The following is a 71,320-nucleotide window of genomic DNA, read 5'->3' on the forward strand; positions in this document are numbered from 1 at the left end:
TACAATTAAACCAGGCTGAATCATGTTTGTGGTGTGCATGTGTGTGTGTTGGTGCGTGTGTACTTACAGCAGATGACAAATGGATGATTATTCAGAAGCCCTCTGAATAATGAGATAAACAATTCTGAAGTGAAGGAAAGACAAAGAGGTGAAGGATGGAAAGAGAGAGAACGGGATAAACAAAGACAGCAAAAGAAACACAAAGAAGGTTTGATAAGAGTTGACGGTGTCACAAAGAAAGTTTAACACATGTCAAGACAGAATGAAACAGGATGAAACAGGATGTCTGAGCTGAAATGGGTTCAGTAGGAACAGGATGTATTGATAGTTTTTTGCAAAAGTGTTGTAATTGGATGTAAAAGATGGAATAATGTTGCTTTCTGCTTCAGGAACCTAAACCATGAGATGTGCGTACATGTTATCAGGTTTTTATTTATTGGAGTAACATGTCTGTCACTACAACTTCTGAATAAATGATTCAAACATCACTCTTTTTTCTGCATCTTACTTCATAATTACTCTACACTTTTTCTGTAAACTGATCAATCTACATGTTGTGAAGTTATAGTAAGAGTAGTTTGTAACTAAAGTAAAGACGGACTAGTGAGTAGATGAGTCTTCGTGATGGAGTGATGACGTTTAATATCCGTGACATCTTCTGTAGTTTCATTTAGCCAATTGTTAGCAACTGCTGTTTTTAAGACACGTAAATGCTTTATAATTAAAACTGTGGGACATTCAATGTTGTATTATATGTCGTAGAATAAAACTTACAAATGTCTTAAACCTGTGGTCACCACAGACCTTATTTCAGGCATATAACCAACAATCCATTCAAAAAAACTCATTGACTTTGAGTCGAGGGAATTGGATGTGCAAAAATGCTAACCGATTTCCGGGTTTTAGCTATTTTACTGTTGTAGTTGAACGGGGTGAAGATAATTCAATGTCTGTGGGGTGGCTGTAGCTCAGGAGGTGGAGCAGGTCGTCGTCTAGTAATTGGAAGGTTGCTGGTTCGAAACCTCGGCTCCCCCAGCTGCATGTCCAAGATAGTGAACCCCAAATTGCTCCTGATGCAGTTGGCACCTTACGTGGCAGCCTCTGCCATCAGTATATGAATGGGTGAATGTGACAAGTGTTGAGCGATCTTTGGACTGGAAAACCGCTATAGAAATGCAAGTCCATAAAAATTCATACTTTGTGAAGTCATCATATGTCTTGTGTGTAAAATCTTAATTTATAAAGAAGCTACAGTAGTCAAATAAATGTAGTGGTGTAAAAATACTACAATATTTACTTCTTAAGTGTAGTGGAAGTATAAAGTAGCCTGACATGGAAAAACTCAAGTAAAGTGCCTCAAATGTAACCACCGCTGGCAGTTAAACAATGAGAACACTAATGAAAAACATCTTGAGGCTTCAAGACATAACATCCCCTCAAACGTGACGAGTGTAATAAAATAAATGTACAAATTGGTCACCAAGAGAGCCTCAGTATGAGTCTTAGTGGAGTCACAGCATGGAAACGTGTGGAACTAACAGGACTGGCACTAGGACCCGGCGGAGCTCCGGATGATGAACCAGCGGCTGCCCGCCGAGTCCCCCTATAAACTGTAGCGGTGCTCTGAGTCACCTGCGGCCGGACGGAGGCTGACGGAGCTCCGCGGTGTCTGTGGAGAACACGGGTCACATGTTAACAACCGACGCTTTTAATGAAACAGACACCGGATTATAAAACATATCAAACGACATGGAGTCTAAACGGCAAAGTGGTGAGTAACCGGCTGTCTTTTACGTGGAAGCACGCATGTTTGTGTGCTGTTTATTCGCGACAAAGAAGTACAGTAAGTTTACAGTGGTGACTTTAAGAAGGAGAAATGATGAACTGGAGGCATAAATGTTCATTTAGGAGATTAATGGAGGTGGTCCCAAACGTGTTTCACCTTCACAAACAGGATAAATCACCAAAATATCATTCAGCGACAGCTTTCTTGTCACTGATATCTCACCGTAATACGAGAGTAGAGATAGTTTGACATTGTAAACAACAAAAACAACGTGCTCCGGTGTTATTTTATCACAGTTGTCGTTAATAAACACAAAAGGAGGAGAGCATCAGTCTGTTCGTGGGATTTAACCGAGAGCGCCTCGCGCCCTGGACTAACGGTGGAGTGATGATGTCATACACCTTGACGCCGGCTGGTGCGCCGTCTGTGATTGGAGGAGGGATCCTCGCGCAGGTAGAGTGATGCAATCCGACACCAGCGGAGAAAGTGCCCCGCTGGAAGCAGCCGACAGCGACCGGCTCAATGGCTGCTCTGTTCCCGCAGCCTGCAGGCGACAGTGCTGCAAACAGGAAGCTGCATTATGCGACACCAGGTGATGAAGCTGTGGCCTCAACTGACAATCTGGCAGTCGAGTTACCAGGAACAATGACCATTGTGGATGAAAGTCAGTCAGAGGAAGAGCTTTCATTCATGCTCCTTAAAAAAAAGCCCCTGTTTCCTATAGGTTAATGTCCAATAGGCCTCTTATTAAAGGTTAAGTTCACCCAAAAATGAAAATTTAGTCATTCAGTCTCATGGCCGACACAGATAAAATAACCGATGAATGAAAGTAATTCTAAATAATAAAAATTAAAATAAAAAAAATCTAAAATAATTAACTGCTAACCTGTAGTATATGCACACCTGAGTGTAAGAAAGGCTAAGATGTAGTGAGCAAAGATGGTTTATTTGATATTTCAAAGCTGTGATAAGTCTTTTTTTCCTCGTGTTGTGTTCTTCTTGTAAAAAAAAAAAAACGTCCACGCCAGTGACGACATGTGTGGCTCATGTCTACATTGCATGGCTGTACACAGGTGCAACTGTTTACTATGAGCTGAGTTGAGGTGCAAGCAGGTCGGTTTTAGCTCCACTTCCAACGTTACTCTATGCTGTTTACAAGGTTCATTATTACAGGGAAGGCCAGCTTATTTTATGTGTATTATTAACATTAAAGTACCCTCTGCTCCTGTCGGTCTGTTGAAGATAGGTAAACCAACTCTATTCTAAAAGCAGGTGTTTTATAGTAGAGCCTTGTTTTTCACGTTTGATTTTGCTTCGATCTACAGGCACAGCCGACACACATGTCATTTACTCAGTAACATCATTAACTAACCTGTGATGAAGTATTTGCCGCAGACAGACACGTATTGACTGGCCAGGTCTCACGATTACCATTTTCACCCTCTCTGTGGACGACCTGAAGCCACAGGTCTCTTCTTTTACTGTCCTTCACTCTTTGGGGAAGTAAATAAAATCAAAAGCTGATGTCTAACAATTCAAATGTGGTTACATTGTCCGAGGGAAGCTCAGTGGCACGTGAAGCCAAAAAAGCTTGACTTCCCAGGTGTGAAATTACCCGGAGCTGACTAACTTCTAGTTTAGCGCTCAGCTAACTTGAATGGGGATAAAATGCTTTCATCGTGCAGCTCTTCTAGACTTTGCAAATTATATCAGACTGCATGGCTCAAATTATGACAGTTTTTGTGGAGGTTGTGACACTTGAAAAAATGTATCCACCATTTTGCAGCCACTTCTTTCACAATGTAAGCTTTTGGGAAAAAGTATTTTTTAGTCCCAGTGCATCACGTGATGTTGTAATTAAACGGTTTGGCCACCGTTTCAAAGCCTGGCGCTCTTCCTGGCAGCTTGGTCTGAAATGGGTGAACAAGCTTGACCACGCATGGAGGGTGTAAATGATAACTTTTATATTCAATTTTAGGATCTCTGTTCTTCCAGAGATTGGATTACACCAGTGTGGAGACATTTTAAGTTTCAGTTGTATTTCAATGTTTCAAAAGGAGTCCACATTTACTTCAGTTGTTTAGCAGATTATTGTTTTGCTGTGAAGCTCCAGAAATGTTTTGTGGTCTATGGTTCTTCACAGGACTTTCCATCGGCATGGGGATGAGTAGATAATGATGTTGGGGTGAACTTTTCCTTTAAGGGCATGCTGTTAAATTATACAAAAATGATGTCAGCTGCCTTAAATAGAAGGAGAAATTTAGATAAAAGGAACAGCTCATCCTAATTTTAGAAACAACATTCAGTCAAAACTACTGATGCAGATCAGCCTTCAGCTATTTTTAATTAACAGTATTGGATCAGTTTTTACAATTTACATGTGATGATGATAATGATAATATAGCATAAACATAGTTTTTTATGTGCTTAATGCTAAATGACTTCACTGTAATGGCTCACTTCTAACTTTACATTAGTCACATCAGACCAGATAGTGTTTGTTAACAGGTCTTTCTCACAGTGGTAATTTTGACCTGTCAAGGTAGGAGAAGTGCAGGTATTACAAATGACGACATTTACCATCACTAATTAGCTGTTGTTATTATTTACACCTGTGCTTCTCCTGCTGTGATCTGTGAATATGATTCCATGAGAAAAAAGGCCAATTAAACACTTGGACAAGTATAACCAAAGTGTTTTGTGGCCGTAGACTGTGTAGCTGTCCACTGGAGAAGAACGTTTTTCTCATTGTGGATGAAACCGGAGTAATTGATAACGGTGTTCTGGGCCAATAGAGCAACTGCTGCAATAAATGGGAGGCATCTGTGGAAAGGAAAGTTGTAAAATGGCTTTTTGAGTTCACACAATTTTCAGTGGAATTTTAATAATGGATTTATCCTTTCTTACTGACACATCAGTTCTCTGTTTAACAACTGTCCTTGACCTCGGCCGTGCCTCACTTACATTTCCTTTTCCCTTTTCCTCCTCGTCACGCAGTGATCCTCCACCCAGCCCCTTCTTTCCACCCTCTTTGAGTCATAAAACTCCACAACTCTTTATTGAACTAATTTAAGGTGATACTGAAAGAAGTTACTTTGCCTCTGGGCACCCTTTCACACAGTGTGGATATCTCTGTAATCTCTCAGAAATATCCAAAGCCACAGGTCTGTGCACGTAAAGCATGATGGTTTGGGGAAGGTGGAAACTAATCTGATGTTGTGATAACTCTCTTCTGCCAAACAGGAAAAACTGCATATTTTGTCCAGCTGAGGATTGTATTATCATCATCACCAACATATCACTGCTGGGAAACACCATTTCTTGTCCGTACACAGTAAATATGAAGCTACCAGCAGCAGCCAGCTAACTTAGCTCACTAACTTAGGACAATGACCTGCAACAGCGGAAAACCGTTTGTCAGGCTCACTGAGTAACACAGTTAAGTTTTGTATGGATTAAACAAACAACATGCTATTAAATTAGAGCGCTTTAAAGTGGTATCGATCTTTTCATCTAACTCTTGGCAAAAAAGCATATAAGCACACTTCCCAAAATTTCTGGCGTCTTTAAGCTTTAAACTGTTAATGTTTGAAACTTGATGCTAAGCTACGTTAGCCAGCTGTTTGCTGTAGCTTCGTGTTTACATAGCATACATACATGAGAGTGGTAGGCCTATTGATCTTCTCATTTAACTCTCAAACTTTGACTTCAGCTGGAAGAAAGAGATTCTCTTGCACATCAACTTTTTCTTTGTTGCGTTAGCTATCAAAGTCATGTGGCATTCCTGTGGTCACCATACTGGTTGAATGGCTCTTAACCTGGTGCAGTCCACAGCAAAACAGTCTGGGTTTTAGATTAAACTCATGCTGTGCTACGCTGTCTGCGCCAGTGTCATGCTGCTGTTTCTTGTGTCTCCTCACCATTTACTATCTGAGGAAATTGATAAGATACTGAAAGAATGTGAGAAAGAGAGGATTTTCCCCCAGCTGTTTCTTTTAAAAGATCTTGCCAGCGTCTGGAGGGGACTTTTTAAAGTGTCTGACTGAATGGTAACCCCGGGCAAGCAGTGACACCATCTACTGTTGTCACGAAAATAAAAATTACGGGATGCTGGATCTCTGAAGTAGACTTTTGTCTCAGTGGGGGCCGCCAAGACTTGAACTCTGACCTGCGTCTGAAGAGGACGGGTGTCTGGAGAAGGGATGGAAGGAGGCAGACGAGGGAGAGGAGTTAAAAGGATCAGAGAGAGGAGGAGGAGGAGGGAGAGACAGAAAGGAGTGGAAGGGAGAATGCATGGATCTGGAGGGACCTCAGCCTCTGGGAGTGTGGGGGAGGCAGGAAGAGGAGTGCAAAATTGCAGCTTCACGCACTTGAAGGCTTGAAATTCAACATACAGAACATATAAATCATGGAAATAACAAGAGAGTCAATTCAATACACTTTTCCAAAACCTGAAGTGTTGAGAAAAAAAACTAAAATTTAAGGATAATTAGGACGGGAGAGGCAGGTCAGGGTGGAGGTTAGCCTTGAAACCGTTGTGATTGATGGGTTGGACGTGTAATGGATGGGAGCGAAAGCCTCAGGTTAGGAGGAGAAAAGCATCTATTCTCCCTGTGGTGAGATAAACAGCAGCAGGAGCAGTGAGTAGTAGTTGTTTTTGTTCGGAGCTGCAACCAAACACGCCCAATCAGTTCAAATGAGAGTCGCATGGCTCAGGTCTCATGACTGACCTTCTGCCACAGGAAGCCTGTCTGCGGAAACACACAAAAATGTATGCAAACACACACACACACAAACACATTCTCCAGCTTGTGACTGTGTGTTTGCTCTGTGTAGGGTGATGTCTGTTTTCAGTCACACATTAATAGCGTGTGTGAATGTCCAATCTGTGCCGTGTGCGTGTCCTTGTGTGTGCTCGTGTGTGTGTGTGTGTGGAATGGGGAGTTACAAAGATCCCTCTGTGGGTGAGACCGACCACAAGCCTCGAGAACAGCTGATTCTCAGCCTCTGAACCCTCCAGTCCCCTCGAGAGAATGAGAGAGAGCCAGAGAGAGAAAGTGACAGAGAGAGAGAGATACGGTCTTGACTGTGTAAAGTTAGACTTCAAGAAACAGAAAATAGACCAAAGGCCCACTACTGGCCTCGTTTACACGGAGATCGATCACATTGAATCTTGTGCTTTTTCTCCCTGGAGAAGTGAAGTACAGTAGATCTTTAATCTGAGTAATGACCAGCTGAGAAGCTTCCTAATTGCTCCTTCAATAGGTGCTGAATGAAGTGAGGATCTGAGAGTTTAAGGATGTCGGGACATGAATGAGAAACAGCAGGATGGAGAGAAAAGAGTGAGGGGAAAGTGGGAGGAAGAGCTGTAGGATGGAGGAGAGAGTCCAAATCAGCGAGGAGTGGAGAGAAGCTTCTGTCGACAGCTAAGACAGGAAACCACAGCTGCTGGCCGAGAAATATTACACACACACACACATCACATGCACACACAGCTGCTGGAGATATATCCTCTAACCCTGAATGCCCATGGATCGAGACGATGCAGCTGCGTCGCACCACGCCCCTCTTCCACTGTGTGTGTGTGTTAGTTCCTGTTTTGTGTTTCTGACATTGTGTTGTTTGCTCTGGTCTTTTGCGGAGCATTGTGCTCATCTAATTTTGGCCCTCACCGAGACAATAGAGTATTGTCAGACTAGTTGGGGGGAGGCGGCGGAAGAGGCTTTGGGAGAATGAGGGCTTTTCTCTTACTCTCTCTGTCCCGACTGTGTGTGAGAGGAAGAGACTGTTTTGATCTTATTTTAACTTAACCCTTGTACCAGTTTCGTTAAGAGAGCTGCATATTTCAGAGAGTGTTTCATCCTTAAGCATCTATATTTACCTGCTGCTAGAAACTTTTCCATGTTTACTTTAACATCTGAGTTGTCATCACAGAGGGAGTGGTCAGTTTTTCTAGCTATGGCACATTAGAATATTATTCCTAATAAAAACTGAATGGAAGAAGGTAGGGCTGCAACTAACAATTACTTTTATTGTCAAGTACTCCGCTGATTATTTTCTTGATTAATCGATTTGCTTTTTAGTCTATAAAATGTCAAAACATGGTGGAAAATGACTCAAAAATAAGTAAATATTCAAATTTAAGACACTGTCCCAGAAATGTTTTGTGGACTACAAAACTTTTTGGGTGGACTGTTCCTTTAACTGATTAACCGTTGCAGCTCTTAATCAAGCTACCTGGTAAGGTGCTTTCAGAGTTTATTCAAAGTGAGACAAATGGGTCAAAATGTCTTTTTTGTTTCACATTATTCCTAGAGAAGGTTTATAAAGGAGGAAGATCACGTTCTCATTCGACAGCACAGTCGCTTTTTTGTGTTATGAGTGAAATGACATTGTAAATTTGTGCAGTTCATTGCCAAAAATGACAAAGGTTAAATGTGTCCCCAAGATATTTTTCTTGGCAGCGTGAAAAAAAGAACACTTAAAAAGCACTTGGGCCATCGTGGGGCAATAAAACTTTCCACTGAAACCCAAACTGAAATGAAATTATTTTAAGGGTCAGCAGCTCAAACTCCGAATGATCCGTTCCATCTGTTTAATGGCAGGAATGATAATTCATCATCATCATATTTATAGTTGGCCAGTATAGAGTGTTTAATTAAGGGTCAGTCAATTACACTACAGAAGTTTAGATCCGATGTCCTCGTCACACCACTTATGAATGAAATCAAGTGAATGAACTAACTCAGTGCTGTTTGGTTACCACATCCTTTTCCATCTCTAGTGGAACTACAGATTCTCTTCTTTACTTTGGCTCCATTTCCTTTAGGGAAGGAAGCTTCCTGCCCCCTCCTCCTCACCTCCTTTTCTCTCTGACTCCCCTCCGCCTCCCCTCCTCGTCTCTTTGTCGACAGGATGTGTGAGAGTGTGGCAGAGCTTTTGGAACAATGTCAGGGTCAACAACACACGGACACACACATAGACACACAGGATGTCAGTGTTGAACGTGAAAACAATGATTTTTCAAAGAAATGTCCCGACTTAAAGTAGGACTTGATCAAGGGAACAGATAGAAAACTCACAATACACAAAAAAGTGGACTAAAAGAACAGTACGACTTGTTGGATGGATGTTAAACATATCCTCCCTGTCAGCTGTTGCAACAGGCGGTATGCTGTGTGCCAAACTGACTTCATGCCCCTTGTGAACTTGCTTGTATGGCCTTGCATGCGTGTGTTACATTGATATTTGATGCACAAGCATTTTAGCCATGTCAAGAGTCTGCAGTGTGGGCTTTCCCATGATGATGTGCTGGTGCCAATGAATCACTGTCACTTAATTCTACAAACCCAAATAAAACGTTCTTTTTCTTGTTTTCAGTGGTGATGGAGCGACTTGTGAACGAGCTAGGCTCTCTGCTGAAGATGCTGGACCACGAGACGGTCAGTCCTGCCACTGCTGACAAGATGGCCTCCATACGTAACATCCTGGACTCGCTGCAGCTGTCAGGTACAGAATTAAATCTCAGATAGACAGGGCAGTGTCTATGTGTCCTACCTTATCAGTACCAGTACATACAGTGTTCAAATTTAGGGCGATACAGGGCTATCCAGTTTGATATTGGACTAGGCTTGTTTAAAGGTGCAACATGTAAGAACTACCAAGCTGTTGAATTCATACTCCCAACAAATAGGGGCAACATATCACCAGAGTAGCTGCTAACTGCCACTACTGTAGCTACTGTTAGCTTGTTAGCTCAGGTACAGCTAGCCAGACTACCTTGGGAGTGTTGGCGTTTACACCACTAGCACAAGAGCTTTGGACCACTGGGAGAAAGAGGTATTCCGGCCTGGAAAACTTCAGCAGGTATCTCTGCAAGATAATAAGTTTAGTTAATTTTTGAATGTTTTGAACTAAAATTCTTATATAGTGCACCTACGCATTAAAGGGGACTGTTGGGCCTTGGTGGAGGTATGCACTCTACTGTGTGCCATTCTAGTTGTACCTGTGCAACACAGCAACAGTACATTGTGTATTTTTAACAAGAATAATAGGTAACACTTTGTAATAATTATTAATAAATGGTAAATTTCTGGTTAATTAACTTTACTTAATAGTTGTTTCACTGTTAACAGACAATGAAATGCTTTATAAATCTATATTAAGCAATCATTTATTGTAAAGTTGCAACTGTTTATAATACTTTGTAACTGGTAAATAAGTACTGTGTAGTTTATCTATAAACATTTGGATGATCATTACAAAGTCATTGCAACTGGTGTTTACAAACCTTCACATTTGCTAAATAAATAGTACATAAAGCATTTAATTCTTTGTTCACAGTCAAATAAGTATTAACTAAATTTTAATTAAAGATGGATATACCAAATGTTAATGATGCTCATTATAAAGTGTTACAGAACACAAACAAATGTTACCGGTCTAACAGGGATCAAATGATGTACAGCTATAAATGAGATTTGTAACGTCATCTAATGGACTTTGACTGATCATGCTTGCGGTTTTCCGCTGCATCCTGCCTCGCATTAATTCAGTATGACACTCGCAGCAGTTCAACCGAAGCACTTCTGAGTTGAGCAATCTGTTCAAGGTCACTACAGCAGTGTTTATTCAGACTGGGACAGAGCCTTTCTTTCTCACTCGTCCTCATGCGATGGGGAAACCCTCCGGTCATGAGCCAGCCACACTGCAACTGCACAAGAGACAGCATAAGTTGTTCGAAAACACGCAACACAATGCCGTCTCCGTGACACCAAGTGTTTACATCCTTGTTTATCTTGGGGAGATACAGGATGTCGGAGAGGATAATAGGATTGAGGTAAGGGGATAATGAAGCGTAGAGTTAAAAAAGGATGAGAGGAGGTCATAGTAAGGTGAAAAGCAAAAACATCCTGAGAGTAACTCGGCCTCACATTTGTTCTCCTTCCAAGGTCATCAAATACCATCATTTTGTCACGCCCCTTAGCGTCTCGTACATACGTATGCACACGGTACTGCTAAAAGCCTTCCTAACACTACTGTTGTGAAACTGTTGCAGTTTGGTTTGGTCAAGGCACAAAAAGTACTTGGTTAGGATTAGGAAAAGATGGTTTATGTTAAAATAAGTATGTTACATTACGTGACGCAATTAACGTTCATGACGGACGTTAACTCACACATTAACACACACAAGTTAAAATAAGACAACATTAACTTTTGTTTTTTCACGGGACACGACCAGCGGTCTGCTGGAGGAAAATCATGTGTTTTACCCATTCATCCAGCCCAACCTCCTGCCAATGCAGGCTTTGTCGCTCTTCACACAACTTCACCTGCTCTGAGTTTCTAATATTGAAGCAAATGGGTTTACAGTTGAAAGCCCGGTGCGTGGCACAACGTTAGTGTTTGACAACCTGGCAGTGAGAACAGTCTGGCGTCTTTCTTCAGTGTTTTACACATCACATTAGCATATTACACATCAATTCAGCTTTTTACAGCCAAATATTTGGAGATTTATTTCTAAGTCTGGGAGATTTGGCAAACTTTCACACACATTTTATGACTTAATTTATCTTTTTTTTTCTTCCACTACAAAGATTTACAAGCTCCAGTCTGCACTCCCTCGCTGTCTGACTTATGTCTCCATACAGTCTATTTGTCTAAACGTGCAGACTGTTCAACATTGATACTTTGAGCTTTCTCTTGCCTGTTTGCTGCATCTCTGTGCACTCTGGTAATCCTGACTCTCCTGACCTTAGCATGGATCACAAGCCTAACCCCTGACTTTGATCCTGTTTCCAACCCCTAATTTATCTTCTCCACAGTCAATGGATCAGATGTCTACATGAACAGCTGTCTCTATGGCAACGGCACCAGTTTTGTTGAATCTCTCTTTGAGGATTTTGGTGAGTGAACCTTCAAAGCACCTTCAAACCAGCTTGTCGCTATGAAGTCTTATGTACTGTAAAAATGATCATTAATGTTTATTTCCAATCTTGTATTGGTGTATTTATGCTAACATTAATCCTCTGTTTTCCACCAGACTGTGATTTGCACATGCTCAGTGCATCTCCAGAGGAGCAGAAAGAGCAGAAAGAGGAAGAGGAGAAGACCCAACCTAATAAATCTGTAAGTCATCTGCAGTATTTACCTGTTAGTCCATCATCTGTCCGTCTTTTCCTAAAACTTTGGTTTAACTATAACCTCAGACACCGACTGACACGCCCCCTCCAGTGCCAACCACCCCCCTTCCTGATGACTACTACGAAGAGGCCGTCCCTCTGGATCCTGGATCTACCCCTCAGTACTTCACCACCAACATGAACAGTTCTGTACACACGCACAAACTCAAATACACAGATTTACACCCTAGTGAATTATTTAAATGAACAGGATTATTTCATATCTCGACTCTTCCGCTCCTCACCTGTAGCTTCCAGGAACTCTGTTGAGGACGCCTACTATGAAGATGCAGACAATAACTATCCCATCACCAGGATTAATGGGCCGCCCAAAAACTCCTGTGAGTCAACGCAGTTTCTGATTGTGAAGTACGTAGAATACATGAATGAAAAGGATTTTTTGTAACTTAATCATGTGTTATTTTTCGTGCTCAGACAACGACTCTGATGCTCTGAGCAGCTCCTACGAGTCTTACGAAGAGGAAGACGACGAGGCCAAAGGGCGAGACCAACCTCAGAGATGGACGGCTGAGGAGAGCACAGACGGACCAGTTAGAGACTGCCGCATCTGTGCCTTCCTGCTGCGAAAGAAACGCTTTGGCCAGTGGGCTAAGCAGCTAGTTGTTGTCCGAGACAATAAACTGCAGGTAAATAAAGCTGCTTATTGGTATTCTTTCAAACCAAATGATCCAATGTGAATCTGTTATTGACGGCTAAACGATGGAGAAAAAGTACACAACCAAACAGAAATATATTGCAAAATAATGGAAATCTATAACAGGTGACCAAACTGGAAGGGTATTGGCTGTTACCCTAGGCAACCATACATACATACAACTTCAGAAAACAAGGAAGTGGTTATCAATCAAAGGTGTCAACAATTAGAATAAAACGAGATTGTACATTGTCAGCCACAACCCCAAAAGGAAAAAGAAAGCAGAAGAAGAAGATGGGGAAGAAGAAGTAGCAGAAAAAGAAGAAACAGAGAAGAGGAGGAAGATGGAGAAGAAGAAGAAAAAGAAGGAGGAGGTGATATAGAAGGAGATGGGGGAGAAGAAGAAGGAGGAGGTGATAGAGAAAGAGATGGAGGAGAAGAAGAAGGAGGAGGTGATAGAGAAGGAGATGGAGGAGAAGAGAAGAAGATAAAGGAACAGAAGAAGGAATTAGGAGAAGAAGAGTAAAGAAAGAAAAGGTCACTGGTTGTAGACAATTTTTCAGATGTTGTTTGTTATCTCATCTTATTAATCGAAAGGTTGCACAGCAGTAAATAAAAAACATTTTGGTGAATAAGACTCTGAACACTACACTGACAATGTATTAGTCTACAGTATCACACACAGTGGCTTTCCATCTCATCACACTGTGCAGCACAGTTGGATTTCTGCATGAATGTACAATTGCTACAAACGCTCCCTTTCATTTAGTTTCAGGTACAAAAAAAATGCTTTCTCTTCTGGGATGGTAACTTCACAACATTGCTAGAAAGTCTTTCAAATGTTACATTTTAGTACCAAAGTGAAATAGCATCAAATGATACATCAAAGTATGTCTCTCTGTATGTCTCTTTTACAGTGCTATAAGAGCATCAAAGAGAGCACTCCCCACACAGAGCTCCCGCTTAATCTGTGCAACGTCATCTATGTCCCGAAGGAAGGCCGGAAAAAGAGACATGAGCTGCGTTTCTCGTTGCCTGGAGGCGAAGCTCTAGTGCTGGCTGTTCAGAGTAAAGAGCAGGCCCAGCGATGGCTCAAGGTACTTTTAGACTACTTTCAGAAAAGTGAGGGTAGACACAGGGGAACATGTCTGAGGGGAGAACACAAGGTTTGTTTGGAAGTGAAAGTTTTCTTTTTCTGGAACCAGGTGGTGCAAGATGTTGGCAGCCAATGTAGCAACACTGAAGGACTGGATGGATCCACTTCTCCCATTATACAGAGGAAGTTGGAGCTTGACAAGGTGTGTGTAAGTGTGTTTTCTACATTTCTACATTGCTTGAATTTTCTGTACAAATGAAGGCTCCCTGTGCCAGTTCAACAGCTGCCTCTAACTACATCTGAGTTTTACTTCACTGTGGGTATTCCACTCTAAATCTATACTCTAGTTTTTGCATTTTAATGTCGGTTGCTGACATCACCTCTTTCAGCCCACGCATGACACAACTGTTCCTTTGGCTTTGAGTTAGAAGCAGGGAGTGAGGTGACATTATTGTGGTTGCTGAGCTGGCCAGCCTTCAAAGAGCTTTAAGAAGGTTTTGGCACACAGCTGCAAAGACAACAAGCTGTATGCATGGTGACATGGCAGTTACAGTCCACGTTGGCAGGATTTAAGTTTAGAGTTTAAAAATACATAAAGTCAATAAACCATATTTTAAGAAAGTTAGTTGTCATTTTTGTCAACATGATTTCACTCAGAAGAAACAAGAGTAAACATACTGTATGTGTTATTTGTAAAATGTTCTCTCCTCTCCTTCAGTGAGGAAAGAAAAGTAATAAAGGTTTCCACTTTTTCCTTTAGGTGCTGCAGTGTGATCGTCAGGCGTCAGACTCAGACAGCGGGCCAACAACAGACATCCAGTCCACTGCACAGGGACCAGCCCGGGACACCACTGACACACTCAGTAGGTTTGCCTTCATAAAGTAGAAATTATTGATTAAGTTGTAATTATTGACTATTTTGTATGTGAGACATACATGGACATAAACATTAAATATGTTATTTTACATATTTTGTCATATATCAGAATTAGCTAGTTCGCTACATTCATCTGCTGTGTCTGCCTTTTAGACTAATAAATACACAAACAACTCTGTTAAATGCCACAATCATGTAAATGCAAGCAAAATAGCCATCACGAACGTACCTCAGTCCAAAAAGTCTACCCAGCGCGACCGTTACTCTGGGTTTGTGCTTTATGCTAACGTTAGCTGCCAAAGGATTCTGTTACTTCCGCCGTGGCTCTGTTCAGCTCAGGGGCTGTGTGTTTTATGCTAACAGTAGTAGCTACTTGTTTAGCTGCTTGCTAACAGCTTTAGTAGTACATCCATCTAGCCCTGAGGAAGACTTCTGTCATATGCAGTGAGTGCAGAGAGCAAAGTGCAAAGGATAGAGTGCGTGCAGGCAGGCAAGATGTTGGGATGTTAAGAGGTTTTTTACAAATATAACAAAAAAAGCCTCCAGAATAACTTACCAACTCTAGCTTTAATTGTGTTACTTATTTATAAGGACTTGTCTATGATGTCTCTTGACTTAGCATAGAGACACTGGGGCAGGAGGCTGAGGGTGAAATGAATAAATTAGACCTCCGCCACAGCCACCATTTCTTTGGAAATGGAAATACACACCTCCTGCTATGGAATTGCTCTGCTAGCTAGCAAGCTCATGGTGAAATCCAGTAAATAATGGACGGGATTAACCAGCACTCCAAATCTTATTTAATTGGATAAATGTATGTAACCTTGCCAAGTTCAAGATTAGTCATCAAAAAGATTTTTATGTTGTGCAGGAGGTAAAAAGAGCATGATTTTGATATGAAAATACAAAGTTATAATACTCAATTTTTGGTGAAACTGTGTTGAATTGCTGTTTAATTCCGTCGTGTTATACTGTGAGGCTTTTCTGATAAGTTTTGTCATTTCTATCAATAATGATAGACAAAATTTTGCAAACATTTAGTGTCGCTAAAATGAACTGATACACTGAAACTGACTGTGCTAATATTAGCACCCCTAACTCTAACCTTAACCTGAACCTCAAACCAAGTCTTAACCCTCAAGCGGTTCATAGAGAAAGTAAAGCCTAAAATGTCCTCACTTTCCCAAAATGTCCTCACTGTGAGGGTCCTGAACTCAATTCCCCACAAGTACACACAAACAAACACACACACACAGACCCTTTTAAGTGTCTGATCAAAAGCACGCACACTATTTTTGTTTATCCATCCACAAAATCAGGAAGGATACAGCATGGGATCCATGATGTTGGGTCAGAATATGGGTCAAACACAGTTGTGTTGTTACAACCTATTTACTGAGCGAGCAGCTCTGAACCTAAAGAGACATGAGAGAGAGGGAGAGACAGGAAATGAGGCGCGGACAGATATGACATCCTTCCTGTCCTTTTCCTGCGATTGTCTCCAACTGACATCATGGGAAGTAGGCTGGGCGAAGCGCTGCAGCACCTGGTACATGCAGTATGAACAAGCGAACACCATCTAGGGAAAGGTTGAATAAATAAAAGACTTCACTGAAATGACATTGACATGAGTCCTGACATTGTGGCTGTTGAGTTTTGAAGAAGATTCGTCATGAGAAACGTTTTATTCTCTTCCACTTGTCATAATATGTTTTTGTTTAAATTTAGTTGATAAAAATGTTCTCGAACTATTGACCCTGCTAATGTAACACAAACACAGCAACATAGCAGTGACGAGGCAAAATAATCTCTTTTTGGTGGTTGTGTATCAGATACTGTATATCTACTTGTCCACATTGTCTGACCAGGGTGCGTTTGATTTCAGACAGGGGGAAACGCGGCGCGTTCTCAGAGCTGACGGGGTCGATGAGCCGGGCAGCAGGAAAGAAGATCAATCGGATCATCACGTTCTCCAAACGGAAACCTCCTTTACCTGGAGAGCCTTCCTCGTCTTCTGGTCACCATGACAACCCACGCTGTGGTGAGAACACAGATTGATGAAGAAGCTGTTTGACTGATTTGGTGGCTGGTTGGTTAGTTTGTGGATTGTATGCATGTAGAGTTTTACATGAACGTTAAAAAGTAAAGGAGAAGTTTGGTTTGAAAACTTATGACCACCATTGACTTCAAAATTATCACATTTTATAATTCAGAATTGTATTTTGTTGGAAAAAAGTAAAGGCCTAAAAATACTGTTCAGGATTTGAATATATCAACTCTGACAATGAGCACATTTCAGGTACAAGCAGATAAATTTGTTATAAAGTTTGGAAAATTATTCCTTGTAACTTTTAACTAACTTATGGATACTTACAGTGAAGTGAATACACAGACTAAAGGGTTAACTTAACCAAGTGACTTGAATATAATCTGACTCCAGCCATGTTAAGACACCATATATCACCATCTTTTCATCACTTTCACATTCCTCCTCCATCTCCCAGGCTACCTCAGTGTGTGTCTGAGCGGCTCGTGGAAGGAGCGTTGGTGCGTGGTTCGAGATGGAAGCCTGTACCTGCAGAAGGACCCTGGGGACCAGCGGCCGCCAGTCATTGTGGTGCCACTGAAAGGTGCAGAGGTGGTGCCAGGCGGCCTCGGCCCCAAGCATCCCTTCTCCTTCTGCATCCTGCAGTCAGGCAGCGAACTTGCATCTCTAGAGGTACAATATTTTCATCATGTGTGCAGCTCGGTTGGTTTTCTTGAGTGATTTCAGATGTATGAACGAAGATGAGACAGCAAGTTAACATGTGCACAGGGATGACACACCTACATTTTTATGGAAACCAAATAACTCTGTTTGTGTGTGTGTGTGTGTGTGTGTGTGTGTGTGTGTGTGTGTGTGTGTGTGTGTGTGTGTGTGTGTGTGTGTGCGCGTGTGCATCAGGCCAGCTGCTCGGAGGATCTGGGCCGCTGGCTGGGTGTGTTGTTTGCAGAGACCGGCAGCACCACTCTCCCTGAAGAGCTACACTATGACTACATCGACGTGGACACGCTCACTGACATACGGCACGCAGCCAGACACTCCTTCCTGTGAGTCACTTCCTGCAGAATATGTTTGTGTGCTTCTGCATGTATTCATCTGGACTTCTCTGTCTCTTATCGCGCGGTTTATCCTGAAATGCATCTGTCTCTGCCTCTCTGTTTTTTCCTCTCAGATGGGCCACCACCACTGCAGCTTCCTCCAGCAGCGCCTCAACAGACTCCAGAACGTATGATGAGGTCTATGAGAGCGTGGTGAGGAAATATCATGTGAACCAGTGATAAAATACTACATTAAACTTGGGGAAGCTTTAAGCTTTCTGAGTCTTAATCTGCCTCACAGCACTGATCCTCTTCTTCCTGTCATGTTCAGTTGCAGATTTATCTGAAACGCCTTGAATTTTGATGTAGCTTCTGCCTTTTTTTATATCCTGCTAAAGGACATGTTTGAATTTTTGGATGGATGTTCAGGATTAAACATCAGCTTAATGATTAAATTACAGATAAATCTCCCTTTAAGACTTAAAATGGGCCCTGGGAATGTTGTAAAGCTTCTTGCTTTTCTCCAGGAGGGGGATGTTGACAGCAGAGCTGGACAGGTGAGACGTCATGCCTCCTTCTCCAGCAGAGACTCTGAAAAAACTGAGCAGCAGGCTGCCGTCAAGAGACACGCCTCCAGTGAGTCATATTACAACTATATGTTAGAAAATATGGCTGCAGCTCTCTTTCTAACCTGAAAACACATCTGACTAGTTAGCTACCTCAGTGACTGACATTAGCCGTGTTTCGACCCAAAGTACCTGGAACTTTTAGTCCCAGGAGCCACTTTTCAAGGAATCAAAAGGTTCCTTCAGGCTGCTGTTGTCTGCGTTTCCACTGCAGTCTAAAGACCTGTGAAGATCAGGCAAATTAGTCAGCTGTTTACATGTTATTTTCGCACGCAATAAGGCCTAGACTAGCATTATAAACAAAAAAACAAACTGGTTTGTGACTGCAGATTCTTTAAAATGGTGGCTGAAATGAAATATTCTGCAAGAACTAGACGAATCAAAAATGTCCAGGGCGCAAGTTCCTGTACTTTTAAAAAGTCCAACCAGGGACTTTTTGGGGGGCAAAAAAAATATCCCCCAAAACGTAATTTAAACCCTGTCCCTGCGGTGGAAACACTCTGAGTTCCTCGTCTCTGGGGAAAGTTCCTGCGGTGGAAACACGGATGTTGTCTCTCATAATAAATCTGCACCAGTACAGCTCTGTTTATTTATGTTCTGCCATGTATTCTGTTAGATGTAAATCAGTATGCACGGTATGGGAAGACGCGTGCAGAGGAGGATGCACGGCGGTACCTGAAGCAGAAAGAGGAGCTGGAGAAGCAAAAGGAAGAGCTGAGAAATAAGCTGATATCCCTCCGCAGGGAGAAGAAGGAGGTGAAGGAGGAGATGAAGAGCGTCACAGGTCAGAGACAAATCACACACACGGCTCTGTTTAGATTTCAGCTTCGTAGCTGTACTAACTATGAGTGTGTGTGTTTCTGTGTGTGTGCAGGTCATGGTGTGGAACAGCGGTTAGCCAAGCTGGAGACGCTGTGTAAACAGAAAGAGGAGGAGCGGGTGGAGCTGGAGCTCAGACTGACGGAGGTCAAAGAAAACCTGAAGAAGTCATTGGCTAGAGGAGCACTGGGTCCTCCCACTGACACCAAGATCAGCATCAAGGTACACGGAGGCGCTCTCCTGTGAAAACTATTAAATATACATCTTAAAGAATCTACCTCAGTACTGTATGTCTGGTTACAAAGTTATGTGTCATGTCGCTGGATTTTGATACCAAATCTCAGTATACTGATTTATTTCGGATTTAAAACTACTCTGTTTCTGTGTCAATCAATCAAACATTATTTATACAGAACAAATCATATATTAAATGCAACTCCAAGTGTGTTGAACATTAAAAAAGTTCAGAAGAACGTGAGTATAATTAAAAAAACATTGAAAACAAAACATCTTTAAATGAAATAAAACTAATCATAAATAAGAAATAACAGCAAAAATGTAAGTCAAAATATACTCACACTAGATAAAAGCCAGTCTGTATGCTAAATATGAAGCTACAGCCCACAGCCAGTTAGCATTAGCATAATGACTGAAGCAACTAACTTGGCTCTGTCCGAAGGTAAAATAAACTGGAAACACTGATCGACATTTTTCACCATTTTCTGACATTTCATACTACTAATCGATTAAAGGGTAATTCCACCAATTTCAGTACTCCTCAAGTCCTGTAAACACACTTTAAGGTGTAAAATGAGTGGAATTACCCTTTAATCAATTAATTGTTGGTCTATAAAATGTCACAAAATGGTGAAAAAATGTCGATCAGTGTCTCTCAAAGTCCAAGATGACACCCTCAAATGTCTTGTTTTGTCCACAACCCAGTTTACTGTCATAGTTTACCGTCAAAATGTCCTTTAAATGAGTTGAATCTCACAATTGTGTTTGTTGTGTTGGTCTGTGTGTGTGTGTGTTTGTGTGTACAGGCACAGGGCAGTAAGGTTGAAAAAGTTTACAATGAGACCTTGCCAGTAAACGCAGCATCAGAGCTTCGAAAACGCCCACCATCTCTTTATGCCTCGTCCAAGGGGAACGTCATGCAGAAAGCGAAGGTACAGCGTGTAGTGTGTGTGTAAGAGAGAGAGAGAGAGAGAGATGAGGACGGATAAAAATGTTTTCCTCACTTTCTGCTGTTTCATGGTTTTCAGGAGTGGGAGTCAAAGAAAGCAACCTAGATCGAACATGAACGGATCGACGGGTGGATTCACAGAGAAAAACCTGAGCTGTGACAGGAGGACGTGTGAACGAAGCAGATGAAGAGCAAGATAACTGGCACTTAGAGGAAGAAGAAGACAAAGAGGTGGAGAAGAGGACAGACTCTGACACAATCTTCCCTCGTCTTACCTGATAAGAAAAAGAGGAATGTTTGCAAGTACAGGCAGCGTGGAGCTGCGTCAACCGCTGTAAATATGACTGACTGATGTACCAGTACAGTATTAATGTGGATCACTATGGACATGAAATATAAATGTTTGTGTGAGTTTGCATGTGTGTTTACATTTGCACAGGGCTGCAGAAAGTGAAAATGTGATTCATTCATAGAAATGTAAAGCAAAGGGAGAGTGTGGTTCATAAACACTGTGAGTTCAGAGTTACAGGCAAGACTTCCTACCTACACCCACTGAGAGTATCCCTTTTTTAACATGATACTAATGTAAAATGAAAAAGTAAAGAAGTTATTATTATTACCTTAAGTTATCTTTATTAGTGAGAGAAGTATCCCACGTCTCATGGAAAGCATATTGAGTATGACACTGTTCCTCAAACCAATGAGTAAATGTTTATTAATGCAATGTGAAACTATTGGTTTTTAACCATTATATGTGTATTTTTTCATATTTGCCTTTTGCACTTTATCATGTTGTATTTTGTGATAACACAAATGTCTTGGAAATTAGCTTTAGCATCCCACTTAGCAGAGTCATTCGAGGATAAATGCCTGTGTCTGCTTTCATCACAGAGATATGAACAAACACACATGTTGGAGTAAAAGACGACTTTAGCAAGAAACTTTGTCTACTGGGCTGTTTGATTCCTTTGTCTAAATGTTTATAAGATTCTCTACACTGCAGCATCTTTTTCTTTCAGTCTGGTACTTCCTCCTAGGAGAAGCAGTGGAATCGCAACTCTGAACTACAAGCGCCATCTAGTGGTTAAAGCACTTGTTTGATGGGGTATCCACACAAGAAGTCAACATACTGCTGACAATGATACAATACTTCCAAAACATTAATAGTTTTGTTGTTGTTTTTTGCATTTTTGTTCAAAGAGCAGTCTTATCACCATCCATGAATACTTTTACATATCTTCATTAAGGTGTGAGCAGCTCCTCTGCTTGAACACACCCCAAAATCAAGAGAAAAGTATTATGCATATCTTAAAATAGTAGTATGAAGCCTTTCGAGGCTCCAGAGGAAGCTGCATGATGTCACTCAGTGGCTAAATTGCATTGTGGGTAATGATGTAGGCACCAGGTTTTGAAAAGGAAGAAGAATGTGTGGAATAAAAAAGGAGATCTCTGGTCATTTCTTCCAAGGTCCAACAGTGTTTCAGGAAATCAATGTTACACCAGCGGATTTCTCTTTAAAACCTGGTGCCTACATTACCCAAAATGCAACTTAGCCACAGAGTGACATCACTGGAGGCAGTCTATCAGATTACATGCAGCATCCTCTGGAGCCACAAAAGGCTTTGTGCTATTTTTTTTCACATATGCAGTCGTACTCCGCAAGACCTGTAAACACAATAGGTGGAGTTGTCCTTTAACATTTACAACTGCAGATTGTTTTTATAAAAATGGATTGTTTAATTAACACTAATGAATGCAGGTGAGTAAGGAATGTCCTCTGATGGCTTATTAGAAGGAAATGACTGACCACTGTTGAATCATTCTGACTCACTCGTATGATGGATGATTGGAAGGTTAGACACCAGTGACTCTTCATTAATAACCCTCTCATGCCCTGTAAGCCATTATACACTGTTGCTTTCATCTCTTATATCGTAAACTAGAGTCGTAAACTAAAGTATTTCAGCGTTACATCGACACAGCAGGAAAACATCAACAAAATAAGACGAGACACTCTTGTAACTTCTTTAGAAAGAGTTTATTTAGTGCATTTCTAGTTTGTCCACAGCAGGAACCAAAATATTAAGTTAATCTGTGCTCCCATTGGTTAAACTGGTTCTGGTCCAACACCATTGGTCCACTCTTGTTCTGGTGCAATACTATTGGTCCAGCAGTGTTCCGACACCCTCCCATTGGTTCACTAGTGTTCTGGTACGACACTATTGGCTCACTAGTGTTCTCTTTTGGTCAGGAACACGTAAGACCAGAAAAAAAAGGACCTTCGGCATGCTGCTACTGAGCAGAGGTCCACAAGCTTCCATGCAACAACAAACAAACAAACAAACAGCAAGGGACGACAACAACAAACGGAAAGATAAACAACAGCATTGCTTGTAAGAAGTAAGCATGGAAGCATATACAGTAAACCTTATTTTAACCTGCTAAAGCCCTCAGGAGGTTCGTCTGATATACAACAGATCTTAAAAAGGTAAAATCCCAGACCACCCCCCAGACTCATGCGTGCGCACACACTCGCTCGCTCTCACTTGCCCACACACACACACACACACACAACACTCCTACTCCAAGCACAGTGTGTACTTGACCCACACACGCAGACACACACACCCATGCGCACACACACAGGTGCACCTGCATGCAAACATATGATCGGTCCTCATAAGTGTACAAGGAATACGTTCGTCATTTTTAAAAATATGACTTAACCCCATGAGCTCTGTGTAAACATAGCGTATGGTAGAGTAGATAAGGTCTTCCTTCCTTCCTTCCTTCCTTCCTTTGTCGCTCTCTAACTTCCTTGCCACCTGCCTCCTCTCTGCCTTAACTTAGTTAGTTAATACTTGGACTCTTTGGTTCTCTGTAACAGTCTGTTTATCTGACTATGTGACTGACTGACTCTCTCTATCCTCCCTCTCAGCCTCTCTTGTTCTCTCTGGGTATGATACAGCAGGAAGAGTAGTCAGGGGGAAGAGAATCACAGGTCCTGTCCCCCTGCAGACCAGAGCAGCGGAGCCAGATGGATTGATTGTCCTTGATTTATTTACATCACAGTCAGTCACAGTGGGCTCCGTGAAGTGGAAGAACACATTCCTGTCCTCCTTCCTGTCGTTTCTCTCCTCGCCTCCTCCCACCCCCTCACCAGCCTGATGTGTGGGCATGTCGGCCTGAGATCTGTGTGTGTGTGTGTGTGTGTGTCTGTGTGTTTATGCGTGTGTGTCTGTGTGTGTGAGTGTGTGAGGTATGAGGGGTGGGGGGGCTAGGATAAGTCATTGTTGCTGGGCGACTTCCCTCCGCCGTTGAGTAGAGCCGACGCGCTGCGGCTCTTTGTCGGTGTGCCGCTGCCTGACCGTGAGAGTTCTGTCAGGTCATGGAGGGACGGCTCCCTATACATGGCCACTGCACACACACACACACACACAAACACACACAGACAAGACAAGAATCATTAATTCAAATATTAATTAAGTTGTTGGTCACAGGTTTGTTATGCACGCTCCATTTAGCTCCCCTACATGTAGATAACGAAGAGGTTTGCTTCATGTCAACACTTTTAATTAATTCTGTTTCCAGAACAACTTCCTGCAACATGAAGCTAAGTTTTAAGCAGTGACGTAATGATCCATAAAGACATGAATAATCACGGTCTCGAGTCGTTCAGCAGCACAAAATAAACAACGATAAACAAACAAATTATTCTTCCAGAGAAGTATCGATTTGTTATTTTTCCCTGAACCTGTGATAGCTGATTTTTTTTTTTCCTTTTTTTCCAGGCCCCTTAGAGGAAATGAAAACAAGCTGTAATGCAACATTAACATAAATAACCTTTTAAGTGGCAAAGTTGCCTATTTACACACAAAGCAGGTAGGGAGCAGCATTAGCATTCATTAGAAGTCGTGTTTGTGTCCATCTGATGAATCTAAGTCCTGTATTCATTCTCCTCTTGGGTTTGTTTTGCTCTCAACTAACGAATTAGGGAAATATCTGATGTTCCTCTGAGCTCACCATCTAGTCTGACTTTGTCTGTCTGGCCAGCTGTTGGTTTTTAGAGCTTTTTCACTGAAAACAGCTGCCTTTCACATACAAGCAGTCATGTGACCCAGTGTTTTGATGTAAATTGTTATGTAAAATGATCCTAAAACACCTTTTCTCAGTCTAAATGTAAAGCCGTTGTTGGACCATTTGGAGTACAGGCATGATTTTGGGCTCTTTTGAACAGTTATAAGCAGAATTCTTTCCCAAGCTGTCAGAAAGTGCTTCTGGCATTAATCTATAGGCGTTTGAACACACTGAATTATTTATTTATTTTTCTCGCCTACTTTTTTTCATGCAAAAATAAGCCTGCAGATGACCTGCAACTGCCCTTATCAGCTGGAAAACACAATGGGTCCACATAACTAAAAATGAACACTTAACACTTTTTCCAGGCATCTGAGGAAAAAAATGTCATTTTGTAGAGGAGAAAGGAGACAGAGTGGGTCTGCAAGATTACTCATTGGCTGTTGTAGGTGCTAGGGTGGGCATAGAAGCTCATATCTGCTTAAATGGGCTGTCAATTCAACAGCTGCCATCTCAGAAAATTAGATTTTTACAGATAAAAGCACGAAAAAACAATCAGCGATCACAGTTTTTTTGCTAATTTGTCTCCATTTAATCATGGACTAAATAAAGTGGATCTAGTGGACATTTGAGAAGAAGACAGTTTTTGTTGGAGTTTGATTATTTGTGAGCTGGCAAAACTTTGGCAAAAAGTTTGTTTGTTTGTTTATTCCACTCTTTCGTCTTCCTTTTCAAAACCTGGTGCCTACATTACCCACAATGCAACTTAGCCACTGAGTGACATCACTGGATGAAATTTATCAGATTACAGTCAGCTTCCTCTGGAGCCACAAAAGGCTTTAAACTTCTTTTCACACATGCAGTAGTACTCCACAAGACCTGTCAACACACTTTAATGTGTTAAATAGATGGAGTTACCCTTTAAGCAAAATAACAATCAGAGTCAGAGTCTGATGACGGAGGTGGATTGTTTGCTAATTTCACCCGAGGGAGACGCCGCTGTCAATCAAATGTGATCAGAGCACACCCACAGAGTCCTGATGAAGCAGATTAGTTTTTGAATGTTAACCTTATTAAACAATAATTAAGGTTGTTTTTTTTCCATGACGTTAACGTTTGATTGCTGCTTATTTAGCCTCATCATGAGCATTCACAGATCCCCTGTTTTCTTCGAAGGGCTGGAAAAACCTATTTTCTCAATCAGCCTCCTGCCATGAAAGATGGGCTCCTACAACAAATCACTTTGGTTATTTCACAACAGATATTTCCCCTTTAGTTTTTGTTTTCCTCTCTAGTGTGAAATTGGCAGGGCTCAGTTGGAAAAAAAATGTATTGGCAAGTACTGTCATGAGCCAATCAGAGTTTTGAAATATCTGAATCAAAATATGAGGACAGTTTCGGTGCTGTTTGCTTACCTGTCAATCAAATTGGTTCAAACCACACCTACACAGTCCTGATGAATCAGACTGGCTCAGCTTATTTACATGTCTTATCTGCGTACAGCTGCCAGTATAGAAAGTATAAAGCCTTGTATGGCTACAGAGGGAGCTGTGTGAAGTCTGGTAAGTTGCCTCAAGTGACGTCACTAAATACTTTTTTTTCAAAAGAATTTGTCCATCTTGAGTCAAACAATGTTATACTTGTACTCTTTAATAAGTAATACCTCAGGTGTTTGTTCTGCTTTTCCTTTAACTCTGGGTACTGCTTGTTTCCTCATGAATATTTAATATTATAGAGACGTGCTCAAATTTTGAGCCTCTCAGACAAAAAATACCCTGTGTTGAATAATAATTTGTCTGATATGGTTTTTCTACAAAAAAAAAATGAATTAACTACAGGTACTTTAAAATTACACCTACTCCTTCTCCCGAATCTATGAAAATGCAAATATTTTCCATTTTAAAAACGTAGACACAAGATGTCCATTTGCTGTACATGTCCTTTAGTAGTATCAAGCTTCCATCACAAGTCTGCAAGTTGTACATACTGAACCATGATAGCTTCAAAACTAGTGTGTGTGTTATAAAGTCAGATTTAGGGTGAAGGCAGACAACATTTTCCTCTTCTGCAGATCACTAAAATAAACATCTTCAAACATCCTAGTCAAGCACCAACAAGCAAAAATAATTTTTTCAAGGTTAATCATGAGATTTTGCACATGAATATAGCAGCAAACAACTATTTGATAGGTAAGGATGTAGTGGAGTAACTACAGCAGAGAAAGAAGTCACACTCGCTCTGTGTGTGCTGTAATCCGACCCTCTCTGTTCTTTGTTTGGTTAGCCGGGACAGCCGCGTGTGCACGTTAATGTGTTTGTGTGTGTGTGAGCATGCGTTTTAATGCATGTGAGTCCCTCTCTGTCTTCCTTCTCATATTACAGCTGAACAGCTCACTGAAATATGTTTCTGAAAACATTTGAGGCGAGAAATAGGCTGTGCAGTAACAGAATCTCCAGTCATATTTGATCAGCACCGCCTAATTTAACAGTCTGATACGAGTTTCATGCATCTTTCTTTCTCTTCCCCACATTTTTTGCCAAAACAACGCGCACGTCTGTTTTGGGTCTCAGATGCTGGTGCTTTAGGGTCAAAATTAAAGGTGCAATATGTAAAAATTTAGTTTAAACCAATCGAAAAATGTAGTTAAATTCTCAGCAGAATGTAAAAATATAAATTACATTATGTTATGGTGCCGCTCCCTGCAAGCATTACCCCCTCCTCCGAGCAGGAGGTGCTCCCAGCTCCAGAGCGCTAGCTGCACCGCTAAGTGAGCTATCGCAAGAGGTTTACGTTAATGTTGTAAGAAATTCATTTAAAAACAAGTTGTCGGTGCAGTTCCCTCCCCTACTCGTCTCACCTTTGAGTGGTTTCGGTATGAAGTGTGCGGCGGCCTTGTTCTTCTTGACGTGGTTCCCCTTCATGATCCCTCCCTCCTTGTTGAGTCCCAGGTACCAGGCCCGGCCCGAGGCCTGCTGCCGGTACAGCATGGAGGAATAGGTGACGTAGTAGTTCTCAAACACCGACTCCTTGAACTTACACTCCGGGGTAAAATGCTCCTGGGGGGGTTGGGGGTTGGGTTGGGGAGAGCAAGACAGATATTAGAACAAATCATAAAAGATCGAAGACAAGAAGGTGACTAAGTAGACGTGGAGAGGCGGGGGCGTTCTCCACAGAGAGGGAGCCGAGTCACGGAGGATATGTGTTGGTAATGGCAGCTGCATTAAAGAGAGTTCAATCATTCCTCCGTATTGCCATCAGTGTATTCATCCATCAGCTGCTCCGCTCTTTGACTCATTATCTCGGCCGGGCTGTGGTCTCCGAGAACAAACCGCGCCGACTTAGGACAGCTGACATTTGCATTTCCTTATTCCTGCATCACCATAGCAACCGGCTACTCCCTTGAATACCAACCAGCCCACTGAGAGAAAGATGGAGCCCAAAGATACAGACAGAATGCTCTTCCTCTCTGTCGTCCATTAATCTTGTATGAATTCTGATTAAGTCTTGCATAATCTCTGAGTCGCTTCAGCACGAACACACAGACAAGTGTGATCTGTGAGTGTGTATTTATGAATATTTTGTGTGTTTAATATCAGGCGAGAAGATGAAATGAGTGATATCGCTGTTATGACCCAAAGCATCCAGGAGTGGACATGATGGGGCCTGATACTGTGGTGGCATACGTGCCTGCAGGCGCGTAGCAGCATGGCTGTTATTACACTGAAGTGTTAGTTTCATCTTTTGCTCTGGAAGTGCGTTATTTCTGTTGATTCTTTGTTTTGTTGTTATTGCATCTACACCACCCACCATCACAGCTCGAGAGCTAAAGTGAGGCATTTAATGCACTGCACTGCAGCCGGCACTGCTTTCTGACCCGTCTGAGAGAGAATATATACACGCACGCGGCGGTGGACGTCTGCGTAAATCTAACGGGGAGCGGCATAAAAACAAATTTCAGGAGCCGTGCGTAAATGGGCACACAGTAATCTTCCTATCAAAGAAAGACTGAAGGGAGATAAACAAAAGGAGCCTGGTGGGTGATCTGAAATCAATCCTGAGAAGCCACAATATCAGTGGATAGATAAAGAGAGGCTCAGAGACTGGATTACAGCACCGAGTGGCAGCTGACTCACAAGGCAACACTGTAGTTAAAGTATTGATGCGATGATGGGATGATAATGAGACTGGTCACACGGAGAGCTGCTGCTTCATTACTCAGCCTGACCCAAAGAAGAGATTTTAGTCTCTAATGGTGCGTAATGATGATGGTGATGAGTGTGTGAGGTGACCTACGGAGGTGTAGAGGAAGCCTTCATTGTTCATCGCCAAATACAGTTTGGTCTGGACGCCCTGGATGGCCACCACACGAAGCCCCACCGGGATCAGGTTGAACACAGCTACGGATGCACACAGAAAACAAATAAACACAAAAGGCACACACAGCAAACAAACAGGGACTCACACAGGGAGGAACAAAGAGAGAAAAACTCCTCATCAATATCAATGTAGCATCTGGTACGCTGACACCTCCATTTGGCCACAGAGAAGCTATTTTACAAGGTCACTCAGGCACTAAGGCGACTGAATTATACTAATGATTCAGCGCAGGATGTTAAGCGTGAGATGAAAAGGTGAGGATTATCAAAAGGCACGTAACAAAGGAAGGTTTGGTATGCATTCGGCAACGCAGGTTTTAACAGAAACGCCACAGTCAGAGCTATTTCTGACGTGACAGATGAAAATCTACCACTACAGCTCAGGATTTCACAATCATCTAATCTGTCAACTCCTGCTTCTATTAATCATTTAGTCTATAAAATGTCAAAAGGTAGTGAAAACTGCACATCACAACTTCCAAAACAAAAGGTGACACATTCAAATCAAGTGTAAACCCACTATGATTACTTTTACTGTCGATTAATTTGTTTGTGTCCAAGGTCACGACGTGGTAGCGACTTGTCAGACGCAAGGTAGCCACACCCCAAAACATACCCTGCTTTGCTGTGTTAAAGAAGACTTTAGACTTGAGATTGAGACCATAAAACTTATTAGAAAACGTTTTGCTGTGGTAATGAATCAAGTGAGAAGTAGGGTAATTTTCTCATAGGCTTACATACAATCTGACTTCTTTTTGTAACCAGTAGAAAATAAACATCATGCTGTATAGAAGAAGACTTGAAACCAGAGATTGAGACCATACATTTTCTCATTTTTTCATAGGCTTAGATACAGTCTGACTTCTTTTTGCAACCAGTGGAGCCGCCCCCTGCTGTTGATAAGAAAGAATGCAGTCCATATTTTCATGTTCATATTCATATTTTCCGTCCATATTTTAATGCAGTCAGTGTTTGACAGCGGTCCTAAGATATAACATTTTTACAGTGAAGTAAATCATTTAAAAAGCAGGAATCAGATAAAGTTTGACATCTTGCTCGATAAGTGAGTGAAGCAATGATCAAAGCTGTTTCTACCCCGGCCAACTGTTTTATAATTCACTGAGCAAATTAATGTACTGACAGCAACAATACATTTGAGATCTGTGAGAATTATTCCATTTCTAACCAGCTCATGGTTTTGGTAGATTTTGATATTAGTTAGCTTAGCTGTAACTTGATGAGAAATTAGCGCACATAAACATTAACCATTATTAGTGAAGAGGGATCCTTATAGAGCGAGATCTGTGATTTATTTGGTAAAAATTCCCTCATTTCTCCAACAAAAAAATTAAATAAATAAATTATATACATCTAAATTACTTTCTTCTATTGGTGTAAAAACATTTTTAACAATCATCTAACTAAATGCTCTTGAACACACTGAGTTTGTTTCCCTGTGGTTTCACCGTTGACGCCGCTGTCGCAGAGACAGCATTAGCAACATGGCTTACGTTACCAGCCTGGCTACTGTCCAAAGCAAAAAACATCCATGAGAATCCAAATTTCACCTAGAAACCCTGATCTCAGTGCTATGAAAAGGCAGAGTATCAATAAGTATTAATAGGCAGGCAGGTTTAATCCAGTAGAAAGAACACTGGTATCGAACTGCACATATCAGCGAGGGAACAGACCTTCACATAACACGGAGCGGATGCTCGTCCGTTCACTCTTGTTTCATCTCAGTTTCTATCACTCCTCACCGTCTTCGCCTCCTCCGTCAGCACAGTTCTATTTCTTTTCAAGTTATTCCAGTTGTTCCACCATCACCTGGGGATAGCGACCGGGGAATACAATGCCTCTTCCTGTTTTGGTTGTGCAGTGGAAGACTGGCTTCCTTTGTGGCGTAATTCAACCTTTAATTTTTGAAAGCGAGGTTTATAAGGAACCGATCTGTACGCAAATGGAGTCAGACATTACTGTGCAATCAGTATTCAGTCAAGAATCATAAGTAGAAGCGGAAACATGTGTATTGCCAGTTTAAACAAGGTTAAGCTGTTCGAGCTAGCGAACTGTAGAGTAGATTTAAAGCCTCACCATGAACATATTTCAGATGTATGTGACAGTTAAATCACAGTACTCATACCATCCATCATATTTCTCATTGTTGGTGTTTTCCCTGGTGGTTTGCATTCAGTGTGCTGCAGAGCAAAAGTTATTTATGTTTCTACAGTAAAAGCTGTGTAGCAGCGACATAATTATTCCAGACAGTTTGATGAGTCAGGCCCTTGTTTAATTATACTCATTTAGCCAACCATGTTCTTTTATAATGACTGCAGTTATATCGAGACGTGGATTACATGGATTATCCGTTCAAATCCATTCACGGTCGACCGGTTTCGTGTGGGTAGGCGTTTACATGATGTATACACCATGTAATCATCTAATTGAAGAACACGCTTCCTTTGTGGCCACGTCGCTCTCTTTGTGCACAACAACGGTCGGTGGCCTGAGGAGTGGCAGGGACTAATACGTGATGCTGGCAAACGGCGAGCGTGCACGACGAGGAGAAAGGATTGCCGTCTGAGGCACAACAACAGAACTGAACAAGTCGTATCAATCACAGGTTGAAGCCCGTGCTAGAAAGAAAAAGGGAAAGAGCCAGGGAGGGGAAAGAGCCAGGGAGAGAAAATCCCTTCCAGCTGTCACTATGTCACACCTTTGAACGTTGCATCCTGTGGATATTTAATCGAATTCTTTATCTGGGGAACATTTAACACAATTAGATTGCCATGTTGCCATCTGACCTTTTGGAGGAAGAGCCCACGCCTTTGCACTAATTAAATGAACACTTGACATGTTGTTGAGTGACTGTCTGAGTTAAAACTCCCACGTCGGATGGATTTCCACAGGGTGACTTTTATCACTAAATTGGATTCAAAGTGGTTCAGACTGATGACTCCAAATTGGATATATGGGAATTAAACTCAATCAGACATTGCAAGTATTGAACCTACAATGTGTTGTGATGTTCTGTTGAAGAAATATCAAATTAAAAGAAAGCTTCTCGACTCTGCAGTGGTGTGTTTACCTTCCTTTATCTTCAATAAGCTCTAAAGATCCCAAGCTGAGGTATTATGACTGGATTTGATTAAATCTGTGCTGCTGCTGCTCAAATATTGACTTTCCTTAGTAAAGAAAGGTATTTGTAAAGATTTTCAGCTTTGTTTTCCACTAACTGTCTATTAATTTTCTTTATACCAGGACAGAAAAGCAGCTTAAATGCATTTTAAAGACTGTATTTTATAATTGTTGCCAGCATTGGAGTAACAACTTAAAGGGGCACTATGTAGTTTTGGAGAAGAAATTCAAATTCAGAATTTTAACATTTTTAATATTAACTGAATAAACAAGCTGTTCTCAGAGGAAAATAAGGTCCCCAGAACACTGTTTGAAGCTAGGAAGGTGGCAGGGTCCACCACATATAAACAAAGTAAAACAGTATGAAATTGTGTTGTCCTTTAAAGTCAGTTTGTTTATTCAGTTTATTTAATCATAAAAAAAATCAGTCAGTGAAGATTTTTCTCTTCGTAGTGCACCTTTAAGATCTCCAAAGATGATTTTAAAGCTAAAAGAACCGTGTGATTAGTCAATTGACAGAAAATCAATCAGCGAAATTGGTAATTGACGTTTTTCCAGCCGAAAATACCAAACAGTTGCTGCTTCCAGTTCCTAAAACGTGATAATTTGATGCTTTCTTTGTCAGCAAACTGAATGTCTTTGTGTTTTTGGACGGTTAGTCTCATAAAACAAAGAATCCTGAGATGTCTTCTCGGCCTCTGGTGGACATTTTATAGCCAAATCAATGTATCGATTAGTCGAGAAAGTTAATCCATAATGATGAACGCAGCCTGCGTTGATTTTTGAAATAGAAGGTGAATAAAGGGAAACCAGTGGATATTGAAAAATGTGGATGTCCAAAGGTCAGACTCACCATAGGTGCTGTCTTCATCCTTGGTCCCATCGATGGTGCCATCCGGCTGCATCTGCAGCTGGAAGCCCTGGCGACTTGAGAGCCTGGTCACAATGCCCTTTAACTGGGGCTCTGAGAGGAGCAGAGGAGACAGACACATTAACTGAATCCATTCCTTCTTATTATTGTCATGTGATCAAATCCAGCAGCCTCCGAGAAGCCGGAAGTGTCAGAGGAGGAGAAGCTGTTTGTATTTCCAGTCACTGGGCCTCGAGGGCCCCATATCGATCCCTGACCCCTGTGTATTGTGGCGCACACTGAAAATCAGAGAATAAGTGACAGATGAACATGAAGCTGAGAGCAGCTCGAGTGCTGCTTGAATCAGGATGATGTTTTTCTGAGATCTCCATCAGCACACACACAGACACACACACATGCTGCTACACTACAACACTTTGCTGCGGGACAATACAAAGTTATTTACATGAGATGTTTGTGCTGTCATGCAACAGGATTAATTCCTGAGCCTCTGCCAGGAGGAGACTCTCCACAGGGTGACGAATGATGAAGTGATGAAGGAGCAGCAGCAGAGTGATGAGAGGAGAAAATGGTGTTGGTTGGTGGTGGTGATGGTGATGAAGCTGGTGGTGATGGTGGTGAGGATGGCTCGTGCTCCACTCTCAGACCTGGTGGTCGCCTTCTCTTCCGTTTCTTCCTCGATCCAAACAATTTGACTCGGGAGAACACATTGAGCTTGCTCGGCTTCTCGTTGGTGCCCTTGCTGTTGCTCGGGCTGCCGCTGCCGCGGCACGCGTTCGCCTTCTCCCGCTCCCTCGCCTGCCGCTTCTGGCGGATCAGGGAGCTGGCGATAGCCGCTGCCCGGGACATGTTCCCCCGGTGGAGTGAAACAAGGCTGTGCGTCCCGGTCGCGGGGAGGTGGGGATCGCGGATAAGGCGCTGGGGGTGTGTGGGGGTGCGGGGAGGGGGTCTACACCACCCACGGCTCAGTTCGCATCACACACCGGCCGCTGCAGTCTCGCAGATATCCGTGATGTTAAAAAGCGTCCAGAATCCTCCATCGGTGCGTCCGGGCGCTTCATGGAAGTCGTTAAACAAATCCAGAAATGTGCCAGAGAGTGAGTGTCAGCGACACCGCCTCACATCACCCCACAGGGGTCTGAGTGGCTCAAGCTGTCTGCTCCCCTCCGCCGGTGATCTGGCCGTCCCGAGAGAGCGTGGAGGAGGAAGAGGTGGAGGAGGAGGAGGAGGAGGAGAGGAGGTGCGTGAGGATCCAGTCCGGGTCCAAGAGGCGAATCAACAGCTGAGAAGCTGGTGGAGACGACACCGGGGGATGTTGTTGCTGATGACTGCAGCCTCTGCTGCTGCTGCTGCTGCTGCTCTGCACCGCTCCCCCGGTGATGCTCCGCTCCTCGACGCGCTCCGTGACACAAATGCAGCAACCGGGATGTTTGTCAATGAAACAGCTCGGGGCTGGTTCAGTGGGGAAGGGATCATGATGCAGCCGTGCCGTTCATAAACTGCTGCAGCCCTGCCCGCCCCGAGGAAGAAGAACGAGGAGGAGGAGGAGGAGGAGAAGGGGGAGGAGGAGGAAGGTGGTGGTGGTGGTGGGGGTGTATGTGTGTGTGTGGACGTGTGATGCGTGTGTGTGAGATGAGGGAGGTTTGGGCAGCTTTCTCCTCATAGGGCACCTGTAACCCTGAACCCCACGTGGCATGATATTTACATGTTAGACTTGATGTGTGATAGGCAGGCAGGAGAGACTGAGAGGAGGGAGGAGAGGGGGGGAGTAATGTAGGAGGAGGAAGGTACACAGAGACAGACAGGTGAATGAATGAAAGGGGGGATAATGGGAAAGGAGGAAGGAGGAGGAGTGGGTGGAGGAGAGAAAATGAGATATTGAGTGGTGGCTGGGAGAGGAGAGAGAGGGTGGTGAATGAGGGAGAGGGGGGAAAAAAAGAGTGTGTGAGAGAGGAAAAGACATTTTACACATAAAAAGAGGCAGATGGAGAATAAATGAAGGGGACAGTGATGGAAGAGAGAGAGACCTGGTGAGAGTGTGAGAGAGAGGGAGAGGGAATAAAGGAGGGGCTCTCATCTTCTTTTGGTGCAGAGGTTCACCGCTGCTGCAGGAAGGAGGTGAATAACCGAGGAAGCTCTTCAGTTTGTGTCGTTTTCCAAGATGTTTCCCCCCTTTTTTTTTTGCATTCGCTTTGCTACAGCAGAGGCAGCAGCAGCAGCAATCAGCCAATTCATGCATGTCGGCTGGCCACAGGCGGCCCCCACGGGGAGACAGATGCACAGCTGTCAGCGCCTGATACAGCTGCAATGGGCGCATGGCAACTGCAACTCCAACCGGTCTGGATGGTGGAAGACGGAGGCGGTGGAGGAAGAGACCTGTGGCACCTGCACAGCGCCGAGAGCAGGTGCATGCTGTTCTCCAGTGGGAAAGGGAGTGAAAATCGATGGGTGGGGAGCGAGAGGATGTGGTGAGCAGTAAATTACACGACTGGAGAAGAGGAGGGGAACTCAGTAATCTGTAGCTGGGTGGAGGAGAAAGTGATGGACTGTGTGGGGTCAGGACCTGGTCACTGAAGTGGAGCCTTCAGCCTTTGTGCCCTTGACTGAAGGAGTTGACGTTATGGCCTCCTGGTTAGGTAAGAGCCTTCTAAATGTTCAGATAAATTTAGTTTAGGTGTTGCTGCACGGCTCAGCCCACATGCCGAGCTTTTCTTTGGAGGGACTTTAGCCGTGCAAGATTTCATAACCAGAAATCTGTGAAAGCATTCATCTTTCATTTATGAGATCTTTGCTTTTAAACACCACATGTCCCTAAAAGCAAAAGCCGCACAAACAAAACTCAATGTACCAACACAAGCTGCAGGAAACAAGACAGAGCCGCCGGCCGACTCTCAGCCTTGGCCTTAAATCAGAACAATAACAAAATGAAATGTCTCTGAAAACAAATACGTCAATACACAAATCAATAGAAAGACCATTAAAAAAAAATAAGCACAGAGGGAAGGATTGGGGACAGATGTTTCTTTCATGATTTTAAAAATATCCCGGGATAGCCTTGATTTAAACATAAAGGTGCAGTGTGTAGGATTTAATGTGTCTTTAGAATACGCTTTTTATATCTACAGAGGGAGCAGGTCCTTTTCCCAAACCCCCAGGAACAGCAGCATGCTCTGGAGACAATTTACATAATGACCCGCCTGTGTATCTACAATGTCATGTGATGCACTGGCACCCAATAAGGCTTTTCCCGTAAGTTTACACAGTGAAAGAAGCGATCGTAAAGTTTTTTAAGGTTACAACATTCGCGAAATCACTAATTTCGGCCTCAGAATTTGATCCATCTGGGCCGATAACATTGGAAAGTCTAGAAGAGACCCGCCATTAAATCATTTTTAAACCAGAAGTTAGCCAGCTCAAAGTCTCCAGCAAAATGTTATCGGTCGACAGGCTGAGTCGACACAATATTGATCATTAGGTACAGGTGTAGCGTGGACGGGGAAATCCTGGATAGTTCTGGACTGTGTCTGGGATTAACTCGTACACGGGCCGGGTATCGTTCAAAAAGGTTTCGTTACCAGTACCGATACCTTGGCTTCGATACTGGTTCCATGAATTCCATTTTTACAAAAGATTACATTACACTTACATGTGGTGAGCCCCATCTCTGGGCGTAACCACGTTTTTCCTGCATGCCTCAAGACAGCCAATCACCAGCAGTATTAGATCTTGGCACAACATGCATGCTGTATGCTTATTGGCTCACTAATGCTGATTAGATTCTCCCTTAGGTATTGATATTTGGTATTGAATGACATTTTTCATTTCTCAGTATTATCTAGACAATTCGGTCGGTGTCATAAAAGTATCAAAGTTCGACACCCAACCTCCTATCTAGCACTCAGCTGCAAGAGTCTTACCGCAGCTATCGGCTGTCGTCACCCGAGCCTGAAAGTACGCCAATGTCCCGCTTCCCACCCAAATGTGGCCTGATAGTTCACTGCTGGCTATGGGTCCCACAGTGTAGAAGATCCAGGTTATTATTTATCCGGGAGGTTGACCTTTTTTGGCTTCATGCGCCACCGAGCAGCTTTGATAGAAATAATTCGACGCTGTATCCAGATTTCCCTTGTAGATCCATGCATCTTCCACGCAAGGAATTACATTAAAATCTGGACACAACTTCGGAGGCAGAGCCCCGTTCATTCCTGCGAAAGATGCTCCGTGGTGCATGAAGCCAAAAAAGTTAAACTTCCTGTCTATGAAATTACCCCGATCTTCCGTGTTGTAGGGCCCACAGACCGTGTGCACTAGAGATTTCCGCACACTGAGCCAGCTAATTTCCGGTTTAGCGCCCAGCTGACATATATGGAGATAATTTAATCGTGCAGCTCTTCAAAACTTTCCAAATTTATTGGACCAAATGGGTTTGCGATGCTCATAAAAATGTATCCACTGCTTTCCAGATGCTTCTTTCACGATGTAAGCTTATGGGAAAAAGTCTTTTTGGGCCCCAGTGCATCACGTGACTTTGTATTCGCACGGTTTAGCCACTACGACAACTGGCTTCAAAGCTTGGCGCTCTTCCTAGAGTCTTAGTTGCAACACATTGTTTCTACAGTAGCCCAGAACAGACAAACTAGAGAGGGGCTTTCACGTTTTCAGCGTTCGTAGTAGTAATCGTAGGGGAGGGCACTAGATGCCACTAAATCCGACACACCGGACCTTTGATAAAAAATGTAAGTCTGTACGTTTGAACATACATTTAAATAAGGGATTTACAAGATAAGTTTGAGCTGTTGCATCTCTACTCTGGTTACAAGCAGGTCAACTTCTGAGGTTTGGTTGGAGCTCCGTAGCTCCCCCTACAGGCAGCAGGAATGTGACAAAACAGGTTAGAGAGGAGAAAACTACAGTACATTTACAGCAAATATCCAGAGAGAGAGAGAGAGAGTCCTTATGTGTGTGACTCTCAGTCTAACCATGAACGCCACAAACCCAGCAGCAACAAACCGCTGAGGCCTTTCAGAAGATAAACCCTCGAAAGCATCAGTGGACAGTGTGACACACCTGTTAAAAAACCTTGAAGTCGACGTAATCTTTGGTCCATTTTGTTCGAGGTAAAAAGTTATTTCGCTTCATCTTATTTTGCCGGAGCAGACGATGTAAGAAAACCGCCCTGCAGGCTGACATGGAGTCTGACAGTAAAGGGATTAGTCCGAGTGTAAAGGCGCTGAGACTTTTTGATCCAGAGTCTCTGAGGGCGGTGGTGTGAACTCATGTTGAGCCAATTAAACAATTTATCCCGCGCTTCCAAAGATGAGAGGAAAATATGTTCTGTAATAGATTCAAAGTTGGGAGTTGTGAAATCTGCCCTGTGAGCTTTGAGGAGACAAGCTGAGGATCTTGGTTCCTGAAATGCTTTAAAGGTGCACTATGTAGTTTTGGGGAAGACATTTTAATCAGAAGAGAAAGATCTTCATGGACTGATTGTTTTTATGCCTTTAAACAAACTAAATAAACAAACTCGCTTCGTTTTCATGACTGAATGAACAAACTGACCTGAAAGGACAACACAGTTTCATACTGTTTTGTTTATATGTGGCGGACCCTGCCATCTTTCCAGCTTCATACAGTGTCCTGGGAACCTTATTTTCCTCTGAGAGCAGTAAATATAAAAATTTAGAGTTTGAATTTCTTCTCCAAAACTACATAGTGCCCCTTTACAGATGACTTTATTCTCAAGGATATAGCAGAATAGTATTAAGAGAATAAATTATAAGGTCGTTGAGTTCAGAATAATAAAGCTATGTTGTTGTGAGTGAAGCAGGGAGAAGAAGGGCGCGTCCGGCTCTGCTTCCAGCACCACAGAGATGCAAGTTTTAATCGAGTTAAAAAAGCACCTTTTCCCAAAGTTTGCACCAAAAAGATCCAATCATGTAAAACACAACGTTATAAAGGAAGAAAATATAGAAAGAGGATGTTTTTGGAAGATTTTAAAGGTTGAAAACTAACTGTATTTGTAACATCAACAAAAGCACTGAGACAATATCTTAGAAGAGTCTGTTTGGAGACTTAAAGAGCGTCTTTTGACCTTCTTGTAGGCTACTCCTCCCTATAAAATACATAAAGTTCTAGTAATATTTAAGAATTTTGTTCCAGAATTTCAATAGTCCAGATCGTGTCTCGTTATTCCCCCCTGATCCTACCTGAGGTCGCTCGGCGGAGAGGGAAAGTCATGCTGCGCCCGTGGAGCTCCGGAGCCTTGTGCTCATGGCTTTTTCTCGCTTCCTGTTGTGTTGCTGCTGCTCGACGAAAAGAGGAGGAATTAACCGAAGTTCAGAGCGGACAATTCTCCACGGCATTGGATCCATTAAGGCCGCGCACATGGCGTTGACGGGAGATCATTACAGAACATTAGAGGCCATTAAGCCGTTGGAACCGGTCATTAAAGATTCATCTCAAGGCCCCGCTGATCTGGCACAATGAGAAAGGGAGGGAGCCAGCAGGCCGGTCCCAAATCCAAGGATCTATCGAGGAAGCACTGTGTGTGTGTGTGTGTGATCAGAGTAAAACAGAACTGTCTCTCAAAGCAGATTCACTTTCAGGGGACTTTAATAGAGACTCAGGTACTCTGCAAAACTTGACCCAAAAACCTAAAAGGGATGTATCCTCGCCAGACTGAATTATTGTGTTTCTGTGTCTACATTAAGACCCTTTAAACTAGCCCTTAAATTCCCTCTAGTATTATTAATATCATCAATCAAACTGTTGAGCATGTTATTGATTAATTTGATACAACTAGTCTATAAAATAATGTAAAATGCCTCAAAATTTCCCCCCAAAAATGAGCCACCTCTCTTCACTCTCATGTCCACCATCCGGTCTGATATCTGAACACCAGAACTGCAACGATTAGTCGATTAAATCATTTAGTTGTTAACTATCAAATTAATCGGCAACTATTTTGATAATCAGTTACAACTTTTGAGTAATTTTGTAAGAAAAACATACATTTTCTGGTTTCTTTATGTCAGAAAACTGAATATCATTGAGTTGTGGAGTAAACAAGACACTTGAGGACGTCATATGGAAAAAAGTGATCAACATTTACATGATATTTTTAGACCGAGCAACCAATCGATGAATTGATTTTGTGTGGTCTACATTAAGACTCTTTTAACTGCACTCTGTTGTAGTGTCGTCATCACCATCAATTAATCTCAATAAATCTTAATCATGTCATTGATTAATTTGATACAACTAGTCAACAAAATGTCACAAAATAGTGAAAAAAGCCTCAGAGTGTCCAAAAAAATGAGCCAACAGACACGTTTACCTTTCTTCATTCTCATGTCCACCATCCACTCTTATATATGAACACTACAACTGCAACGATTAGTCGATTAAATTGTTTAGTTGTTAACTATTAATTAATCACCAACTATTTTGATAATCAGTTATGGGGAAGATATTTTAATCAGAGGAGAAAGATCTTCATTGACTGATTTTTTATAAATGATAAGATGATTTAAACAACCTCAGAGCTACTTTAGGGGATACAACCTGCATGTTGAAGCTCTTATCATAAATAAATACAAGTTAAGACTGTCATGTAACACAAAACAACAAAAGTAAGACCCAGTGAAACGTCCTTGATTTGAAGGATTTAAACTCACATAGCTTGCACACACACACACACACACACACACACCTAATGGCTTAATCTCAGTGTGTCTGTGATCTATCCTCGCTGCACATAATCACAGCACATTACATGCGTGAGTACAGTAACCAGACTCAAAGTAATGTTGCCACTACATAATCACACAGACTCCACACAGCTCTGTGTTATCAGCCCATTACACTGTTGTGCTGTCACAGAGCTTCCTGTGAAGCAGCCTGTTAGGACACAGCAGCGTCCATATTACCGAGGCCATGCAGACGTTATTACAGATTGCAGAGTAGTGTCTATATACCGCAGGGCAGGAGCCTATAAAAGCCGGTGAAGGCGGTGAAGCAGGATGCTGCTGCTGGCGAACCTGCACCCTCAGCAAAATGAAAAGTAAAGCTAATAGAAGAAGAAACATCAAAGTTATCTCGGAGATACATGCGCTTCTCATTTTTCAAAATCTCTAGAAATCTTTTCAGGGATATAACGTTATTGTTGTTTTTGTGTCATTACTTAATTTAACATCTCAGACTGTACCAATCAGAAACAAGACAGGATCATGAGACTCAGTGTGTACATGGTCTGACAAGACTCATTTTTGAGGTGTGAAAGCATTTTTTTTTTTAATCTACTGTATTTTCCTCATACTGTCTCAACCTTTCATGTCTATTAAATTACATCCTGCCAGTTTTTCTGACCGTTCTCTCGGCTAACATTTGATATCTTGGTCACATGTTATCGCATTGTTAGGTCAACAGGTTAGCCTTTGTCATGGGTGGTGTCAAAATGGCAGCGGTGGATAGTAACTAAGTAAAAATAGCCTACTTTGTTACAGTTTTCAGGTATCTGTTGTTTAGTTGAGTACAGCTTTTTACTTTTACTCTACATTTTAGCACAAATATCTCTACCGTCTTCTCCTTACATTGTCAAAACAGGCTTGTTATTTTAGTTTTAATGCATTTGAGGGAAATATCGATTATTTTTATTTTGCCTCATTGCATGCCGCCTTCCCAACATCACAAAAATGATTTCAACCTCTCAGTGCATATAACGCACGGCAGACATAGCCATAGGAAACGACGTAATAAGACATAAACAGACATAGAGGGAGAAAAGGTGTGTTGGTGTCTTGAATCTGCAGAGACTATGCAACCCTATGCCTGGATTTTGTTATTTTCTCAGTTTGATGCTGAGCTCAGGATGCTTTACCAACCCAGAATGTTGGTACTTGACATCCTGCAATGCACTCAACAATCAGCTATCTTTGTGGTGCATTTATGAACAGCTCAGACGAATCCTACTGATTCAACCTTTCATCCATTATGTAGACCCATTTGAGTCTCTGCACCCGTTGAGATATACTTGGTGGTTTTATATCCTTCCAGTTCACAATTAGCGTTTTCTTGGCAATCAAGAGAAGTATCCACAATATGAAGCGCTGATCTGTGCTATATGTCGCTTTAGATACAGCTCCCAACAAAGATAGCAGAGGATCTGGAGGACATTAACTTCTAAAATTGTATCAATTTCTTCCTTAACATTATTCCAAAATCCTTTATTGTGTAACAGAAGGTTCTTTCATGTATGTATGTATTTTTGATTTCCAGTCAAATCTTCATCACTGCGACTTGACTCTTTTTTTGGCAAAACTTTCAACTTAAACTGGAATTAATTATTTAATGGATATTAAATATATATATATAAACTATATAGTCCTCTGTGTTTATATCAGGATATCTTGTTTGTTGTTACACTTGACCCCATATGCTGTTCAACACCCCTGCATGTGGGGGCAGACGTAACGTTTGACTTCTCTTGTGACTCTAACATTGTTTATAGAAACATTCTTTCTTTCTTTCTTTCAACTGAACTCAAATACCATTTTAGCTTTGAACAAACACATAACGTCCCCCATAAATAGCTTGGTAGCCTTGGCTTGAAATAGCAAACCACAAAGATGCCAGCAGTTACGTTTTTTGGCAAAGGTTCCCAGGCCGACAGCCTGGGAAGGTAGCCAGTGTACAATCGCTGTAGTTTACTCAAAAAAGGCCCTCTTTCCCTTCAGATTTGGAGACTATCAGCTGTCATTCACTGAGAGTAAAACCAACAGTTAGCCACTAGATGGCGCCATGTTATCAGATAATAAGTGGAGACTGTGGGTAACGGTGAAAGAAAAAAATCTGCTTCTGCATCTTTGAGGTGACGCTCAGCCTGACACCTCTCACATCATTTAAACCATTGTCTGTACACACTAACAAACAAGATGAACATTAACACAGCGGAGCAGCAGCGATGCAAACCATTGACATAACTGCCTGTCTGTTGAAATTCAGCCTGAGAGTTTGTAAGTTGCAAGAGTTTGTGAGTATACATCAATTAGTTGTCGCCTATTAAATTAATCACCAATTATTTGAATAATTAATCAGAGTGATTTTTTAAAAGAAAATAAGTGTCCAAATTCTCTAATGTCAGCTACTTAACTGTGAATACGTTCTGGTCTCTTCCTGCTCTATGACAGAAAACTGAATCGTAGTTGCAGCCCTACTGAATGCACAGGCAAGTACAACTTTTATCAGCCGACCACAGAGGAAAAGTTTTGTTGAAGTCCATCACTTCCCCGTCACATCTCTATTTTTATCTGGACTCCCAGGAGTCCCAGTTTATGACAAACCTCATCTTCTGTAGCATAAGGCGGGACAAAAGGTGGACTAGGTTGTCACACATTTGACATGAAATGTTCCACTTTATTCGTGGCGTCACACAGTCATTCACTGTACTCACAGATTAAAGAGTCACAGTCAGATAGAGCTATATGTAAGGACGAACAAATGAAGCTGCAATCAAGGTAATAAAGTTAATTGAGGACAGGAAGTCATGAATCTGTTGGTGCAAATATTCCATAACGTTTTCTCCTTATGCCATAAAATGTGTGAATATTTTAACCTTAATATAATTTTTAAACAGAACTGTGCATCTGTTTGAATTATTTGAGGAAGCCCGTCTCATTTAAAAAAAAACAACATAAGTTTTTACTGTATAAAATGCTTTGTTCTCATGATAACATATAAAGTAGTGTTGTAAAAAGTACCCGAGAGTCATACTTGAGTAAAAATGAATCCAGTTAAAATATTACTTTTGTAAAGTGAAAGTCACCCATACGAATAGTGCTTGAGTTTTGCCTCCAAAATGTTGTGGAGTAGAAGTGTAAAGTAGCAAAAAATGGTAATACTCAACTACCTGGCAATTAAGTATACATACATGAGTAAATGTAATTAGTTACATTCCATCGCTGAACAAAATTAACCAAAAGATGTTTAATGTTTAAGACAGCTGAGCATTAAAGTTCTTACAATTCTTCCTTAAGTGGACATGAATATTGTATGTACTTCCATTCAATATTTGTTGAATATTTAAATAACCTTATATATATCTGTAGGCACCATTTACAACTGCAAGTGTATTTTATTTTGTTGTACAATATAATTTAGTAGAGTACAAAGAAGAAGTGGTTGATTTTATTGTAACGTTGAGAAATATTGTTGAATAATTTCTGTAAATTCTTGTATAGTTTGACTCATATGGATGATTGTGGTGCGGCTTCAATAGCCTACCTTGTCATGATTAACAGGAAGTGGAATTTTATTGTGAATGTGTTAAATAAATGTAAAAATGTGTTTTGTGCTCATTAGTGCTTGTCGTGCATTAAAGCTGGACTTTATGCTGACATCACTGCCTCAGTAAAAACATCAGATGTGCTTCAGAGAGATATCAGACAGGCTTTAAATGCTGTGCAACGCTGACCTCTGCTGCCATATTGCTGCGTCACAATCAGGGTTAATTAACAATAGCGTGTCCATGGTTAATCCTCTCCTGCTGGTGAGTCCACACAGACTGAGACACACACACACACACACACACACACACACACACACAGAGAGAGAGAGAGAGAGAGAGAGACCTAAACCTAGTCTTACCCTAACCTTAAACCAAGTTTTCATTAAAAATATTAAAGATTTACGTTATGGGGACTTACGTTTTGTCCCCATAAGGAAGCCGAGTCCCCACAATGTGTAAACAGACTTATGTCCCCACAACGTCACGCACGCAGACACACGCACATCACATATAAGCCTAATCTCCTCAAGAACAGGATGTTAATGAGTTCTTGTTCTACCTCAAACTTAATCCTCTATGCCACTATTATTATATACAGAACAGTACAAGGTGACTTATGACCTTGTACGTCTGTCCACCCGAGAGGGAGTGGTGAGTCCTTGATGAAGATATTTTGGTAGAAAAGTAAAACAGACTTGACATATTTCTGCGATTGTAAGAAACGGTATTTTTTTTACTCTATGACTTTGTCTCTTGATTTTTTTCCCCCCATGAAACACTTTAAATATCTTTATTTTGGAAAGTGGCTTGTGGTTCATTGTTACTTTCATCATTAAAAACTAGAATCAAAGTCATAATCCAGCCGCCCCTAGAAAACGGACCTCGCAGACTGTTGTTTGCATGATCCTATTTAAATCGTTCTATGATCTAAGAGATTACATCACAGTGAGCAAAAATAGGATGCAGGCACTTGGTAAAAGTAAATAAGACCAACCTATCAAAATGTCTTAGCACTCTGCGTGCGTCTGTGTCCCAAAAACTAAAGAACGTACATCATTCAAATAACTTATTAAGTGTCAAGAAATATTTTGTTCATTGTTTCTCCATTCAGAATCATTTTGGTTCAATATGTTATGTATCTTAATATGTATAATATGTGATTTAAGACGCAATTTGAAGACTTTAATCAATTGTTATGCTTAATTGGCTTGCATAACCTTTTAGCTTAAGTTGTACAGATTTTAGGAAGATAAAGAATAAGAAGCTACTCCAGGAAATTACATCAAAACAAGCAGAAATGTCAATGTAGGCACTGGCGGACCATTTCTTTGTTTCTTTGAGCTAAGTGCTTCTTCTTTAGACTGAGCCAAATCTAAAGACACCCGTTTAAGATAACTGGTGCTTCAACAAATACTGCTTTATTCAAAATATTCAGTTTTATTGAGACTCCTGTGTTGTGCACTTTGTGGTGAAGATGTCCCGTGGTAGGTCTAAAACTGGGTTTGCCTTATTTATATTGCAGAGAAATAAACATGTAAACACTACAAACTATATCCTCAGAAATGTGTTGAATCACCCGTGCCACAGTGATAACTTCAATAACAAATCATCAGATTTACAAAGGCTGTATTTACTACAGGACTGTTGAGTTGGAGTCCATTACAATGTGCAGGGGTTATTATTGTTGTGACCTTTCGGTGGATTTATGCATCATATAAATCACCCTCTGCTTTATTGGCTCGGTTTTATTGCTTTTTTCAGTTTATTGATGTGTTTTCGTATCTTTTACGAGTGCTTTATGAGTAAAGGTTACCATAAATAACGTTTATTAGCTTACTGGTCTACCACCAGCACATACTGTAGTTTCAGCTGAACATTTTGTTGCTATAGCAACCCCTGCTGGCACAGCTCCATAGCAGCTGAAGCTTAGCTGACTGTGACCAAGGACGCATTTATTCGTCCTTGTTAAAGCATTATTACGTAGGTAGCAATTTATTATTATTATTATTGTTGTTGCTGTTTTGTAGCTAATTTGTAATTTGGTAAGGTTGCTGCCAAGCTAGCTGTGTTGAGTATGCATTTTTTCCCCAGGATGGTGAAGGCAAGCCATGAATATTTAAAGGGTAACTCCTCCAGTTTTACACATTACATTGTCTTTCCAGGTCCTCGGGGTGCTACTACTATGTGAAAAAAGTAGATTAAAGCCTTTTGTGGCTCCAGAGGAAATTACATGTAATCTGATAAATGGTCTCAAGTGATGCCACTAAGTGGAGAAGGGCCTGGGTCCACATAGCATTTTTTTTCTGAGCCCCAGTGTCTTTTTTCAATTGTTCACAATGAGAAGCAAGTGTCTGCGTCAGCAGGCAGCTACCTTTTTTCCAAGCACTCCTTTTTTGTGTTGCCGCTCCAAGAGCTTTGAATTGAAAATCTCTCAACTTTTCAGAAAGGCACTGGGTACCGTCGCTCCTTTTCTTTTTCCTGGCCTAGGCGATAATATTCATGCTCGGGCCCTGATCTGATTAAATTGCCTCCAGTGATGTCACTCAGTGGCTAAATTGCATTGTGGGTAATGTAGCCACCAGGTTTTATAAAGAAGTCATATAGTCTAGCATTGAACTCCTGAAACACTGTTGGACATCAGAAGAAGTGACCACAGATATCTCCTTTTTTATTCCACACATTCTTCTTCCTTTTCAAAACCTGGTGCCTACATTATCCAAAATGCAACTTGAGTGACTGAGCGACATCACTGGAGGCAAATTATCAGATTACATGCAGCTTCCTCTGGAGCCACAAAAGGCTTTAGACGACTTTTTCACATGTGCAGTCATACTCCTCAAGACCTGCAAACACACTTTAATGTTTAAAATTAGTGGAGTTACCCTTTAATTAGCCTGAAAAGTTTGTCCAAAACAAAACATTCTTGAGAAGTCAACAAGGTCTTATAATGATAAGTCAACAATTTTACTATAGGTCTCACACAGGAGACAAACCCCAGTCTACTGGATGAAAGCTCTGTATTTAAACCTCAAAGTTTGTTTCCTTGTGTCGGGCTCATTTAAACGGGCTCATTGTTGCCACTTGTGGCCATTGGGTAGAAAAAACTACCGCTGCTCTTGCTTAGGATTAGCTAGTCAATGAGGTTATGTGGAATTTGGGAACACAAGTATGAGGACACTAAACACAATTTGCCTGTAAAGTAGTTTGTGGACGCATTCAAGATCGCTCACGATCTAAAATCCCCCTGTGTTGATTTTATGCATTTTATTTTTACTCTGTGGACTGTGATTAATTACTGTGTTACGCCCCATGCAGACTTGTTTATAGGCTGTTTTGTTTCCTCCAGACATGAGGTGCAATGTAAACAATTTGACAGATAATCTATACTTTAATGAATCAGGTCGCTTTTGGCTGTATGATTCATTTTTGTCTCCACTTTGTCTAACTCTGACAGTTTCACTGTTTTCGGATCACTACCTTTCAGATTCAGGTTGAGACAACTTTATTAATCCCACCAGGGGCAAAAAGAACAGCTCGCTTTGCACACATACTAAAAACATACAGTAAGACACAGACACAAAGAAAGATGAGTAATGAATAAAATAATAAACAGAAGATATAGTTTGATGGTCAATTTAATGATTAAATGAATCAAATTTAACAAAAAAAAAACAAAACAGTAAAATCAATTTTGAACATGTTTCCTCCAGTAAAAAAGGCCGACTGCTGTCTTTAAACTTGACTGGAAGTGTAGTTCGCTCTCGACAAAGCTGTGCACCTGAATGCATCGTGACGGCAGCAGATATACAATGAACTAAACATCTATACCTCATATTAAATTCTCTCTTTTAAAGGAAGGCATGGCAAGTTTTACTCTTAACATTTTTTTTTACTTTCTTCTATCCCATGATAATCCTTGTGTTGCTTTATTTATTGTTTTTTTTTTTATCTGCAGTTCTTCATCTTTTTGCTGTTTTTTTTCTTTAATTTTCTTTTTTCTGTGAAGCACTTTGCAACCTTCTTTACTTTATTATTATTATTATTATTATTATTATTATTATTATTATTACAATCGTCATAATAAATGGTTTACTGAACCAAATAAAACCTCCACTTGATATGATTGGAAACACAGTCAATGAAAAGAAAGAAACATCAGTTGTAGTTTTAGACTTTTAGTGTGGAAAAATGAATAAACATTGATTCACTCTGATTAAAACCCCTGCACGCTGCATCCTTCTGCTTTTTATGAATGAAAACGTATCTCATGAATACATTATGGTGCATGACCGCGCTCAGCTCGCGGGCAACTCCCTTTTTTTTTTTTGTCTCCATGGCAATGATAGTTTCCCAGTTTCCACTGCGGTGTATCGCGCGTCAATTTTATTGCTGTCCAAGGAGGGGGGATGAATGCGTGTGTGAAATGAGATCTTAGGGGCAGTAACCTAAAAATCAGCTGTAGTGGTTCTGCAGGATCGACATGAGCACTGTGTAATAAACAGCAGCAGAGGTTTATGTGTCTCCTAAGAAAACATGCCTATAAATACATTTTTCTGGATTGTTTCCACAGCTCACATATTAAAACATACACCCCGTGATTTTTTCTTTTAGTATTCCAGTCCAGATGCCCTGTTTTCTGGACTGTGGGGGACAATGGGACTGAAAAGTGCTGATCTCAGCAAAGCTTCACCAGATATCTGACAACAAAGAAAGAAAGAAAAAAGAAAAAAAACCGATCACGTTCATCCTGATGATTCGGGTTCAGCATCACTCACCTTTGGCGGCATGGTCTTTATCCTCTTTGCCTTTCGATTTTCCGCTCATGGAGCCCTGCCTCTCTTCCGCTGGCTGGCTGTTGAATCAAACTTCAGGCTGGTCACAGTTTGTCACTTTCTCATCCTCTTCAGGTTTTTCTCCCCCGGTCACACAGTCAGTCCAACTCTGGCACTCCTTCTCTCCGTCCCTCTCTCTCTCTCTCTCTGTCCACAGCCTCACCATAAAACCGGCACGAGCGCTCCCAGCAGTGCGCGCGCAGAAACGACACTCGCACGCGCGCACTGACAGACAAAAGACAGATGACACAAATATTTCACACGTCCCATTGGTTTGTAAATAATAAATCAATGCTTTACAGATCAATGAGCCAATAATAGATAGATAGATAGATAGATAGATAGATAGATAGATAGATAGATAGATAGATAGATAGATAGATAGATAGATAGATAGATCACTTTATGAATCCACATGGGAAATTTCACAACCGAGGGACAGATAGAATAAACAGAATTTGAATATAAATCTAAAATGTGTAAAATGAATAAATATTGTTTATTTTTAGCTGGTTGTTTTTAATGTCTCTTTCTATGTTTTCTTGTTTTGTCTTTATTTCTGTTGTAAAGCCCTTTCAGACGTCTGTTCTGTGAAGGTGCTATTTAAATAGACGTATTCATTTTTTAAACTCACAATCACATTGCCTCAGTGTGGGCTTTACAATCCGTACAGCGAGCGACATCCTCTGTCCGTAGACCCTCGATTCGAGTGAGGAAAAACTTGCCGGATTGAGAAAAAATAACATTTTAAAAGGGAGGGGAAAAAAAGATGGAGGAAACCTCAGGAAGAGCCACAGAGGAGGGATCCCTCTCCCAGGACGGACAGACATGTAATAGATGTCACATATACATAAACAGAACAAAAAAAGTCACAGTTTACACATTTATATTTAAATGTATTGCAAAGCATTTTACCTGAACAGGTGTAGGAGAGCAAATAACCATGGTAACTCTAATGATTGAAGAGCACAGCACTGCATTATCAGCTACTAGTAAGTGAAATCTAGACGCGAGTTGAATTTTAAAAAGAGAATTTTGAAGATTGCGATGAGAAATCTATAAACTGGTGACGTCAGTTCGATATCAGTATTGGCACCCGATACTGATACTGGTATTGGATCGGATCTGTTCTTCAGTATTAGTAAATCGGAGGGAAAGAGCTCTAACCTGCTAACAAACCAGAAATTCTGCAGTCACAGATGTGAATACATTAACAGTGAAAGCTTGCAGGTTTCTCAGTTTCTGTAATCTGCAGTTATAAATGTTAATGGATCATTAAAGAAGGGTTCCTCCCGTAATCACTCCAATCTGCAGGTGTAAATATTAAGACGTTTACACACATCTAACCACTGAGGTAAAATGAGACTGATTCTCCCGATGGGCTACAACAGGATGGCTCATTTTCGCTCTTACCGACTTAAAGAAGGTCACCGTATTCACAAGGTTGTCCTCAGTCAGATCCATGTAGATCCATGTGCAAACTCAGCAGTCTAACACGATGCTGATGAGTCAGTTTATTGATCATTTAATCAATTTGTGCTGTAAAATGGCTTTTTTTTTTTTTTTTACTTCCGCGGACATGGAACACACACATTTTGTCCTGATCTCAAGTCTCCTTCGACGTTTATATAAGACGGCATCGTGCTCATTAATGGGCGTAGTGCATTTTTCTCGAGGTGAAAACAGGATTGTATACCGTCACTGTCTTCATGAAATTGACGGCGACAACTTAAACCTGCAGGAAACACCAATCTCATCACACAACTCTGTTTCTGAGACAAACCTAATGACAGTAAAATGTTCAATATAATAACATCCCTCTGCTTACTGTCAGTCTCTTTCTGCTAAATTCTGATTCACGTCTGTTTTTCTCTTCTCTTCATTTTTCCTTCTGCCTGCAGAACCATTCGGTTCAATTCCACTGGACAACACCGTCCTGAAGGCTTCGGTTTGTTTGCAGTCAGCGTGAAGAAGTTGGGTCAGAGATAAATTTAGTTTCTTCTGTTAACCTACATCAAGCGGATATATGGCACAACAGGACCGGCCTGCCGGAAGGAGCCCCAATTTTGTTTTGTTTCTGCCTCAAACGGTGAAGAATTCATCACAGATGACCTACTTCATGCAAACTTTACTGTTTAACTGTAAGCAGAAGGTGAGAATAAAGAGTTGGGTCACAGACAGGTGCTGTGTGTCCTGATTTTTACTCTGTCTTGGATATGTAATTCGTTTTAAGGCTCTATTATGAAAGAGATATTTAATACCTTAGCTATATTTTGCTAATAATACTTACTTACTGCTAATAACTACTTTTTGATTTTTGAGTCTCATTCCCAACTTGTCAAAAACTGACGCTCTGGGATGGCGGCTGACCCGACCTACAATCCCAGAGTCAGAGTCAGTTTTTGATGAGTTGGGAATGAGACTAAAAAAATAGCTTTTCTAACAAATAGAGCCTTTACATGAGATTTTGAAAGCAAGACGTTTACTTCTAGTGGAGTATTTCCATTGTGTGGTATTAGTACTTTCACTTGAGCAAAAGGATCTGCATACTTCCACCACTGTTGCTGTGTAACAAGTCACTTTGCTGACTTTTCTTCTTTTTTGTTTACTTAACTTACTAAAAAAAATGTGCTACTGTTATTATGCTTAGGTATTCATTAAAGCAAAATGTACAAAAGCTCAATTTAACCTTGAAGCAACTCTTAATCCCTAAACCACCTTATGAAGAAGTGAAAACTGACCAAAAAAAAGTCTCCCCATGACGGCAAGGCAATTTATTTCTACAGCATGTTCATACATCAAAGCAATTCAATGTGCTTTACAGGTTAAGAATACAGCAAAAATGAAAAGATGTACAATTTAAAGGTGTAGAAGTAAGGACAAGAATAACAAGAAACACAGAATTTAAACTTAAAGTGCAGTTTAAATGAAGGGATAATAAAAGATAAAAGATTACAGAAAAAACTCCCATATTTCAGTGCATGAATAAATCAATTCAAACATTTTTAGTCATTACTGGTTAGAGTAAGTGCAAAATAGGAAAGGTTTTAGCTTTGATTGCTGAAGTGGTCAGAGTCTGGGCTCGTCTAAATATGAACATGGAGATCATTCCAGGTCTGGGTCACATGATGACAAACTGCCGAAGGCAGACAAACAAGACTTTCATACACACAGACACGTCATGGACACTGAACTCAAATCAAACCAGCTGAAGCCATTTAGAAACTGCAGAAGGCACTAAAAATATCATCATGACTCCTCGGATTGTGCTGCAGTCTGCACACTGAAGTCAAGAACACCTGAAGTCCAGGCTCGATGTGGGATATTCAAGGCTGTTTGATTAGACTGTGAGTTACACAGGGTGTGGCCGGGGACAAATCACTGTGACTGACAGCCAGCTCAGCTGGCCTTCAGCCAGCAGCCTCTTGGCAACAGTGGCCTTGTGATGACTTATTGGCTGAGGTTGATTTAAAATGGGCTGAGGGATGGTCGCATCTTTCATCTTAATGCAACTTATGCAAGACATGAAATTCATCCCCCCATTGAAAACTATAGATTTACAGCTGGTAAAAAAAACTGGGAGGGAATACAACAATTAGCACGTTCTCCACCCCGTTTGTAACAATTATGATTAAATCGCTTCCTGCTGGTTAGTTTCCTGGGAACAGATCTGTCACAGCTGCAATGGAGGAGGGAGTCATTGACGTCAAGCATCTTGAGATGTAAATGCACAGAAAGAGGCAGAGAAGAGTTTAATACCAGGACAAGCTTGTCCCAAGTGGCCAGAATCCAGTCGAGACTGTGTTTTGTCAGATGTCAGCTTATCAAATTCAAGTACATCTTGTATTCTTTGCCTACAAGTTGATAAGATCAACATTTCTATAATCTGATTGTCTTTATTGTGTGTGGACTGTAAACTGCCGAGGAAAAAAATGAAGTCAAAACAGACTTTAACACACTTTCAATACAGTTAATTTTCATTAAAAACAAAGAGTCATCCAATCCAGGCTCCAGTCGTGGCTCTAAAATAAGAAAGGAAAGTTTTGCCACTCAAAATTAAGATAGATTAGATCAAGATGTCTATTAACTTTTCAGTCATTTCTGTGTATCTTTATTCGTCCCATAGCTGTGGGGAACATTTGACATCAATATTTCTTGTGTCTTGTCTCTGTTTTTATTGTGTCAACATGGCTGCTGTCATGTAGTTCTTCAAGTATGACAGAATATCATCTCGGAGGTTTGGGTGCGTCCACGGGAGGACCGGTCTGATCTGGACAGATTTTGAGACGATGCAGTGATGAAGACACTGGTCAATGACCTCCTTTCTCATGTCACCCTGTCATCAGTCAATACAGAAATGTCCCCTCTCCTTCCCAGTATTATCATGCAGCTGTGTATGACTCATGAGGTCAATGTCTCTGCCGTTAACTGTTCCCTCAGCCAGCACTGAGCGGTGACAGCTGACCTGAGACCAGTTCACCGTGCTCAGGAATTACTCTGACTTGCTAATATACCTGGGGCTTTGTCAGGTTTTTCTGTTTTCACTGAGTTGAGGAGTAATCTGGAGGCGTGGGGTTTGCCACATTGGAAAACATAATGAGGGCTATTTCACCAATGACAGGAACATATTTCAGAGGCGGATTAATTAAACACCTCTCCCCTGCTTGACACTTCATCCTTCATTATCTGAAGTGGTGTGATTTAATTAACCTAACACACCTGTTGCACCAAGGACAATTTGAGAACTTTAACTGAATAAAAAAATGGGGAAGTGGCCAATGAGTGTCTGGTAGAAATTCGGACGGGGACAGGAGGAGCCATGTGTTGCACTTTTTGTTCTGATAGAGCAGCTGGTCCCAGACCAGTAATCCTCCAGGGGAGGCTCTGGCAGAGGGACAGTTGTGCTTTGGTCTGTTGGCTCTTTTGGTAGCTGGAGTCAAAAAAACCACTACAGCTCTACGTCACAGGCCTGTTACACAAGAGTCAGGCAAACTTGTCCTGTGAGACAACGTTAACGATGCAGTGAGTAAGATTTACGAACAGCATGGGCATCCGTGCTGTTAGGGGTCAGTAAGGGTACATAAATCCACAATAAAATGCAGGGCGGGTATTTTATTCCACTGTTTCCTTAGATTCAATCTCTATCTTTCTCTTGTCACAACGCTGTGCTTAAGGTCTGGTTAGGTTTAGGCACAAAAACCACTTGGTTAGGGTTAGGGTTAGGAAAACATCTCATGGTTTGGCTTGAAATACCTGATTTGTTCGCCACAAACATCTGGAAGTTTCCTCAAGTCAACTCAAGTCACTTCTTTAATGATTCGCATCTTGAATCGACAGAAGTCAACTCGGACTTGGAGGTTGAAGACCTCCAAGACCTCCTTGTGACTTGACTGACTTGTCTGTGTTCATTTTGTGTTTTAGTTTAGTCTGGCCGTCAGTATGTTTTTTTTATTTTTCTGTTTAAAAGCAATGCAGAGGGAAACATTTTTTGATCGAGAAGAAACTAATAAACACATACGCTTTTTGGAGTCACTTGTTTTTTGTTTGATAAGATTTTTTCCACTGAATCTCAATAATTATAATACAAATTAAATTAATTGTCATACTGGTTGAACAGGTTAGATACATTGCAAAATATCATCATTATTAGACAGGTACTAATACTTTGTCTTTCCTCTTTATAAAGATCAGATGCCGCAGATGATATGAAAAAAATTACTTGTTACTTGGTACTGGCGGGGTTAGGGAGTGTGTAAGGTAAATGAGGGTCCTCACAAATATACAAGAACAAGCGTGTGTGTGTGTGTGTGTGTACCCCGTTTAGAAACCGTCACGTAAGCCATGCTGCAAAAGCTGCTTATCGGACAAGACTCATCATGACAAACAACATGATTAACAGCTGGTAATGTCAACACACACACACACTCACGCACATACGCAACAATGTCAAGAGCTGTCCTTTCTCACTAACAGTCAATATTTGCTGTTGCTCAATTTCAATCTGACATGACTGAATAAAACCATCTACTTTCGAACTTTTATTCAGTTTACAGTTCTCTTTTTCTTGCGCACACACATTCATAACCTCTCACACGCTCCTTTTTTTGCTATCCTTACTCTCTCTTCCACTCCACACACAAATGTGAACATACACACATGCACACACACACACACACACACACACACACACACACACACACACACACACAGCCTCCCAGGTGAGTAAACAGTGTGCTGCTGTACTTTGGAGCGGTGGATCCATCTCTCTATGAGTTCAGGCTTCGGCTGTACAGTTCAAAAGCAGACGGACAGCTGAAAACGACAACATGGCCGGAGTGTGTTTACTGGCTTTCATCGCTGGTTTACTGCTGGAGGTGTACGGACTGCCTGCTGCGATCCCAGAGGAGAACACAGGTAAACGACAGAAAGAGCAAGTATGGACTGAGGAGGCAGTCAAAGGTCAGGGATGTGAAGGTATATGAAGAGGCTGATGGTCAGGCCTGATGTCTGAAAGTGACACCACTTAAAAACCTATGATTTTATTACGACAAGAAGTTATGACCAGTGGGGAAAAAATCATAGAAAATAGTGGAATCAATCGTGCAATATAAACCAGTTGTACAATATAATATAATATAAAAATTGTTTTTAAAAAAAATATGGTTGAATGTGTTTATTTTGGCAGAGCATCGGAGCTTCTGAGAAGTTTCTTTGGACTCCTTTACATTTTTTTGCAACTGTAAAGCCGAACAACTTTTCCCCAGTGGTATCCGTTAAAACCACCGTGAGTTTAAAATGACTCCAGTCTCTGTATTCTGATTAGCATATTTACAATAATTAGGTTTATAATCTACTGGTGCAGTGCCCGATCAAGACACGCCGTTTGGCACAGATTATCCAGTAATGTGAGGGGTTTACAGATCCAGTCACAGACTCATCGTGAATAAAAATAATAATAATAATCAAGATAATAACAGACATTTTCGCTATTTTCCATTTTAAAATCTGGATGATTACATTGGTACTTGCAGAGTGTTAGCTAGCGTACTGCTAACATACGGTCCACAGTGTCAGACTTCGAAAACCCCTGATATATACTTGAAAAATAGTTTACGTGGGTTTTCATGTTGCAGAAGACTGTTTGACAATTGCCCTTTTGTCTTCTGTTTACTTTTCAGGAGCTGTATTTTTGTCTCAGCAGGCCGCAAACACGGTGCTGATTCGCCAGCGCAGGTACAACAGCGGCCTTGAAGAAGTGCTTCACAAGGACAACCTGGAGAGGGAGTGTAGGGAGGAACTCTGCAGCATGGAGGAGGCCAGGGAGGTGTTTGAGGATGATGAGAAAACTGTAGGTCGCACACACAAACCATCCATTCTTGTATGAATATTTGCTGAACTCTGAAGTTTCTCATTAACGTTCCTGTTTCTCTTTCAGATGGAGTTCTGGGCCACCTACGTTGGTAAGACGAGTGAAAGACAAAAACCTCATAGTTACTCTTAACTTAGAGCCTCTACCTTCACCACTAAAACTGTGTGTGTATGTTTTGTACTTGTGTGTAGATGGTGACCAGTGTAAGCCACCCCCCTGCCAAAATGGAGGTGACTGTAAAGATGGGATCAAGTCGTATGTTTGTTATTGCAAACCGAACTTCAGTGGAAAGGACTGCGAGATCGGTCAGTGTGAAAGGCTGAATCTGACTGTTTTTTCCCCCATTTATGTCCTCAATCTGTGCAAAATATATTCATCTTGCTTTCCCGCCTTTTTCCAGAGTTGTCCAAGCAGTGTTCGGTCAACAACGGCGGATGTTCCCATTTCTGTGGGACGCAGGAGGAGCAAATCGTGTGTAAGTGTGCGGCTGGTTACCAACTTGGTGAAGACAAGAGGACCTGTGAACCAACAGGTAACATAAAATGTTTAAACCGCACACAGAATTCAACAAAGTGGTTGATTGGGTGTCTTGATTATATATTTAGAAGTTCATTTGTCTCTCTCAGCACAGAACTAACTGTTTTACTCTAAACACTACACACATTACATCTGCACAAATGGAAACAAATGGGAACACTTGAACACCATTGTGCAAATATTGATTCTGATTCCAGTCTCATCCTCTACACCCACACGTGAGACCTTGGTGTTGTACTTGACCGAATGAAAGCCTGGTGCCATCTACTGCACATAAACCTCCTCTCGAGATAAGAGATTTATACAAGCTGCCTTTTAAACAAGAAGACAGACAGCTGGGCTCATCGTGTTACATTTTCCATCCCTTTGGTATCCATTATGGGTTGACAGACTGTCTCATAAAACTGCAAGTTGCAGGTTAGAGCTGTCAAATAAAGATCATGGTTTATGGCTGCTGTAACCACACAGAAAACCACCATTTATATCGAACTGATACAGATCCAAGCATCCTCTGATTACGCTGACCCTGACCACACAAAGCATGTAGCCACAGTAATCATACCCTTTTCTAACCTGATGCTTAAACATCCCAAATCCTTATTTAAAACACAACAGTTTCTCATATAAATCAAATAGTCAGCTAAAGTGGCCTATGACCAGGCCTGGGGAGTAACAGAAGACATGTAACAGATTACATAATTAGGATACAACAAAAGGTAACTGTATTCTGTTAAAGTTACAGAAAAAAGTATGTAATTAGGTTACATTTTTTTAACAGGTAACTAGTGACTAGTGAGTTTTTTAAAGTAACCCTCCCAGCCCTGCCTATAGAGCCAACATGCACTTTGTGAAATGACAAATGTGCATCCTGGTACTGCATTTGCTGAGGATCGAGGGTTTTAGAGGAAAAAACTGTGTGGAAAAGTCAGAAATCACAGAATTCAAATAGCCATTTAGTGTAGTGGTCGAAGGAAGTAATATTCAGATCCTTTAAGTAGTTATATCACACTGTAAAAATACTCATTTTCACATTTTCATTCACGATTACTCGTGCATTAAAGTAAAAGCAGGATTTTACTGCTTTTCTGAGTGCAACTACTGATTATTGTAATTATGGATTCATCTGCTCGTATTATTATATTGATTATTTTCTCAATTTCTCAACTGATTGTTTGTTTTTTCAAAATGTTGAAAAGTGTGTGAGAAATGCTGCAATTACTCTGAGCCAAAATGTGACATCAATAATACAAAATTACAAATTATTAAACATAATTTTTTAATTATTACAGTGTTGTATAAAGTACCCAACAGTCATCGTGGTAAAATATTTCTTTTGTAGAAGTTAAACAAACCTATACGAATAGTACTTGAGTAAAAGTCTTAGAGTATCTGATATTAATTGTACTTAAGTATCAAAAGTACAAGTGAAAGTAAATTATGCATATATTTACATGTATATTGACCGATTACCTGCCTGGCCGATTATCAGATCCAATATTCAGCTTTTTTCTGATTATCAGAATCAGTATTTGATTATTTAATTGATTTAAAAATGCCCTCTGATGCAGCATGTAATCTGCAACTAGTAACCAAAGTTATCTAATAAATGTAATGTAGTACAAAATCTTCCTCAAAGTGGAGTGGAAGTATAGACCAGCAGAAAATGGAAAATCTCAAGTCCAGTGCAAGAACCTCAAAATTGTTCTTATGTGTTTGTAAAAGTCACTTTTTCTTGCAACCAATCTGCAATATTTAATGTTTACGAGACAAAATGATAATATCGTTTTCGTTTTGCCTTTATTTTCCCCATCAGCACTGTTCAGCTGTGGTCGTGTGGACTTAAAGCCCTCCACCTCCACCTCCACCTCTGCCAACAAAGCCATGTTAGCCCCTCGCTCATCGACACACAGATTTGAAAGAAATCACAATTCCAGCGACACCCTGCTGGAGGACTACTATGACAACAACATCACACAGCTGTACGATGACTACTTCTTTCCTGATGATTCAGACTCGGGCAACACCTCTGCGGCCTCTGCAGCAGAGGTACGCTCAGTGAGGTCGGCCGAGTCGAGTAGCGTCACGGAAACACCAACAGAGGCAGAGAAGCGGCTTTCCTGGGCTTTCGCAACACTCCCCACCATCACAGAGATAGAAAATAATGACCAGAGGATTGTAGGAGGTGACGAGGCCTCTCCTGGACAGATACCTTGGCAGGTACTGTAGTGTGGGGAGGGGATGAGTTGAAGATAAATGGACGATGTTTACAGGTGGGATGCAGTTAGGTGGTTTTTCTGTCTTCATTTCAGGGAGGATAAAAACCTAAAACTTTGCTTGGAAAATGGGATTCTTGCTGCACATAATCACTGGGGCACTACAGATGCTCGTCCATGGACTTAAGCCTAAAAATCTGTCTCCACACCAGCAGGTCATACGGGCAACATGGGAAGTAGAGAATGGAGTCAGAATAAGGGAAGGCAGATGAATTTGTCTTCAGTTCGTTCAGTCTCGCATGTACAAAGTTTTGTCAACTCACCACTCATGCCCACTAGATCCATTTCAGTAACACATTTAGTCCAAAACACAGTATTTTGTGATTAAATGGGGACGAAATGGCAAAAAACTGCGATCCCGGGAGCTATTTCATCCTGCTGTCTGATTGACAGCTCATTTGAGCAGATAATGGCGTCTGTGCCCGTCATAGAGCCTACAACAGCCAATGAGTGATCGCATAGACAAGTGACCCACTCTCTTTTCTGACTCCTCTCTCCTGAGCTACTTACACACCAGCCTCTGGATGACTGATGCATCATGTAGTCAATGAGATTTTAAATCCAGTAATATAGAGTTTATATACGTTTTTTAAAGCCCTAACCTTGAAAATGATGCAAGTTTATGCAGTCTTATGCGTTTTGCTCTTCAAATAGGCTGTTTTTCCACCTAAGGACTTGTTTTTGACTATTTCATATGCATAAAGACAGTGTCCATAAGGAAATAAACATAAGGAAATAATGATTTTTTAGCCCATTACAGCCATAGTATATGGCATTTATGTTACTTAATTTGAATGCTCTCAGTTTCGGCTTGAAGACTCGAGTGTTTAACAAAAAAGCTTGCTTTACAAACTGAGCACGAGGAGTTTGAAAGATGTGGACAATTAACCAAGCAGAGGGTCTAAGAAAAGATACTTTTGGGTTGAATTATGGGACATGTAGGATACAGAGTGTTAAAGTGTTTGTGTGTGTGTTTGCAGGTGGCCCTGATGTCTCACTCAGTCGTCCTTCAAAGAGCGGAGCCTTTCTGTGGAGGATCTCTGCTCAATGAATATTGGGTCATCACCGCTGCCCATTGTGTGGTACAGGCTGATATCGCTAAACGAGTTTTCTTCGTCAGAGTGGGTAGGAAAAACAAATGTTTCCTATACATCTACACACTTACACACTTTTTTTTAACCAAGTGTTATTGTTATTGTAATCTTTACGTTTCTATTTGGACTTGTAAAGTCTGATACTTAATACTGAAGCTGAAGACCATGGCAAAGTCACCTACAAACACCAACAACTGTTGACTTTTGTTTTATTTTGCAGCTAGGTAAAGTGATAGTAAGAGCATCTATATACATTTATTCTGCTCAGCTTCATAAGGAACAAAACTGCTTTACTTGATGTGTTTTTTTCAAAACTTCACGTTGCTTGCAATAACTTTGAAGAAGACTTCAGAAGCTGCTAGATCTATCACACCTGGTATAGAAAATCGTATAATTAAGGCATCTGTACTTCTAGGTGAACATGATGTGAGCAAAGTCGAGGATGACGAGCGAGACTACGAGGTGGCAGAGCGGCATATCCACCACATGTACAATTTCAACAACTCACCATATAACCACGATATTGCCCTACTGAAGCTCGCCACTGCAGTGGAACTGTCCAACAAGCGGCGTCCCATCTGCCTGGGCCCCAAAGACTTTATAGAAAACCTGGTGAGGGAGTCCACCAGCTCTCTGGTGAGCGGCTGGGGACGGATAAAGTTCTTGGGCCTCGAGGCCACCAGGCTTCAGAAGCTGGAGGTCCCCTACGTGGATCGCACCCAGTGTAAACAGAGCAGCCGGGACCACATCACACGCTTTATGTTCTGTGCCGGCTACAAAGATGAACTAAAGGATTCATGTCAGGGGGACAGCGGGGGGCCACACGCCACCAGTTACAAAGGCACCTGGTTCCTGACAGGCATCGTCAGCTGGGGGGAGGAGTGTGCCAAAGACGGGAAGTATGGCATCTACACTCGAGTGTCAATGTACTACCCGTGGATCAGAAAGCAAACAGGACTACGAATTCACTAACTGACCAGTGGAGTCACATATAAGGATAACACAGCTTGTCAGCCAACCAAACAATCACATTTATCTAGTTTAGCATCTGAGGAAGTTTGTCTTTGACTGAATGAAATGAGAAATCACTCACTTGAGGCTACAATAAAATGTATTTCAATATCTGAGTGCTCGTTTCTTGAAATATTGCACAAAAAAATACCCCGTGGCCCTTCATCAAATATTTGAAATGAAATTGTGACGTCTTGTGTTGCAGAGATATCAACTGAAGTTAGCATGCTAACCAGCTAGCACCAGCTTATTGTGATGATTTTAAAATTGCTTTTCTTGGCTCTGGGAAAGTTTTTTATCATATTATCATTGTCATAATTGACTTTCTGTCTACAGTCTTACAGACGTATCTTTTATACTGGTGGGGAAAATGCTTTTTGGGGAATTTTTAGATGCAATACCCTGAGCGGCATATCATGTATAGTCGGTGCAGCTCAACTAAAAAGAAATCAGACGAGTCTGGTTGAATCAAATCAAATAATCCTGTGCTTATATTTTGGAAAATAATCATATATATTATGCATTATCATACAAGCTTTAACAATGATTCAAAATATCAAAAAGTGCAAAATGAGCAAAAGTAGCAAACACCAGTTTAAGGTACTGTGAACGAGACAAGTTATAGCCTGACTGGACACATCCATGAACAACAACTCCAGCTGTCGGGTGGATTTCAAATGTATTCAACATGTTAAACTGTTATTGATTAATGAGTTTTGTTCGACACAACTTAGTTAGACAGTCTAGCACACGATCAAGTGATTAAAATGTTCCCATTGTGGGTGTTAAATACTGTATTCAGTGTTAATCTTAGATTTAGGGTTACCTTTGTGTCACTAGACTTATGGCTGTCCGAACACTTGTTCAAAGTTAGACTTAAACATCTAAAATTTTGATTTTCTTACCATTTACATATTCACAGCTGTCAGTAACGCAAGTAATTACACTTTTTTTTTTTTACACACACATCTGATAAACCCTCAGCACATGTGGTGGTAAAGTGGCAGTGCTTTCATAACCACTTTTCACATTCGGTTTTCAAAGCTGCTTTCTGCTAACACTGTCAAGAAAATGACTGCAGGCGGTTTTAAAACCAAAAATTACAAATCTAATCAAACAATTAATGAATCCACAATGTAACTGTACGAGTTCAGCTGGCAATTACAGCTCTAGACTACTCTACTGACAGTTACTACTCGACACTGAGCCTAGTTTTCCTGTAGGTGTAAAACAGCAGTACAGGCAGAAATAAAGCAAGAGGCATGTGCGGTGATTTGTCCATGCAGAGCAGCGAACGAACAGAAACATAAAGCTAAATCTCATCTCAGCGGTGATAACAGGTGCACAAGATTAATTTGATAGTAAGCAGACCATCAACAGCAGCAGAAGCAAAGAATAAATTCACCTTTGAAATAACTGCAGTTTATGCGTCAAAGCTCGCCACACAGCCTGGTGACAACCGCTGAACTACAACAGCCAGCTACAGTGACAGCCTGTCAGTCCTACTACACTGCGTTTATCCTGCATTAGTACTGCAGTGCTTCCCCCCGGGCAGACGCAGATAGTTCATCTTGAGGACGGAGCATGAGCTGCATCAGTAGAAACATTTTCACGGGTTATATCAGGAGAAGCACAGGAGGAACCTATAACATTTCTAGACCAGGCACGAGCACAAGAACCAATGTAGCCATTGCTGTGAGATTATTGATTAAGGCATGGGACGATATGATAATTTCATGTCACTATTATCCTGGCCAGGGCAAGCTACGGAAGCCCTAAAAGGTCATGGGGTCAAACATATGTCGTTATTTTCCATGATAACAACTTACATTTTATTTGTTTTTTGGAGTAATTTATTTCATTATCACAGAATAACAAACGTTAAACGAGATCATTTTCTCAAGAAAGAAAACAAACTTTGTCCCGAGATAGCAAATGTTGTTTTCCCGGGATAACGGGATAATTAATCATGAGAAAACAACTTCATAAGATTCATAAGAGTACTCTTCTGTGGGGTGGGTATCGGGAGTTTCAAAGCAAACCACATGAACTTTTTATGAATTTTATTAATATTACCGAGGCAGCTTGATTTGCGAGATCACGGGTATGTAATTTTGCAAATCCATCTCGCCAGGCTTCAAGCTAAACGAAGAAGAAGAAGCTAAAAGAAGAGCCAAGAACAACACTGAAGGCTTTTCTTGATGGAAAAGACATTTTCACTCTTCTCCTGACCGGCCTCGGTAAGAGTTTGATTTAGCAACTGGCACAGCTGGTAGAGCCCTCCTACTGTTGTTCTGATTGGCTGAAGTTAGCCTGCCATAGATGGTTATAGACAGATGGTTCATCCAATCACCTTCCAAGTATTTTTGGAAACAGCCTGCCCTTTTCCAAAAAGTTTCCAGCTGCTCCTTCCCAGATGATTTGCGAAAAACCCTCTGGCGTGTCGGGTTAGCATTAGTAATGGGTACTCCTTAATCTGACATTGTCATCTTTAATCAGATGCTACACTTGTTAAGACGCCATGCACTGCTGATCTAATTAAGCTGTATTAAACTACAGGGAATAAGAGGGAACAACCTTCGGTTTTCTTGTGATAACGGATTAATACATCTTGTTATCTCGGGAAAACAACATTTGTTATCCCGTGATAATGACATAAATAACCTGTGATCTCGAGAAAACAAAATGTTCCCTTTTATTCCCTTAAGCTTGATGTTTATTAGATCAGATCAAATAAAATTTAGCTTGTTATCACGGGAAAACCGAGGAAATAATAAGTCTGACCCATGACCGTTTGAGGATATTCATGATTGTCCTGATCATGGAAATTCATGACAATCAACTTAACCTGAGTACTTTTATCGCGATCCTCCACAATATCTTTTATTGTCCCATCCCTGTATTAACTAGACCTGTACTTTTCTTGCCATATGTCATAAATATATCTATAGAGGGTATGAATGACTGTTCATCCCTAAACAGCACCACTGTTGCTGCTATAAATGGGGAGATCTGCAGTATCTTGACTCAATATCGCCATTAACATCACATGCAAACCCTCTAGTGACGTAGCTGGCCGTTGTAGGAAAGTAAGAGAGCTTAAATTCATTGTAAACAAGGCAAAACTACAGTGATATACAAAAAGAAGCCACGATAATTAGCTGAGCTGTTTGGCACATGAACAGTGATGATATGTTAGTAGGCAAACGCACGATTTCTGTGATATTTCATAAGAAAATAGAAACAATAAATCCTGAAGTCTTCAACAAAAGTCCACTCTGTACGTATGAAATAAAGCCCCTGTTCTACATGTCCGGTTGTAAGGCTGGAAAATAGAGATAAAGAAAAAAGAAGAGGTCCCACGTGTGTGCTTTGCATTGTTCCAGTCTTCTGAGGTCCAGTCTGTAGTTTACAGTCTTCTGAGGTGGAAGAGTCACAGTAGTTTGAGGAGTAAAATAATCGGCTGATGTGCTTCAATCTGATGAGCTGATGGAGAAGAGTCTGATGTCCCTGTGTGTGTGTGTGTGTGTGTGTGTGTGTGTGTGTGTGTGTGTGTGTGTGTGTGTGTGTGTGTGTGTGTGTGTGTGTGTGTCTGTGTGTGTGTGTGGTGAGGTTAAACTAAAACAGGAAGAGAATGGACACATCTATCCTCTGTCCTGATTGGCTCTTAGCAGGTTTCTCCCAGAATCCTGTGCAGGTCCTCGGATAGTACACGGCCTTCTTCGCCACGGCTTATATTCCTCACCATCCTGAGATTAAACACACACAATCACAACACGCACGCACAGATGAATCCCAGGATTGTTTTTTTTTAAATCGTAATTTTAAAAATGTCTGAACAATGCGAGGTGTACTTTACCACATTCCTGACAATTCCTCGTGCAGTAGCTGGATGACATCACCACAGTTAAAGATGATGTCATCAGTGCTGGCCATACTGCTCTCTACCATGACCCTGTACCTGCCCGCCACCTGGAACAGAAGACAGACAAAAAACACAGGAGAACAGTGCGATTTGATACTCGTCTACATGCACATCAGTCCTGAATCTACAACAACAGAGAGCATGAGAGAAAGTTTTGGTGCTGCAGGATAGCTTGATAGATAATGATTAATCACCCTCATCCCGGAAGTATTTTGCTTTTCTTTCTGACTGTGTTTGCCCACCGGGCTCTGAACGATTGGCGACACACCAGGAGGCAAGTCGAGCTCACCGTGGATCAGGCAGGACCTGTATCCTAACCGATGGCGCTTGTCGTGGTCTGTTAGTAGCTGCCATAAGTCCCAAGGTGCTACACTTCACAACAAATCATTTCTGCAGTGCTCCCTGTGCCATGACAGTAACAAAATCTCACCAGGGGGGCGGGCTGATCCTCCTCGTCTGAGTCCGATATGTTGGAGAGGTCCGTGGCACCCCAGTCCTCCAGGCCGTCACAGATGGCCACTGAGTGGGCAGGGACAGGCCAAGCTGCAGACAACAAGACAGCTGAGACATCTAAAAGCTGAAGTGTTACACTTTTCAATCAGTGATACTGACAAGATGCTTTTAGCTGGTTAGCATGCTAACTTCAGTAGATATCACTGCATCACATGGAAACACCTTCTCCGAATCTCACGTGACTGATCAGCTGAATAAAATGCAAAAATGTCCCGACTTTTGACAGAAATACACTTCGTGTAACTTTGTTTATTTGCTCCAAACCAGCTGATAAAACTAATTTCCATTCCTCATCTCAAATTGACGTAACAATTAGCTATACACACCCCAAAAATGTGGCAAATAATTACTGTGAAGACGAAAATGCAATGATCGATGCGTGCATTTGTGTGTGTAGGCGACTCACTGCGTCGAGGCGAGTGAACCACGGGCTCTGAGTGGGCGGGACTAGTGTGTGCGGACTCCTCCCCCCGGAACCTGTGGGAGTGGCTTGTTGTCGAGGAGCTGTGAGGAACAGGGAGACACGCTGAGCAGCCTCCCACCGACGCTCCGCCCCACGACACACACACCTCTGATGCACTAAACCGCATCACCAAGGGAACAAGACACGACCACACCACACAAAACGAAACAAACAACAACAACAACAACAACAACAACATCCACGGTGTCACAAAACGAGCTCATCCACATTCTGTAAAATAATACTGCATTCCAGTCAGTTCACATTCACATATATTTCAGCGTCTGATTTCACAGGATGATTGAGTTTATAACTGAGATGTCAATCAAATATATCAGAGGTCGCTGGAATATATGGAAATATTTTTAGTACACAGTATCCAGCAGACACACACCAGGACTCGATTAAACATCCACAGTGAGGTTTAACCTGCTTTAAGTAGCAGATGGGTGGAGCTGCTTCACGTGGTCCAACATACAGAAAGAAAACTATAGAAAACATTTAAAAGTCACTTTGTCTGAATACATTATGGTGTACCCATCTACTACATAAAGTAGAAACACTTTGGATTATTTACAAATGCTCTGTGACCTATAGCTATATAATGTATAAAAATCAATGAAAAAGTGACAAACATTCACAATCTCTCATCCTCCATATACAAAAACAAACAGACAGTCTCCTGTCATGAATGATCAACACATGCTCAGGTACTTTGACAAGTTTGTAACACTTTTGAAATGTATGTACGTATGTAAAGGAAATGTCATTCTTTTATATTATCATCAAACCCGATGAAAAGACCAAAATCAACAATGTTTTAGTCTGTCTCTGTGCCTTTCTCCTTAAGATGCAAATCAAAATGGGTCATAAATATACTGTTTAATTTAAAAAAGAAACTCCTTAATTTCCTTAAAGTAGTAAGTGATTAGTGCATTTGTTGGGGACTATTTTCAGCTGCAGATTAATACACAATTAACACAATATATGTGGGATTGAGTAACGATAAGAGATAATATCCATGTTCATGGTGATGAAGGAACATGTCACCCAGTGCAATGACGTGGCTCATTGAAGAGTTTTTAATAATTTGTGATAATGGTTTTAGGGCTGGGCGATATGAGATACAAAGTATATCTTGATATTATACGATCTGAAAAGCATTTCAGAAACAGGCCCGACTTCGATATCAATATTGTAACAATATTGTGGAAATGACTTTTGGTACTTTCACAAAATATTAACACCATTAGATTTCTGATCAATAATCATCAGTGATGTGTATATAATGACTACGTGCGTAAAGGCAAGTATGGGAACAAGCAGAACAGTCTGGTAAGTCTGTCACTTTACTGTAATGCAGCCTTTAACACAGGAGAAGACAACACTTATAACATATCATGATATAATGATACCCAAAATCTGAGACGGTGTGTAGTCTCATATCACGGTAACGATACATGTCGCATTTATTGCCCAGCCCTATTGGACGTCTATGTCACAGAGGAGTTGTATATATCGGTTATATCACACTTTGGCTACATAAATATCTTTTGTTAGTATGATCAGCAGATTGTTGGTTTTGACCTTTTCATTCAGTATGCTAGAAAAAGAAATATTATATATATATTGCTATATATATATTGCTCACCTAATTCTTTAAGTTCTTAAATTAGACCACGGTCTTAAAACATTTGATTTTAAGAAAAAAATACATATATGTGCGAGTGTTGACAATTTTCCTGCCTGATAAGTCAACAACAAGCTTTGTATTGTGAAGCTCGGAAGACTCGGACATTCATCTGATTAACAACATGCTGGCATGCTGTCAGTAAACAAAACACTGATGTCTCCAACAAACGCTCCACAAACACACATCAACGCCCTGTACAGCTCCATTTTTGGCACTACCAAAGAGAACCGGTGCTTTCAATGACAAACAAGCATCAGAGCTGTAAGATCTTGGGAAATCTCAAATAGTCTTCCAACAATTTCCACCGACTTAAGCCTCATTCATGGTCGGGGGGCTTGATACTGTTAATGAGCGCTCCTCGGTAGAAATTTAAAATCAACGCAGGGTTTTTAATTTAAGCTTCAGTGAAAGAAGCATAGCTGTCTCCATGGTAACCAGGTGCTATCCCCCAGCCGCTAAATTGACAACCTACTCACACTGCGAGACAAAATTCTCCAGGTGCGTGACATGAAAGGGAATTGTTGAGTGACACTTTTACTTCTTCTGTCGAAAGGCTTTTGTTAGAAACATCTCACATGTTGACTCGACTCATCTTTGTGCCCATTTACTCACCGTGTGATCTTTAAACGCTTGCTTAACCCCGGACTCAATAACACAACTCACTTAAGGACTGTTTAAGCAGCTTGACAAGACGTTAATACAGCGTTTCTCAATGTCGGAGACTGTTACTCACTGGAGAAGCCAGGTGAACGTAGGTAACTAGCGGACGGTGCAGAAGTTTGATCTTTACAGTAGTGTCAGTGTCAAACTCTCCCCGTGGTGCTGAAATTCAGCGGCCACAGACGGCATTAAAGCTGGAGGTGGTCATGAATACCAGTTCTCAAGGCTAATGACAAAGATGCTAATAAATCACTCAAACAGACAACAATCATGATGCTTTGTTGTGAAAATAACAAGATGTGGGTGAAATGAGGGGTTATTTAATACTGAATCACTTCAGAAATTGAATTTCCATCTGGGTGAGAGACCCTTTTTCTCAGTGTATCAAGTTTTAAATCAATTTCTGAAATGAGACAAGATTAAAAGTGAGTTGACCCACATCAGGACGTAATGTGGACATGCAGAGAAATTCACCTGTCAGAGAGGAGGTTGTCTGAGAGCGGGAGAGAAGGAGTCTCATCTGAGAAAAGGAGAAGAGACAGAGGACACAGACATACGACGGGTAAATGATCCAAAAAAACAACTGGATTCTAACTAAAGAGCATATAAAGTGACCATGAAAGAGGTAAAATAACGTATCCACAGTTCTGTATTGCCTCTTCATATAAACAAATCAGAGCTGAATCCAGTTTAAACACAATAAAATCAGGCACTTCAAAGAAGGAAGTTGACACAGATGCAGCAAATTAATAAAAGTGATAAAAACCTTGTCGCAGTTTCAGCTGGTTGGTGAGAATTTTTCGAATCTCTGTCAGCCAGGCAACTTTGATCTCCAGTGTGGGAGCCTGGAAGAGACACAGCACAGACCATAACACAAGAAAAGGTGTGTAAGGGAACGAGCTGAAGGTAGAGACACTAAAACCCTGTGCAATGTCGAAGAGAAAAAGGAAATACAGATAAAAACATCAATACCTGGACTATGTAGACTACTTCTCTGCCACTGTACCAGATTTCAAATTTCTTTATATCTCCTTTCACATTTTCTGTGATTCCCACTGCACTCATCTACAGAAAGAGAAGAAAAGGTCATTACATTTCACAGCAACACGTCATCCTTACTGACGCTACACACACAGGACAGAACCACAGACTGCTGCCTCCAAAATGACCAATTAAGCCCGATCAACTGTAGTGGATGTAGCTCATAAAGTGGGAGTATTATATATTGTTACTCTGAGGCAGGATTTGAAGCTGTAGAAGGGCGTCCTGTCGGGGGTGTCCTCGTCTCGGCGCTTGCAGAAGAGCAGGGCGTGGTCGTAGAGGAAGAGGTGTCTCTGCATGGGCTTGAACCTGGCCAGCTCCTTCATTCGCACCGCTGCCCTCTTATGGCTGATCCAGACGCTGAAGCCTCCCTGCATCACCACGCGGCCCAGCTGGCTGAGGTCACCCTGGGACAGACAGACGGCGACATAGATTAACTGCGCCAGCAAGTGAGAACTTCATCAATCCCAGTTCGACAAAAATACATTCACAAATACGTTGTCTATTAATATGATTCTCTGTATTGCAATTCAAAACTACACCACTCTGAGGCATTTACAGCTGCAATACATGATCAGTTTAACTGTCAATTAATCCCGAGAGTTTTTTCTTGTTCAATCGATTCATTGTTTGGTCTATAAAATGTCAGAAAACGGTGAAAAGTGTTGATCAGTAGTCCCCAAAGACCAAAATGAAATCCTTAGATTTCTTGTTTTGTCCACAACCCAAAAGATGTTCTGTTTATTGTCACAGAGGAGTAAAGAAACCAGAAAATGTTCACATCTAGGAAGCTGGAATCAGAGAATTTTGACTTGTTTTTCTTGAAGAAATTACTCAAACCCATTCATCGATGAATCAGTTGATCGGTGCAGCTCTATTTTTTCTATTTTCTGAACAGACCAAACCAAAAAATGCCTAATTGAGTGACATTTTATATAATTTACTTCAGTTTAATGGCAGCACAGTCACTACCAACTTAAACAAGTAAGACTGGATTTTCTCCGGGACGTTAAACTCTTGAGTTTCATTCAACAGCTGCCAATTTATACCTGAGGTAATAGAAAATGAAATACAATAACGTGAAATGAGAACATCATAAACAGGCTGGATTAAAAACCTCCATGCCCTTAGTTGACCCAGACAGTGTCGTCACTACCTGTATAGTAGTCAGAGCAAGGCAGACTAAGCGATGGATCATTTTATATTAACACATAATGATGTGTCATCAGTCTGGTGTCTTGTGACATGATCGTCCACTCCATCTTCTTTATTGATAGGACTGGCTGGTACCTGATATCCAGTGATGGCTATCTGATGCATGGAGTCGTTGACAGACTTGAGCAGCTCCAGCATGGATTCCACAGCCTCCTGGAGTTCACAGCGGTATCGCTCCTCCGTGCAGTGTTTCAACAGCTCCTGAACCAGGACAGACACACAGGTCGACAGGTCAGTGTTTTATCTAATCTAGTCTGGCCTGATGTCGGCCTGCATGGATGTCCGCGTGTACAAATCAGTTTTGTTTGGTTAATCTTGTCAATCTGTGTCTGTCTCTGCCTGCGGCTTGGTCTGGGTCTCTGTGCCAGCATCCCCTTGTTCATTTATTAATCTAAATGAAGCATTATAATTTAAACAATCTAACAAATCCCATTATAGCGCCCTGTACACAAACAGCCAGTGTTTCAGGGCTTATGGTGGAGCCAAAATAGAGCTATCCAGGCCAAGACCTCCTCTCTCATTTTTACAGTCAAGATTAGCAAATTGAGACTTGAACATGAGCATGAGACAACATTATGGTTCATCTCTATAAACAGATATCTGCACGTAATGTAATGTAATGTAATGTAATGTAATGAATT

The 71,320-nt window shown here is 41.3% G+C and overlaps 4 protein-coding genes across 6 annotated transcripts in view; 2 read left to right on the top strand and 2 right to left on the bottom strand.

Annotated features, from left to right (window-relative positions):
• Window positions 1-1,634: 1,634 nt before the first annotated feature.
• On the top strand, window positions 1,635-21,241 carry afap1l1b (actin filament associated protein 1-like 1b). 2 transcript variants are annotated; one of them, XM_073479953.1, is made up of 19 exons: window positions 1,635-1,771; window positions 9,167-9,295; window positions 11,611-11,691; window positions 11,829-11,914; window positions 11,995-12,112; window positions 12,219-12,308; window positions 12,403-12,614; window positions 13,540-13,719; window positions 13,828-13,926; window positions 14,479-14,581; window positions 16,481-16,636; window positions 17,100-17,314; window positions 17,540-17,685; window positions 17,811-17,889; window positions 18,204-18,312; window positions 18,919-19,086; window positions 19,177-19,343; window positions 20,165-20,290; window positions 20,387-21,241. In XM_073479953.1, the coding sequence occupies exons 1-19, from the start codon at window positions 1,750-1,752 to the stop codon at window positions 20,411-20,413; spliced, it is 2,313 nt and encodes a 770-aa protein (XP_073336054.1). In that variant the 5' UTR covers window positions 1,635-1,749; the 3' UTR covers window positions 20,414-21,241. The 2 variants fall into 2 exon arrangements, with proteins under 2 accessions (XP_073336054.1, XP_073336055.1); XM_073479954.1 differs by having other exon boundaries at window positions 13,828-13,920.
• A 2,343-nt stretch (window positions 21,242-23,584) lies between these two features.
• On the bottom strand, window positions 23,585-39,006 carry LOC141007194 (fibroblast growth factor 13-like). Of its 2 annotated transcripts, none has more exons than XM_073479545.1 (5): window positions 38,976-39,006; window positions 32,752-32,862; window positions 28,678-28,781; window positions 27,242-27,440; window positions 23,585-23,724 (listed from the first exon to the last, which is right to left on the bottom strand). In XM_073479545.1, the coding sequence occupies exons 1-5, from the start codon at window positions 39,004-39,006 to the stop codon at window positions 23,585-23,587; spliced, it is 585 nt and encodes a 194-aa protein (XP_073335646.1). The 2 variants fall into 2 exon arrangements, with proteins under 2 accessions (XP_073335646.1, XP_073335645.1); XM_073479544.1 differs by lacking the exon at window positions 38,976-39,006 and adding an exon at window positions 33,417-33,618.
• A 15,923-nt stretch (window positions 39,007-54,929) lies between these two features.
• On the top strand, window positions 54,930-61,280 carry LOC141006746 (coagulation factor IX-like). Its single transcript, XM_073478969.1, has 8 exons — window positions 54,930-55,299; window positions 56,064-56,233; window positions 56,321-56,345; window positions 56,446-56,559; window positions 56,655-56,786; window positions 58,605-59,008; window positions 60,045-60,189; window positions 60,574-61,280. Exons 1-8 carry the CDS (start codon window positions 55,212-55,214, stop codon window positions 61,128-61,130), a joined length of 1,635 nt encoding a protein of 544 aa, XP_073335070.1. The 5' UTR covers window positions 54,930-55,211; the 3' UTR covers window positions 61,131-61,280.
• Window positions 61,281-64,836: 3,556 nt separating this feature from the next.
• mcf2b (MCF.2 cell line derived transforming sequence b) overlaps window positions 64,837-71,320 on the bottom strand; it is a 16,293-nt gene continuing 9,809 nt past the window's right edge. Inside the window, exons 18-26 of the mRNA XM_073479652.1 lie at window positions 70,755-70,880; window positions 69,656-69,871; window positions 69,396-69,488; window positions 69,190-69,268; window positions 68,898-68,943; window positions 66,014-66,186; window positions 65,525-65,637; window positions 65,029-65,141; window positions 64,837-64,918 (exon numbers count right to left, since the gene is read on the bottom strand). Of these exons, the coding sequence (XP_073335753.1) occupies window positions 64,837-64,918; window positions 65,029-65,141; window positions 65,525-65,637; window positions 66,014-66,186; window positions 68,898-68,943; window positions 69,190-69,268; window positions 69,396-69,488; window positions 69,656-69,871; window positions 70,755-70,880 (1,041 nt within the window). The remainder of the gene's footprint in view (window positions 64,919-65,028; window positions 65,142-65,524; window positions 65,638-66,013; window positions 66,187-68,897; window positions 68,944-69,189; window positions 69,269-69,395; window positions 69,489-69,655; window positions 69,872-70,754; window positions 70,881-71,320) is intronic.

This window comes from Pagrus major, chromosome 13 (assembly GCF_040436345.1).
Source record: "Pagrus major chromosome 13, Pma_NU_1.0".
In the NCBI taxonomy this organism is placed as follows: domain Eukaryota; kingdom Metazoa; phylum Chordata; class Actinopteri; order Spariformes; family Sparidae; genus Pagrus; species Pagrus major.

Excerpts from the sequence above, each read along its gene's own strand:
- afap1l1b (XM_073479953.1), top strand. The coding sequence starts at position 1,750 with ATGGAGTCTAAACGGCAAAGTG. Across the intron at positions 11,915-11,994 it reads AGACCCAACCTAATAAATCT|ACACCGACTGACACGCCCCC; the intron begins GTAAGTCATCTG and ends CTATAACCTCAG. Across the intron at positions 20,291-20,386 it reads ACGTCATGCAGAAAGCGAAG|GAGTGGGAGTCAAAGAAAGC; the intron begins GTACAGCGTGTA and ends CATGGTTTTCAG.
- LOC141007194 (XM_073479544.1), bottom strand. The coding sequence starts at position 33,618 with ATGTCCCGGGCAGCGGCTATCGCCAGCTCCCTGATCCGCCAGAAGCGG. Across the intron at positions 32,863-33,416 it reads GAAGAGAAGGCGACCACCAG|AGCCCCAGTTAAAGGGCATT; the intron begins GTCTGAGAGTGG and ends TGCTCCTCTCAG. Across the intron at positions 28,782-32,751 it reads GGATGAAGACAGCACCTATG|CTGTGTTCAACCTGATCCCG; the intron begins GTGAGTCTGACC and ends GTGCATCCGTAG.
- LOC141006746 (XM_073478969.1), top strand. The coding sequence starts at position 55,212 with ATGGCCGGAGTGTGTTTACTGGCTTTCATCGCTGGTTTACTGCTGGAG. Across the intron at positions 56,560-56,654 it reads TGGAAAGGACTGCGAGATCG|AGTTGTCCAAGCAGTGTTCG; the intron begins GTCAGTGTGAAA and ends GCCTTTTTCCAG. Across the intron at positions 59,009-60,044 it reads CTGGACAGATACCTTGGCAG|GTGGCCCTGATGTCTCACTC; the intron begins GTACTGTAGTGT and ends GTGTGTTTGCAG.